The following is a 63,306-nucleotide window of genomic DNA, read 5'->3' as shown; positions in this document are numbered from 1 at the left end:
AATTCACTTTCTGTTCTTGCCCTGACCTGTGATTCTTGCTGAGACTCAGCTACACACACTGTGACTAGCATGAGAAGCAAGTGTCAGAATCACAGTCAGCTTCGAGTTGTGGCAGGCTGATTGATGCTGGAACTGCCTCTCTGACATTCTTCTCATTATTCAAAATAAATACTCAGTACCAACCTGATCTCCCGGTGGCTCAGCACTTCAACTCCCCCTCCCATTCCCAATCCGACCTTTCTGTCCTGGGCCTCCTCCATGGCCAGAGTGAGGACCACCCTAAATTGGAGGAGCAGCACCTCATATTTCACTTGGGCAGTTTGCACCCCAGCGGTATGAACATTGACCTCTAATTTCAGGTAGTCCCTGCTTTCTCCTCCCCTTCTCAGCTCTCCCTCTGCCCTTTGGCTCCACCTCTTCCTTTCTTCCTCCTGCCCCCCCCCCCCCCACCCTCACCCTCACCTTCACATCAGTCTGAAGAAGGGTTTCAACCCGAAACGTTGCCTATATCCTACGCTCCATAGATGCTGCCTCACCCGCTGAGTTTCTCCACCATTTTTGTCTACACTCGGTTTCTTAAAATTATTTTCAGAGATAAGCTCTAGAAAAAAATATAGTGGTAAAAAGTGATTATCATTGGGACTTTACAGAGCAAAATTCATTTATTTTAAATCAGGCCTAATATATAATGCTAGATGCCTATATCTATATATTACACTTATTAGATTGGGCATGTAGAATATCCTGTCCAGGAATGACCAGAATATGTTTTGCTTAATCAAGAACGTGACCAGCATTAACATCGATCACTGTCTTAACCAAGTTGTGTGTCTAGAATACCTGGTGTTATTCTGATATTGTAGAGGTATACCTTCCTTGCTTGCAAACAACATACAAAACCACAATTTGGTAGAAACATAGAAACATAGAAAATAGGTGCAGGAGTAGGCCATTCGGCCCTTCGAGCCTGCACTGCCATTCGATATGATCATGGTTGATCATCCAACTCAGTATCCCATCCCTGCCTTCTCTGCATACCCCCTGATCCCTTTAGCCACAAGGGCCACATCTAACTCCCTCTTAAATATAGCCAATGAACTGGCCTCAACTATGTTCTGTGGCAGAGAATTCCACAAATTCACCACTCTCTGTGTAAAAAATGATTTTCTCATCTCGGTCCTAAAAGACTTCCCTCTTATCCTTAAACTGTGACCCCGTGTTCTGGACTTCCCCAACATCGGGAATAATCTTCCTGCATCTAGCCTGTCCAACCCCTTAAGAATTTTGTAAGTTGTTATAAGATCCCCCCTCAATCTTCTAAATTCTAACGTGTACAAGCCAAGTCTATCCAGTCTTTCTTCATATGAAAGTCCTGCCATCCCAGTAGAAGCAAGGTATTGGGAATGCTAAATGAGGGCAGGGGCTTTAATCAATAAAACGTTACCGCCTGGATTGCAACTGCAGAATATTTGTGGGTTTCTTCAGTAATGCTTCAATGACTGACTGACCTACCTGTTTGCTTTCATGACTGTGGAATAATGTGGATAGTCCACGTGAAGTGGTGTATCACTGAGCCCGAGGTGGAGGTTCAGATTTCTAGAAGGGTCTCGACCTGAAACTTCACCTATTCTTTTTCTCCAGAGATGACCCGCTGAGTTACTCCAGCTTTTTTGTGTCTATCTTCACCATACATGTTACCTCCGAACTACTTGAAACCTGATGAGCATTTACTTCCCTCTGCACAAAGAGCAGTCATTGATCATGAAAAGTGTTAACTGCAACTTGCATTCTTTTTGACTGTATTTTATAGTTCTGATGAATTAGCAGCTGTGTGTGAGGTTGTGGAATATTTGTGTGTAAGATGGCACTTTAAGTTTACAGTGTAAATTAGAATGAATTGGAATCGTACTTGAACTTGATATTGCAACAACTTTATGCCAAGTGGCGCTGATCCACTTGACTATCACCATCCTTACTGGAAAGCTCCGTGGCTCAGTGATATAGCTGCTGCTTCAGCGCCGGAGACCCAGGTTCGATCCTGACTACACAGGCGCTGTCCGTGCGGAGTTTGTACGTTCTCCATGTGACCACGTGGGTTTCCTCCAGCTGTTCCCGTTTCCTCCCACACTCCAACGATGTGCAGGTTTGTAGATTAATTGTCTTCTGTAAATTGCCCCTAGTATGTAGGATGAAAAAGTGGGATTACATAGAATTAGTGTACGGGTGATCGATGGGCTGAAGGGGCTGTATCCACGCTGTATCTCTAAATTAAAAGAAAGATTGATGGTGCTTGGGCATTCCCAACAACCCCAGAAGGCCCTTGATTTAACATTTTAATAGAGCACCAACCGGTTTGGCAGTGAGCTATCAATCAAGCTGTAGTTACAGGTACAGAGAAAGGTACACTGATGATGTCTTCATATGTCTCACTTTCCATCCATAGTAACATTGCACCACATAACTCCAACTGCACTTATACTAATTTTATTTGAATGATACAAGGAAGTAACATACCTGATAATTTGCTTGTCAAACATTAATGCAATTAGTGCTTTATTTTTTTTGTTCGGCACTGGGACCTCAAAATACCAGGAGCTGGTAATACTTTATATTCATTGTGTATAACATAGATGCATCTGAATAAGGCTGATTTCATAAGGGAGTGCAAATATCACATTTATTCATTCTGTATTAAGAATGTGGTAGACTGAAAATCACATAGAATCTGTCTAAACAAATATATTAGGATTTGTACATTTAGATTACACTGGCATTCCTATACAAATCTATTTTCAACTTTTTTTCCAGTGTTTCATTGGTCTATTCATAGCAGAACAGAACTATTACTACTACAAGTTCTGTTCAGTTTTCTCTCTCGCCTCCCAGTAGAGGTTCCAGGCTCCCAATTGTAGGCAGAAAAACAGTCCTTTGATGTTCTGTCGCATTGCTGCAGGGTTACAACAATCACCACTTGCCAACCTCCTCCCTAGTCCCCACCATGCCAATACATCTCTGCTCTTTGCAGTCTTTGCACAAGCCAACACGATGTCTAACATTTGTGCTGGTGTGTCCATCATCCTTCAGAATTAGAATCTGTTCTGTTTATCTCCCTACCATCTCTCCGAGAAATACTGACCGATTTTGGAGTAAAGTATCATAGCTGCTCCTTGTCTTTGGTACCTGCCCTAATGTCTTGGTTTATTAAAGACACTTCATATGCACGATGACATTTGTTGATTTGGGAGATGGAGGGCGTAACATTGGGGCCTGACCCTGTCCTACCTGGCCATCTTTCATGTATTCAATTGGAAAGCAAGTAGGTGGGAGAACCAAGCCTAATTTTAACCTTCACCTTATTGCCAATAAGGCCAAGTTTAGTGTCCATTTGATAACAACTATTCTTATATAAATATAGAGGTTTTTTCCCTTCTGAGTATTGTGGCGTATTTCATTTAGTACTCCATTGTTTATGATTAGGTTAAAGATGGTTTACAGAGCTATGTTGGCAAAAATATTCTATGTAACCAGTTGGTACCATGTAAGATATCTTTGCCATGAGGTCTCATCATGACTCCTAGCAACCTGCTAAACTAACAGCACAGGAGCTGTTTTGCAAAATAATATGTGGATCCGACTAATGAACACTTGGGCAGGAAGAAGGGGTGTCTTGTGTAGTGGTGGGTCCCTTAATGGACAAGGCAGGCAGAAGCGAAAATTATGGGGTGGGGCATATAGGAGAAAAACATTCTTAGGAACAGGAAAGAGGCCATTTATTTCAGTAATCCATAACTTCATCTAATTGCCTTCAAACTTTTATATACTGCCAGGCTGGATTCAGCAGCCTTTCATGGTAAATTATTCCACAACTTTATTAGTCTTTTAATAAAGTGATTCCACTTGATATTCCTAACTTTCTGATTTTTAATTTGTATTGCCTGTATTTGTGTTGCTGTAAAGTTATGTACCAAAGCTAATAATTTTGCAGCATCAGCGTTTTGATCGCAGGGCAAATTGTCAGTGCGAAAGTGTGAAAATGTCAAAGAAGGCCCCTCAAAGGTTTCTCTTCTCCAAGTGAAACTAGCTCAGCTTCCTCGAAAGAGACAGAGGTTATTCAACTTCCATGCTGTATGAGTCTATAATAACACTTGCCACAACTGTTCCTGTGTTCTCCAGATTCTGCAATGAAATCCAAATCCAATTGCGCAGGTGTTAGACCACGTGATGAATGGAATTTTTCTTTACAATAGTCAGGGTTTTGTATTTGCCTGCATTGATTGGTTCTTCCTCCTTGCTGCTGCTGAAGGATGGCTGTTCATTTAATGATCACGTGCAAAATTGCATCTCCCACTCTTACTGTGAAATAACATTTGAAATGTGAGGTGAGCCGATATATGATTAACATAATAGCGTAGTCTATACACGACAAAATAATGTTCCAGTATCTTGGGCAAAAAAAATATAGTTCAAGGCAGCAGCATCAAAATCGGAACTTTGATGATTTTATCAGCGTGTCCCCCACAACATCATCTACAACAAGTATATTAATGAGGAATGGAGCACATTTACTACTTTCATTATTCAGCATCAGCATCAAGCACTAGGGGTTTTCATCTCGAATTAGCCACCTGTGGTTTTCATGAAATGAAATATCCAATTTTGTTATGTGTCAGATGAGGGCAGTTTTGGGCCAAGTGCTATGCCCACCAACAACTTGGTTAGCGGTTACCCAACGCATTTAAAGAAGGGTCTCAACTTGAACCGTCACCCATTCCTTCTCTCCAGAGATGCTGCCTGTCCTGCTGAGTTACTCCAGCTTTTTGTGTCTATCTTCGCATTTTACAAATTCCTGTCAGAACTTAACCTGGACTAAATTGATACTAATTCCTGGCATCATTGAGTCCCTTTAGATGTTAGTCTCTTGCTGGTCTGTCGTGATGTGCATGTATATACAACACAAAAAGAATGTAACTCCAGCACAAGAACAACTGCAAACATTCAAATTAGGATTCTAGATCTTTAACATCTGTAGCACAAGTTTCTGTCCAGATAACATGATCAACATTACATGAACACTAGGATCATTGTACAGGCTAAACTGGACTGTGCGGTACATTATACTAGAAGCAGTATTTCAGATAGAATCTTCTAGGATTCATTTCTTCTTGATGTAGTCTCTTTTGTAACTGCAGTATTCAGAACACTGTTATAATACATTCTGTTAGTCTGCCCAGCGTGCATATTCAGCACATAAAGGGTATTTTCTCTGTATTTGGTCTTTTACTGTTTCAACATCCCTATACATTATGTTACAATTGGTACCATCTAAATTATTTAATGATGGTATAGTGCTGTCTTCTCTGTTACAAGAAAAAAAATCACACACACACACGCACTCGTATTGTGGGGGAAGTCATGATATGCCAGTCACTGCAAGCTTTAAGGACCATATAAAAGCTTACATGCACATAGAGTTTGGAATGTATACGATTTGGAGGTAATGATATTCTGAGTAATCTGGAGACCGCTGCAGCTCAGAGAGATGTCTTTCTTTAATGGTTGACAATTGATAGGATGGTGAATAAATGGAAGGGTTTCCGTTTGAATCAGGTTATGCTGGGCGATCAATGAGAGGCACTGCTGGCAAAGTGTACGATCAGAGAACGGAAGGCTGCAATGGAGATTTGGAGAGGTATTGACGAGTTCTATGCCAGATATGCCCTAACTAAAGAGAGCACTATAGAACTGTAGAGGTATCCATACCAGAACCAGTCTGTGCAATATACCAATGTCAAACCAGACCATATTCTGCCCCCTTGTTCCACTTAAGCAGCATCAGTAACAGAGAGGTATGTTCAACCGGAGGACAAACAGTCGATGGGGAAATACCTCCAGATCTTTGTTAGTCAGCAATAAATAAAAATAATAAAACAAGGATCCGTTGGGACTGTTTAAATAATGTTTTCTCTCTATCTGTCTTCTTGGAATCGCTGTAGTGTTCTAGTCCCCGTGTTAGCGGGCATCGAGCTGGGTTTGCCTGGGCTGATCATCACCGGCATGTATGCATCTCCACCACTTTGCGGCACTGCTTACACTTGACAAAACAGCACCAGTGGAATTTACAACTGCATCTTTCCACAATCTCCACCTCCTCTGTGTTGAAGCTACGACCACAACACATGAGCTCACAACCGTCAATTGCCTTGGACGTCTTATTGCACTGACGTCCAGAGGTCCCGAGAACCCCGTTCTTAAGGTCATGGTCACAGAAATCTGGGCTTGAGTCGAGATACACAAGGTCCTCATCTGTGTGCGGCTTAAACTGTGAATTCTTGGGGACTAAGACTTTTGTGGAACCGATTTTCCTCTGTTCGACTTCTGTGGCTCCATCAAACTTCTCCTTAAGCACATTGCCCACTTTCCTGAACGGAGGCATGGCTTTCCAGCAAGTCTTCACTTCACACGATCCAGAAACTCCGTGACATTTACATTCCACCCTCATGTTGTTCAAAATGGCCTGAAAAGAGGAATGTGTAGTTAGACATTGTAGAAAAATAACTGAGGCTAAACATTTTCAGTGCTTGATGTGGTACAGCATACAATATTGTTAATGTGTCACAGTTGATTTTGAACAGATCAGGCTTTAGTTGTTTGTTTGAACAGCAGAACCATGACCGAGTCTGGAAACAGCTGCATCCTTGAAGAGATGGTGTCTCTTTGATGGGGAGTTTTTAATGCTACTTAATTCTTTGCACATTCTGCTGTCGGGGAACGTTTACACGATACCAACTCGAAATGTGTTTTCAATCATGGACTTTTCCAAACTTGACATAAGGTGGGAAATAAGTTCTCTGGCTGTTCTTACAAATGTTAGCATGTTCTGAAGGACATAAGTGAAATGAAATAATCAGAGCGGGGGAACGACTTGGATAGTGGGTGCAGCTCTGGGAAGGACTTACCAAGTAAGGAGAAACTTTGCAATCGAGTTGAGAGGGGATTCTTTGGAATCAATGTAGTTACCATGGGGGAAGTCAGAGAGTATGGAGAGAGTAAGGGAACAAAGTGTGTAGCATTCAGAAGGAAAGGGAATGACTGAATGAGACTTGGAGGAAGCAGTAAATTGTGAATAAAAATAGTAGGGGACCATGGGGAACCTACTGGGGATGATGAAGAGAAATGGCATTTCAATCTTGGTCCATAATACTTTAGTACATGTACCACAGTTTAATTTTATCAAGAAATTGATGGCCAAATCCAATTGGATACCAGTGCCTTGTGCTTAAAAACAAAAAGCAGTGAAATTGCTTCACCTTCCTTGTATCTGATGTGCTTATGCACAGAAGCACCTAGATGTGACAGTGGTGTCCAGTGTCTGAATGCCATTGCATACGTTCAGAACACTGCTTATAGCAAATTCCGTAATGTGTGTCAGTGGACACTCAAGCATAAGGTAGCTTTAATTATGATTATGAAGCTTGTTTTGGTAATACTTAATGGGGCCTGTGTGATCAGGTCTGAACCATGGCACGTCATTTGGAATCTCCTGTGGGTAAGTGCCTTTAATTTAAGAATTCCCCTCATAGGGTCTGTATTAGGGGGCTCATCTTACTTTGGCCCAGCTGCCATCTCAGCATCACCTCAACGAGAACTGAATGTCCTCACCATCAACCCTCAGCAGCTGATCACCAGTTCAATTCAGTTTAGTTTATTGTCCCGTGTACCGAGGTACAGTGAAAAGCTTTTGTTGCGTGCTAACCTGTCAGCAGGAAGACAATACATGATTACAATCAAGCCGTTTACATTGTACAGATACATGATAAGTCAACAACGTTTTGTGCAAGGTAAAGAAATGTAGGAGTAGAGATTTAAGAGTTTGGAGCGATTGTAATGTGTGATTGCGGATCTGTGGCGAGCATGATAGGCGCCTGGGATGGACGCCAGCTTGGAAAGGGGGTGATCAGGTTGGAAAGATCAGGATCCTGCCACCAATTACTCATGTTGACCCTCAAGATACCAATCCTCCCTGTACTTACACTTGTCCCATGCCCTAGCTTTCCCCACTCCCATGGAGATATAGTCACATCTCCACTACAAAATTCTTAAGGGGTTGGACAGGCTAGATGCAGGAAGATTGTTCCCGATGTTAGGGAAGTTCAGGACAAGGGGTCACAGCTTAAGGATAAGGGGGAAATCCTTTAAAACCGAGATGAGAAGAACTTTTTTATCTGTGGCCACAGAGGGAGTTTTCCTTATTTCAGGTACGGATACTGTTTGGAACTGCATTGAAAGATAGCTGGGAAATCTTCTCATCCCTGTTTGGAACAGCAATACATCTGGAAATGTGATGAACATGACATCTGAGTTGATCTCACCCTGTATCCTGTATCCATACACTGGACTGTAATCATGTATATTTGTTCCGCTGACTGGATGGCACGCAACAAAAAGCTTCTCACTATACCTTGGTACACGGGACAATAATAAAACTGAAGGTACACATAATTGCTGGAGAAACTCAGCGGGTGCAGCAGCATCTATGGAGTGAAATAATAAAACTGAACTGGACTAAACTAAAAAATGTGTCCTACAGTTCTGTCATGCAGGCCCTTGTGAATCGTTGATTCAGCAGAAGGTCATCTTTGTACCAGATGTTCTGCAGGTTAAATCAAATTGGGAAAAGACTACACTTGAACTGACTGTCATATTTCATTTGGGGGGTGGGGGGGGTCAGTCACAATGAATGTGTGGCGATATCACAGTAACTTCTTATTCAAGATGATCATTAATCTTGCAATTGACCACTGAAAGTTGCCCCTAGTACGTAGATGAACTGTAGAATCTGAGTGAAGGTGGGTGGGGGATGGTGAGGTGCAAGGGAGGTTGAAAGAGATTTGGGGCGAATGAAATGAGATTAGTGTGGATAGGGTAGTGTGGACGAGGATTTAGTCTCGGGCAGTGTGGCCTCAGAGTTTGTCTCCATGTTGTCTGAAGCTATTACTCTATAACGCTTATCTAAAACAAAGATTGCTTGAAAACAAAACTCAAAGTTGAAAATGTGAAGTACCTCGTTGAAACAAAGGCGTTGAGGCAGAATCATATTTTGTCAAAAAATATCTTATTTTAACATAATAAACATCACACGAATAATATCAGCAAATATTAAACCAGCGATCAACATTTTGAAGAGTGATAATGCAACTAAATATTAGGCAATCAACACATTGTTTACAGAATTTCTTGGATAATAAAAATTAAATGATATCCGATTACTCCACTGATTTAGAATGTTGTCTACATTTAGTAATTCAGCCGTTGTTTGTACTGGAAATATTGAATGATTCAACAGTTCCAACAGAACTATGTAAACAACACAGCAAAGTGAGAATTTGGTGTCGTAATGGTTAGATAATTTGAGCTATGTGACATTGAAGTAATGGAAGCAGACTACATAACACTAGATATTATGACTTTGTCTGTAGATTATAGGTCAAAATTCCACAATTATGTTATAATCATAATTTAGATGCACCTCCTCTCCAATATGTGACCAAGGGCCATCATGTACAATCATGTCGTTGTGATTCCACCATTAGTCTTGCTTTAGGAGATGGGAGAAGGTAATGTGGGGGAGGTTACCTCAGTATTCATGCCTTGAGTGAAAGCCTTTCTATTAAAACAGAGCCCAATACCTCAGCAAGCTTATCCAGCAATAAATGTCCTGGGCTTGCATTAGCATCTTGCATTCCATCACTAGTCTCCATGCATTTAGATGAGGAGAGAGAAAAAACACAGGCATGCTTCTCCTGATTTTTAAAACAGAAATATCTCATCAATATCTGAGAACAGCTCCATCCAAGACCGCAAGAAATTGCAGAGTTGTTGACGTAGCCCACACAACCAACCTCCCTTCCATTGACTCCATCTACACTTCACTCTGCCTCAGCGAGGCCAGCAACATAATCATGGACCAGTCTCACCCCGGTCACTTCCATTCTCCCTCTGGCATCAGGCAAGAAGTACAGAAGTTTGAATACGCACACCTCCAGATTCAGAGTCAGTTTCTTCCCAGCTGCTGCCAGGCAACTCAACCAGTTTTGCGTACAGTTTTGGTCTCCTAATCTGAGGAAAGACATTCTTGCCATAGAGGGAGTACAGAGAAGGTTCACAAGACTGATTCCTGGGATGTCAGGACTTTCATATGAAGAAAGACTGGATAGACTCGGTTTGTACTCGCTAGAATTTAGAAGATTGAGGGGGGATCTTATAGAAACTTACAAAATTCTTAAGGGGTTAGACAGGCTAGATGCCGGAAGATTGTTCCCGATGTTGGGGAAGTCCAGGACAAGGGGTCACAGTTTAAGGATAAGGGGGAAATCTTTTAGGACCGAGATGAGGAAAACTTTTTTCACACAGAGAGTGGTGAATCTGTGGAATTCTCTGCCGCAGAAGGTAGTTGAGGCCAGTTCATTGGCTATATTTAAGAGGGAGTTAGATGTGGCCCTTGTGGCTAAAGGGATCAGGGGGTATGGAGAGAAGGCAGGAACAGGATACTGAGTTGGATGATCAGCCATGATCATATTAAATGGCGGTGCAGGCTCGAAGGGCCGAATGGCCTACTCCTGCACCTATTTTCTATGTTTCTATCCTATCACCAACTAGAAAGTGGTCGTGAGCTACCACCTACCTCATTGGAGACCCTCGAATTATCTTTAATCAGGCCTTACTGGGCTTTATCTTGCTCTAAATGTCATTCTCTTTATCCTGTATCTATGCACTGTGGACTGCTCAATTGTAATCTTATATAGTCTTTTCTTTGACTGGATAGCATGCAACAAAAAAGCTTTTCATTGAACCTCTTAAACGTGACAATGATAGACTAAATAATAAACTAAACAATAACTTGCACTACCAAGAGGCGGGAATGTTGAAGCAGGGGGGGGGGGGGGGGGGTGGGGGACCAAGAGCTGGGCATGTTGAAAGCAGGGGGGGGGGGGGGGGGGGGAAGGGAAGGGGAATAGAAGAAACAATTTACTCAAATTAAATTGAGGATGAATCTCCAACGCCACAATATTCCTCTAACACGTTTAGCTCCTGCTGCTCCACATCTCAGGCATATGGTTGAAAATCATGTAATTTATGCAAGGTTAAGCAATTATGCCTTGATCTACGAAAATGTCTTAGTCTTAAGGATTACAAGTTGGAGCTTCGTTATTACTCTAACTAATAACTATTGTCAGAAATTGGCAACTTAATACCACAGTATTAATCAGCCAGCCATTATCATCCTTATTTTCCTGAAAATTATCTATATTTTCCCAAAGTCAATACGATCCAATAGAACTTTATTTAACCCAGGAGGGACATTGGTCCGTCAACAGTCATAAAACACAACAAGATACATGAAGGATGAAATTATAGTGGGAAGTACGAAAAGAGTGGAAGAGTACGAAACTAATAGAAAAAGAATAATTAATTCAATAAAGTGACGGATGTCTAATCTGAAGAAGGGTCTTGACCTGAAACGTCACCTATTGCTTTTCTCCAGAGATGCTGTCTGACCCGCTAAAGTGGCAAAGTTGAAGCTTGTTGGTATTTGCGTTGGAGTTGGGGGTTTGGGATGGTAGATCACGTACCTTCCTTCCTGCCTCATTGTTGTGCAGGTTCATCAGTGGCCTGCTGGAAGAAGCGCCTTTACTTCGCTCCCGTACATCCACAAAAGACTGGGAAAAGGCCACGCCATAAGCGATGTTATCAGAACAGCCCGACCATTGAAAACCTACGTACAATAGTAATACAAAAAATAATTGGAATGAAAGTTCATCTAATTCATTGAGAGTAATCCAGATATTTTCAAGGCTGAGTTATGCAAGGAAAAAAGGAGTCACAATATATTCTTTCTCAGATTGGCTAATTAATAGTTTCACATTAATTTTTATGATCAATGTTTTCCAGATTTTCAGTTCATGAGAACATTGATACGTTGTGCAGTATACATGACATACCAGAATTCCTCCAAGTTTATCAAGTTCTCCCCATCCAAAAGACTTTTTAACCTCGTGCCATTCTCTGAAGTCCTGGTTATGTTGCCATGTGGGGTGCAAAGGGAATATAAACTAAAACTAGCCACCTTGAGAAAAACAGTTGGAAATTCCTCACTGAGTTCTCAAGGAACAAGCTTTGGAACAAAATGTAAATTGTAGCTAAGTATCCTCCACAAAAATCCTTCCCTCCACCCCTCTCATCACTACTCCTGTCCTTACTGCACAGTGGAAAATGGTTCAAATCGTACATTGTGATATTCTCATCGTGGCCTTGAAGCCAAATAAAATCAATTCCCTAACAGTGACGGTAAACGGCAGACTCCCATAGATAGCCGCCTGTTTCAAAATGCTGCAGTGACGTTTGTTTAATTTCCTTTTTACAGCATGCACAACAAAATGAACAGCCATGTTTACACTTCCTGGTTCCTGATGTACCGAGGAGTCAAGTTACTGATCAATTGCCTTTTCACACAACTTCAGCAAAGCAAAAAACAATCATACATTTTATTTGGTTCCTTTAACTTTTTTTTAATAGCTCTCCATTTGCAAGAGGGAATGTTTTTATTTGCTTAATCAACTAAGTAGATTTATAGCATGCCTGGAGTTTACTTCAGCTGCTGGTTTTAATCAGACGGTCCACGAGCTGCCCCTCATCCTGACTTTGACTTGGGTTTTAAGTGATAAACATTTACTTCTTTCCCCTCACCATCCTTAGCCGTCTAGCCTAACTATCTCTCTGAACAGACTCCAAGCAGCTGACCTGAATTAAACCCGATAGATTAATACCACTCTCTGGGAAAAAAAAACACGATCAAAACTGCACATTTTTGGATAATTGTAATATACAAAAGAGACGCCAATCAAATACACATTTTCACAAATACCGCAAGATGTTTGTACTTGCATTAAATGGCTTGTTCATCCCTACAACAGGCAGAAAGTACTGATTTTAGTCTAAAGCAGTTGTTTCAAGTTACAGTTGCTCATGATTTCTAGGAGTAAGCTGGTCTTATAAAACATAGCTGGTGAGTTGTCCCGTACATTCATAGGGCATGGAGGAATGAGAGGAAGAGGATATGTTTGAACCTCCCACTTCAAGCATTTAATAATGTCCCAAATGCATGGTAAATACTCAGACTCCTAAGTGGGGAGTGACAATGGAAGAAAGTTGCATCTCAGAGACTTTGGGGTTGGAAAGAGGGGGAATATACCTTGGTGTTTACTGTGAGTCATGCATTATTCCTTCCTCTACCTGTTTCAAACACAAAATACTTCTATGATGATAAAACACAAGGAAGGGAATTTTCCTGGGTGTTCATTCACGATGAATATTAGCATTGGAAAATGGACTGTTTTCTCTCTCATGCTCTGAGTATCGTCATCAAATACTTGGCCAGCCCAAAAGTTAGAAAATGAGTTGTTCCAAACCCTTGCTTCTAACAACTGGTCTCGCTCCAACCTGAGGAAAGGCTGTACTATGCGTGATTTTGTTCATACCAGCCATTCCACTGCCTCAATCAATACCAGATTATGATCACAAAACAAAATACGACAGATGCTGGAAATCTTAAATTCAACACAGAAAATCCACAACTGCTGTTAGACCTGTGAAATTTTTCCTGATTATAAGTAATTTGAAATGAGCACCTGGATTGAAACCGGTGAAACTTATTTTGTAGCCGACTTTTAAAAACAAATGCGACCCTCCCCTTCTCCAGTCATAGTTATAGAGTCATAGAATGTGGAAACAAGCCCTTTGTCCCAACTACTCCACACCAACCAACATGTCCCATCTACACTAGTCCCACTTGCCTGCTTTTGGCCCATAACCTATCCTATCCACGTACCTATCTAATTACTTTTAAATATTGCGATAGTCCTTGCCGTAACTACCTCCTCTGGCTGCTCGTTCCATACACCCACCACCTTTTGTGTGAAAACGTTACTCTTCAGATTCCTATTAAATCTTTCCCCCTTTACCTTAAACTAATGCCCTTTGATTCTTGATTCCCTTACTCTAAGCAAGAGACTCTGGGCGTCTACCTGATCTATTCCTCTCATGATTTTTGCACCTCTATAAGATCACCCCTCACCCCCCTGCGCTCCAAGGAATAAAGTCAATTTCCCCAGTTCAGAACACAGGTGTTTACAGGTGAAAGGTGTGTAGTGTCTCTACCCAGCCAGGTCCCCACGTGAAGCAACATGTTTGGAATTACCATCAGGGCTCACTCCATGGACTGTCCGATCACACCCACACTTCTCCAGCTCTCCGCTGCTACAGGCACGAGTAACTGCAAAGGCCACTCCAGCGGAGGAGATTGCATACACAAAGGCTGCTTCTCTTGTTCCTGCGTTCAAACATATGACACTGGTTATTTAACTGCATTGTAGACACACACAGGATGTAGCAGTGCCTGCACAGAGCGGAGAAACATAGGCAGAACTAAATAACACGACTGGCTTCTGTTTCATAGTCACCCCAGAAGTGTCGTAAATTTATGCTGGTGCACGATGTCCAGTTAGATTTCCATTTAGGAGCAAGCTAAGTGTATAGGTCCTGCCATTTAATGGGAAATTCACCCAATTTCCCCATCTCTATTATATTTGAATAGTGAAAGGCCTGGATGGAGTGGATGTGGAGAGGATGTTTCCATTAGTGGGAGAGTCTAGAACTAAACTTTCCCTCAGAATAAAAGACGTACCTTTAGAAAGGAGAAGAGGAGGATTTTCTTTAGTCAGTGGGTGATGAATCTGTGAAATTAATCGCCACAGACGGCTGTGGAGGCCAAGCCAATATATATTTTTAAGGCAGAGATAGATAGATTCTTGTTTAGTACAGGTGTCAGGAGTTATGGGGAGAAGGCAGGGGAATGGGGTTGAGAGAGGGAGAGATAGATCAGCCATGATTGAATGGCAGAGTAGACTTGATGGGCCGAATGGCCTAATTCTGCTCCTGAAACCTATGACTATCTGTTCCGATGATAATCCGTCCCACACCAGTGTTTCTGAGATGTCTCTTTTTACCCTTTAATCTTGATTTCCCTCTTCCTTGTTGGACAGATCTCTTGACGACATCCCCCTCTTCCCTCCACTTCAACCCAGTCAAAACAAGCACAAGGTTCCCAATGTCCCCGCCTTCTACTTCCAAAAGCCTCCACAATGAATAGACTATTCATCCTCACCTCCTCTGCAATTTAAAACACACCTGCTTGCTACCTTTTCCAGTCGATGGATCACCTTACTTTTAGTTCTCTCTCCACAGTCACTGCTAGAACTGTTGTATCTACAGAAATTGTTGTCCTTGTTTCTGACATTTACACACACTGTTTGAGAGCTATCTTGTTGTTAAATAATATTTTTTTCTCAGTTCTAGTGGTCTATTTATTTGTATTAAGGCAAGGTGGTTTTGGATGCATAATTGACACAATATAATACATGTGATGGGAACTTTAAAACTCCACTCAAAATCTGAGACTCATCATACAAGACTGCTGCAGGAAATAATGTTACTTCAGACCTGTTTTAAAAGCTGTTTTAAAAGCTATGAGTGGATTCCACTTCTACACAATCTTATCTTGCCCATAAGATTCAAAGTTAATTGTCTAGTGTTTGCTTGCAACTATTTATATCGACCCTGTTTAGAAAGCAGAATTATTCAGAGTTCTCCTGATGTTGTGATGGCTTCAATGACCCCAGCCTCACTCCCTCCCCCAACATCCCCTCTAACCCCCTGCCACCCGATTCCCTCCAAACTGGTCGAAGACCATAACCGACTGCAAAACGAACCCTATAAATAAAGCCATCGACTCTTTTACTGATCGGTAACTGAGGGGCCAACAAAGATCACCACTGTTTCAGATCATGTTACTTAATGGCTGGTGAGTAAGAACGTGGAGCTGATTAAGCCACGAGATGATAGCTAAGAACGAACCAGTTCCATGCTAATAACAGAACTGTAATCTTATTAAACCAGAACTGATGTTTCTTATTATCAAATTTCAGACTGTTTATCTGCTTTGAACATTGCAAATAGATTTATTTTAATCCTGATATTTCCTTTCCTTCCCTCTGATAAGGGCTGGGTTTGCTGGGTTCAAAGAGCTTCCTTTGCCTTGTAATCATTGTAGGCCTGGGAGGAGTGGGCATGTAGGTTGTCACCAACCCTGCCCTCGTGTGAAATCCGTACACACACAAATTTCCCACCAAGGCTCAGTGGAAATCCTGGCTCATTTTCCCTTCTCACACCCAGAGCTGCTGAAGCCAACTAGAGCAGTTGGATGACCATCAGAGCTGAGGTCAACGCCTTCATTTCAGAGCCAGATCAGTGGGTGAGAGTTTTTAACCTCTATGTTTTTCAAGAGCTTCATATCAGGAACAAAGATCTTACAATGATGAGCCCTTTTAAATATTTCAGCATGTAAACTATATTCTACAAACTCTCCAACATGATGTATGGCCAATTGGATGCACCAGTTGGATTGCTCCATTGTAATTAAAGCTTTTTCCAACAAAAAGTATTATTTATTCCCAGAGGGAATGTATCTCTTTTTAACATTGGTCTGTGGCCTCACTCAGTTAATACTTGTGATTTTTAACCAGAGCAATACACTGTTACAGATATAACCATTTCTCTTGTTCCAGAAGAAAATAAAACACAGCAATGTTACGAATAATAATGTATAACAGGAATATGAGGCAACTTTTCAATGCTCCTTTTCAATGTGGAATTCAACCCCTGCCACCAATGTTTTCTCTCGTGGTTATCTCTCTCGCTCTCTCTTGAAATTTGTTTCATTTATTGCCGTCATTTATTTCCATTGCTAAACTGGCCATTCTCAATCAAGGTATTTGTATCAGTTTAGTTTATTGTCCCGTGTACCGAGGTACAGTGAAAAGCTTTTGTTGCGCGCTAACCAGTCAGCGGAAAGACAATACATGATTACAATCGACTTGCCCACACCAGCCAACAATGTCCGCAGTGTACAGATACATGATAAAAGTCCAGTAAGGTCTGATTGGAGGTAGACTGAGGGTCTCGGATGAGGTAGATAGTAGCTCAGGACTGCTCCCTAGTTGTTGATAGAATATTTAAGTTGCCTGATCTGCACAGTGAATGAATGGTAGGGCTCTGGAGAGTATTATAGAGCAGAGGGATCTAGGAATGCAGGTACATGGTTCATTGAAGGTGGAGCTGCAGGTAGATAAGGTGGTCAAAAAGCCTTTTGGCACATTGGCCTTCATCAGTCAGCGTATTGAGTATAAAAGTTATGAGGTCATGTTGCAGTTATATAAGATGTTTGCGAGGCTGCATTTAGAGTATTGTGTTCAGTTCTGGACACCATGTTAAAGGAAAGATGCTGTCAAGATGGAAAGGGTACAGAGAAGATTGATGATGATGCTGCCAGGACTAGAGGGTGTGAGCTACAGGTCGAGTAGGCTGGGACTCTATTCCTTGGAGCGTGGAGGATGAGGGGCGATTTTATAGAGGTGTATAAAACCATGAGAGGAATAGATCGGGTAGATGCACAGACTCTCTTGCCCAGAGTAGGACCAGATTGTGGACCAGAGGACATAGGTTTAGGTTGAAAAGATTCAATAGGAATCTGAGGGGAAACCTTTCCACACAGATGGTGGTGGGTGTATGGAACAAGATAGTTCAGGCAGGGACTATCCAATGGTAGACAGCTGCATGGTTAGGACAGGTTTGGAGCGATATGGACCAAACGCAGGCAGCTGGGACTAGTGTAGCTGGGATATGTTGGCTGGTGTGGGCAAGTTGGGCTGAAGGGCCTGTTTCCACACTGTATGACTCTAAACCTCAGCAAAATGAGCAGGAATGTGAAGGAGATGTCTCTGTTACTTCTGACTGTTCAGAGCTCCACCAAAACACGCCTTACTGATGGGCAGCACTGGGATGGACAGCAGCTAGTCAGAGGCACAGACCTCACTACTGGATGTCAACAAACGTGGGCAGCAACTAGTCAGAGGCACAGACCTCACTACTGGATGTCAACAAACATGTTGTCAGATTAATTAACTGAATGAAAACCGTACAAAGACCAGCAAAGTGGTATGCCTTCTCTGCCCCGAGTAGACCTTCTGTGGTCCCTGGAGAACACACAGCAGCCAGAAATCCACTCCATGATAGACCAGTACAGACTTCAGCAATAATGGGACTTTGAGTATTATTAGAGAAAGTTCTCGGGGGTGTCTGCTAAAGCAAAGATACATTTCTTCAGGATTTGCCTTATTTTTTCAACTCAAGTGAAACGTTAATTGAAGTAATTTCTTACATGACAGCCACAGTAACTGAGCTGTTACATTTTCCATCACACCTTTTTTTATTGGGAACTTTTGTTCCTATTTCATTTCAAGCACCCACAGAAATATCGAGACTCTCGGGTCAATTATATACTGAACAAAACTGCCTCCACCCTGACCCCGAAATGTACCTGGCTCCCATTTGCAATAAATGTGCCATTCTTCCATGTACAACACTCACTCTAACACCTCTGGATATGATTAGCCCATGGACTGAATTAGTGTTGAATGTGAACATCTTCATACTTTCTAGGATCTGAAAATCAAACCTCATTTTACACAGCACCCTAAATGCTAGCCGACAAAAGCAATGCTCATTCATCTATCTGCTTACGCCAGATTCAAAGCAAGTGTGCTCCCACTGCATCATTCTGTGGTACTTAGAAATATTCTTTCAGTGATGGGGATAAATTTAAAGCGTAAATGAAGTGCGGTGCACAAAAGTAATAGTGTTAAAATATTCTTTTTTTGCCAGCAATATGAGTTTGCAGAGTGGATTTAGAGTGGCTAGTCTAGATGATGATTAATGAAGTGAAAAAGTGTCGCATATACAACTAATTAACAAATTAGCATTTGGAAATATGAGACAGGAAGTAAGAACTCTACTGTTAAGTGGGTACTGTGAATATAAATTACAGCACAATTTGCCACTATGACTGTTATTATTCAGTTAGATATGAATAAGAACCCTCAATGGTTTGGCTGGTAAATTCCCTGCCAGGTGTTGTACATATCAGGGTATATCAATCTGCACTTAGTTAGCTTAATTGTGAGGGATGTTACATATGTGCTCAGCGCCCCAAGCTGCAGAGGGAAATAGAACAGTCACAGTTTTATTCATCACTCCAATACAGCTAGTCTGGTGAAGAAAAGCACTTTGTAGAGATTGGGGAACCTCAGCAGTGATCCCTTCTCCTGACACCAGTGTCCAATAGATTGGAGATGCACGTGAGCACCAGAATGTGTCATATGTCTGAGTCAGCCATCTAGGATGCTGGAAAGAATGGAAGTTGTGGATCTACAAAGATTGAACAGAGACAAATCAAAAATGATGCACAGTAGTAGCAATGACCAGGCGTTTGGGTAAGTTGCTCATTTGGGTGGGATGATGTAAGGATCATCTGTACAACTGGAGAGGAATGAATATCCAGAGGGGACCAGCCAAGGTTACGATGACGCCACCTTAAAGCCATGTGGTTAAAACATCCCATCTCGTTCTCAACCTCTTTCAACACCTGTGCATGTGACTGATGCATTCTTTATCTTTTATTTAGAGGGTTAGGCCTAACCCTAACCCTAATCCTAACCCTAATCCACGCCTCCCTGAACTCAAGGAAAATTGCACATAAATGATTCTGTTGACTCGAAGAGGGATGCTTAAAGTTGAACCCCCATGCCCTCTCACAGCAGGTGAGACTAGTGTAGATGGGACATGTTGGCTGGTGTGGGCAAGTTGGGCCGAAGGGCCTGTTTCCATGCTGTATGACTGTAACATGGCTATTTGCTGCTGTTGTATTTGTTCCCTTGAAGAAGGTACTTCCTGAAGCCAGGAATGAGGCCATCTCCTTACGTGCTGGAACCCGATTTAGTTACATGTTATTGTGTGGTATCTAGATTGAAAAATCTTCAGCTCATCACCAAAAGAATGAAGGAAGGATAGAATACCGTGCTGGAGTAACTCAGCGGGTCAGGCAGCATCTGTGGAGAACAGGGATAGGTGACAGGGATAGGGAATTAAGGGACAGAAGTTTAGGGGTAATATGAGGGGGAACTTCTTTACGCAGAGAGTGGTAGCGGTGTGGAATGAGCTCCCAGTGGAAGTGGTGGAGGCAGGTTCATTGGTATCATTTAAAAATAAATTGGATAGGCATATGGATGAGAAGGGAATGGAGGGTTATGGTATGAGTGCAGGCAGGTGGGACTAAGGGGAAAAAAATTGGTTCGGCATGGACTTGTAGGGCCGAGATGGCCTGTTTCCGTGCTGTAATTGTTATATGGTTATATGGTTATTATATGGTGACGTTTCACAGAGTGCTGGAGTAACTCAGTGGGTCGGGCAGCATCTGTGGAGAACATGGATAGGTGACGTTTCACAGAGTGCTGGAGTAACTCAGCGGGTGCAGCAGCATCTATGGAGCTAAGGAAATAGACAACGTTTCGGGCTGAAACCCTTCTGGGTTTCGGCCCAAAACTTTGCCTATTTCCAGAAGGATTTCGGCCCGAAACGTTGCCTATTTTCTTTGCTCCATAGATGCTGCTGCACCATAACTCAGCGGGTCAGGCAGCATCTGTGGAGAACATGGATAGATGACATTTCGGGTCTGGACCCTTCTTCAGAATGACAGAAGTGGAGGGGTACAGTGTATTATTGACAGAGAATATACAATAATAATGGTGAAAATCCATGACAGCTTTTTAAAACGAATATGCATGAAATATGGCAAGGAAAGTTTGTATATTTAGAGACGGCAGGAGACTAAAAGTTCGTTGAAATCTCTTTCAGAAAGCCAACACAAGTATTGAGGGCCAATAATGTGAAGTTCAAACAAATGAATGAATACTGTAATGAAAATGACTCACTAAAAGCTTGCTAACGTGGGTACTTATGTCAGGAGATTGTGACATTGAGATAACATGAAATGCCTGCAGGTGGTTTTATAATTCATTCTGTAAAATGACAGTGAATGATTAGTGTCCCATAATAACTTCTATAGCCTGAGATCGTGGTTAAAGCTGGGTCATCATCAGCGTCTAAGAAGTGTCCAAATGGACACTTGAATCACTTTGACATAAGTTCATAAGTGATGGGAGCAGAATTAGGCCATTCAGCCCATCAAGTCCACTCCGCCATTCAATCATGGCTGATGTATCTCTCCTCCTTAACTCCATTCTCCTGCCTTATCCTTATAACCCTTGACACCCTTAAAAATTAAGAATCTGTCTATCTCTGCCTTAAAAATATCCATTGACGGCCTCCACAATGAATTCCACCCTCTGACTAAAAACATTCATCCTCATTTCATAGATACATAGACAATAGGTGCAGGAGTAGGCCATTCGGCCCTTCGAGCCAGCACCATCATTCAATGTGATCATGGCTGATCATCCACAATCAGGACCCTGTTCCTGCCTTCTCCCATACCCCTTGATTCTGCTAGCCTTAAGAGCTTTATCTAACTCTCCACTGCCTTCTGAGGCAGAGAATTGCACAAATTCATAACTGTATGAAAAAGTTTTTCTTCATCTCAGTTCTAAATGGCCTACCCCTTATTCTTAAACTGAGGCCCCTGGTTCTGGACTCCCCCAACATCGGGAACATGTTTCCTGCATCTAGCGTGTCCAGTCCCTTAATACTTTTATATGTTTCTATAATATCACCTCTCATCCATCTAAATTCCAGAGTATACAAACCCAGTTGCTCCATTCTTTCATCATTTGACAGTCCCGCCAACCCGGGAATTAACCTGGTGAACCTCTGCTGCACTCCCTCAATAGCAAGAATGTCCTTCCTCAAATTAGGAGACCAAAACTGCACACAATACTCCAGGTGTGGTCTCACCGGGGCCCTGTACAACTGCAGTAGGACCTCTTTGCTCCTATACTCAAATCCTCTCGTTAAGAAGGCCAGCATGCCATTAGCTTTCTTCACTGCCTGCTGTACCTGCATGCTTACTTTCAGTGACTGATGTACTAGGACACCCAGGACTCGTTGTACTTCCCCTTTGCCTAACCTGACACCATTCAGATAATAATCTGCCTTCCTGTTCTTGCCTCCAAAGGGGATTACCTCACATTTACCCACATTATACCTCATCTGCCATGCATCTGCCCACTCCCCCAACCTGTCCAAGTCACCCTGCATCCTCATAGCATCCTCCTCACAGTTCACACTGCCACCCAGCTTTGTGTCATCTGCAAATTTGCTAATGTTACTTTTAATTCCTTCATCTAAATCATTGATGTATATTGTAAATAGCTGTGGTCCCAGCACCGAGCCTTGCGGTACCCCACTAGTCACTGCCTGTCATTCTGAAAGGGACCCGTTAATCCCGACTCTTTGTTTCCGGTCTGCCAACCACTTCTCTATCCATGTCAATACCCTACCCCCAATACCATGTGCTCTAATTGTGCTCAATAATCTCCTATGTGGAACCTTATCAAAGACTATCTGAAAGTCCAGGTACACTATGTCCACTGGCTCTCCCTTGTCCATTTTTCTTGTTACATCCTCAAAAAATGTGTCAAGCATGATTTCCCCTTCGTAAATCTATGCTGCCTTGGACCAATCCTGTTACTGCTATCCAAATGTGCCGCTATTACATCTTTGATAATCAACTCCAGCGTTTTCCCCACCCCTGATGTCGGGCTAACTGGTCTATAATTTCCTGTATTCTCTCTCCCTCCTTTCTTGAAAAGTGGGATAACATTAGCTACCCTCCAATCCACAGGAACTGATCTAGAATCTATAGAACATTGGAAAATGATCACCAATGCGTCCACGATTTCTAGAGCCACCTCCTTGAGTACCCTGGGATGCAGACCACCATGCCCTGGGGATTTAATGACCTTTAATTCTGAGGCTATGACCTCCGGTCCTAGACTCTCCTAGTGGAAACACCCTCTCCGCATCCACTCTATCCAAGCCTTTCACTATTCAGTAAGTTTCAATGAGGTACCCACTCATCCTTTTAAACTCCAGCGAGTACAGGCCCAGTGCCGTCAAACGCTCATCATATGTTAACCCACTCATTCCTGGGATCGTTCTTGTAAACCTCCTCTGGACCCTGTCCAGAGCCAGCACATCCTTCCTCAGATATGGTGCCCAAAATTGCTCACAACACTCCAAATGCTGCCTGACCATCAGCATTACATCCCTGTTTATTTATTCTATCTCTCTTGAAATAAATGCTAGCATTACTACCTATTCGACTTGGAAATAACTTTTTGTCAATCCTGCTCCAGCACTCCACCTCTGATTTCTGGATTTTCACCCCATTGAGAAAATAGTCTAAGGCTTTTATTCCTATGACCAAAATGCATGACTCCACAGTTTGCTGCACTATATTCCATTTGCTTCTTCTCTGCCCACTCTCCCATATTGCAATGTCACCACAGAAGGCAGTGTAGACCAATTCACTGGATGTTTTCAAGAGAGAGTTAGATTTAGCTCTTAGGGCTAATGGAATCAAAGGATATGGGGAGAAAGCAGGAACGGGATACTGATTTGGATGATCAGCCATGATCATATTGAATGTTGGTGTTGGCTCGAAGGGCTGAATGGCCTACTCCTGCACCTATTTTGAGTAAAAGAGAAACAGTAAGAAGAGGAAACACCAAAGATAGACACAAAATGCTGGAGTAACTCAGCAGGTCGGACAGTATCTCTGGAGAAAAGGAATAGGTGACGTTTCGAGTCGAGACGTCATCAGACACAAGAGGAAACACATTTAGTCGGCAGGTTGTTAGCAAAATTACCAGCAGTAACATGAGAAATGAAAGACTCTAGTTGCAATGATACGGAATAGTCTTAATGAGCTGAATGACCTACTTCTGCTCCTATGACTTATGAACTTATGATATGAAATGCACTGTCTTAAAGTGTGGCGAAAGTGGATTTAATAGAATTTCTATGTTTCTATGTTTCATAAAAGGTTGTGGATCAAGTGGTGGATGATAGAATGAATGTAGAAGGGAGGACAGTGGTGGTGTGGTTGAATGGGCCGACATTCTAGTACCCTGCGTCTCTAATTGTCCAAAGGAATGGGAATGAATATTTTTATAAATGCTATCATATTTATGTTTAATGGAGGATTATGGTTGAAAATCTAGTGGCAGCTACTCAACATCTCATTCACATCATGGCAATAAGAGATTTTCTACAACAACAAATGTATTTAGCAACCTTTAGACAAGCTTTCAAGTCATTGCAAAACTCTTTTCAACTGATGAGGTACTTTTGAAGTACAGTCACTGGTGTAATATAGGAATATTTTGATATAAATATTTTAGTTAAAAAATGCAATCCAATTGAATGCCATTTATGAAGTCAAACAGTGCCCAGTTACCTGGGTTTGGCATTCGAGAGGTCTGGCTGGTGCCAAAATAGGCCAAGCTGTTCTAAAAACAAAGAGCAAGTGTTCCCTTCCCCTTCATTTTTGTTCTAATGTTGCACAGCAATGTTAGGATTCTGGGGACGTCTTAATAGAGGTTGTGTGACTTTTGTTTTGCAGTTAAGTGTGCCCTTAAATTGTAAATAAACTAATTTCATCTGTCCGATCTTAGTGGGTGGATGATGTAGTGGAAGTATCAGTGGTAATCTGAAATATTAATTAAAAGTATCACACATCTGTTGGCAGAAGTATAAGTGCAGAAAGAACAACAACATTATGCTAAAACCATGTAGAATATTGGTTTGCCTGCCAGTGGAAGATTATGGTCATTTCTGGGCATTGCACATATCAAGGTCTAAAGAAAGAATGCAGGCTAGGTTTACTGGAACAGTGTCTGTGATGAAAGACTATTTACACTGTGAAATTAGACACATGAGAATTACTCTGCTGGGAGCAGAGGGAAAGATAGGATAAATAGGTGATTAAAACGGTGAAATCTGTAGGAAGAGGAAACACCGTAGACACAAAATTCTGGAGTAAGTCAGCAGGACAGGCAGCATCTGTGGAGAGAAGGAATGGGTGACTGGGATAGAAGTCTCCTCAGTCTGAAGAAGGGTCTCGATCCGAAACATCACCCATTACTCCTATCTAGAGATGCTGCCTGTCCCACTGAGTTACTCCAGCATTTTGTGTCTATCTTCAAGATTCTGGTCTCTTTATTAGTTTGAGTTTAGTTTCAGAAGCCCTGCTGCCAACCCAGCGACTACTTGCACGCTAGCCACAGTTGTAGGTCGACAAGCAGAATTACATCGCTTAAATCTCTACTCTGACAACAATATTTCTTACTTCAACAATGATTCACTGCAAATGGATCGGTTGTAATCATGTATTGCCTTTCTGCTGACTAGATAGCACGCAACAAAAGCTTTTCACTGTACCTATAAACTACACTGAAACTGAAACTGATTGTCAGGTGTACTGAGGTACAGTGAAAAGCTTTTGTTGCATGCTGACCTGTTGACGGTCATGATTACAATCGAGCTGTCCACAGTGTACAGATACAGGATAAAGGGGATAATGTGAATGACGTTTAATGCAAGATGAAGCCAGTGAAACTAATCAAAGACAAAGAACAAAGGACATTTATTGTCACATACACCAATTGGTGCGGTGAAATTTGAAGCACACAAATAAGATAAACACAACACTATAGAATTTAACATAAAACATAAAAATCATCCCCCCACAGCGGAATCAATGTTTCCCACTGTGAGGGAAGGCACCAAAGTTCAGCCCTCTTCCTCTGTCCACCTGTGGTCGGGGCCTATTGAGGCCTCCACAGTCGCCGACCACGAGCCCGATATTTCAGGCCCACGAACGGAAGAACACTCTCAGCGGCCCGGAGCCTCCGAATCAGCCGCTTCCTACCGGAGACCGCGGCTTCAGAAGTCCACAGACCGAGCTGGGCGGAGATTCAACACTGGCGACCTTGGCGAGAGATCCCAGGGCTCCGCGATTTCAAAGTCAGCGCCGCCCGCGGCTGGAAGTCAGCGCCGCCCGTGGCTGGAAGTCAGCGACGCCCGTCAGCGACGCCCGTGGCTGGAAGCTCCGCTGACCACAGCTCCACCATGTTCAAAGTCGGCAGTCCCAGCACTCACAGCGACCCCAGTAAGGCATCGCTCGCTCCGCCATGGAATCCAGTGCCGCGCTGCTGCTGAAGCTGAGGCTCTGCCGGTCTCCGGCAGGAAAGGCCGCGCCAATCCAGGCGTTAGGCCGCGAGGAGGGGGGGGGGGCGAAGATATGGCTCGGAGAATAGTCGCATCCTCGACCAGGAAGTGACTGAGAAAACAGTTTCCCCCTACCCCCACATAAAAAAGGCTAAGGCCTCCAAAAACAAACTAAAACAGACTAAAAATAACAAAAAGAATGAAAGGACAGACAGCTGCAGGCGAGGCAGCCACACCTGATGGCGCCACCACTCAGAAACCGAGGGTCACCAATGAGGTCGATGGAAAGTCTGGACCTGCTCTCTAGTTGTGGTAGGATGGTTCAGTTGTCTGATAACAGCTGGGAAGAAACTGTCCCTGAATCTGGAGGTGTGCGTTTTCACACTCCTGTACCTTTTGTCCCGATGGGAGAGGGGAGAACATGGAGTGGCCAGGGTGCGACTGGTCCTTGATGATGCTGCTGGCCTTGCCGAGGCAGCGTGAGGTGTAGATGGAGTCAATGGAGGGGAAGTTGGTTTGTGTGATGGTCTGGGCTGCGCCCATTATTCTCTGCAGTTTCTTGCGGTCTTGGATGGAGCTGTTCCCAAACCAAGCTGCGATGCATTGCGGTAAACTGCTTTCTACAGCACATCTGTAGCAGTTGGTGAGAGTTGTTGGGGACATGCCAAACTTCCTAAGCCTTCTAAGGAAATAGGCTTTAAATCACGGAGTCTCAACGTGGAGTTAATGTGGAAGTACTGGGAGTGGTACTACAGATGACCATTGATCTGTGGATGTCAGAGAAGTACAAGCCCTTACCGCCACTAACCAACCTCTTATCAGCCTGAAGAAGTGTCCCGACCCAAAACACTGCCTGTCCGTTCCCTCCACAGATGCTGCCTGACCCGCCGAGTTCCTCCAGCACTTTGTGTTTTGCTCAAGGGCCCAGCATCTGCAGTTCCTTGTGCCTCACATTTCTCCAGTTGCACAGACTTCACACATTTAACACAAATTAAATTCCATCTTGCAGGAATTCAACCTGTGAGGGTATGTGACATATTTTGGCTTATTGGCTTCTGTAAATTGCCCCTAATGTGCAGGGAGTGAGTGGGTGAACGTGGAACTATTGTGGACGGGTGATCGCTGGTCAGCATGGACTCAATGGGCCGAAGGGCCTGTTTCCGTGCTGTACCTCTAAACTAAACATGACGGGCACAAAGTCCTGACTGGACAGGCAACATCTCTGGATAGAAGGAATAGGTGATGTTTCACAGAGTGCTGGAGTAACTCAGCGGGTCAGGCAGCATCTGTGGAGAACATGGATAGGTGACGTTTCACAGAGTGCTGGAGTAACTCAGTGGGTCAGGCAGCATCTATGGAGCTAAGGAAATAGGCAACGTTTCGGGCCGAAACCCATAAGGGTTTCGGCCCAAAACGTTGCCTATTTCCAGAAGGATTTCGGCCCGAAACGTTGCCTATTTCCTTAGCTCCATAGATGCTGCTGCACCATAACTGAGTGGGTCAGGCAGCATCTGTGGAGAACATGGATAGGTGACGTTTCACAGAGTGCTGGAGTAACTCAGTGGGTCAGGCAGCATCTGTGGAGAACATGGATAGGTGACATTTCACAGAGTGCTGGAGTAACTCAGCGGGTCAGGCAGCATCTGTGGGGAACATGGATAGGTGACGTTTCACAGAGTGCTGGAGTAACTCAGCGGGTCAGGCAGCGTCTGTGGAAAACATGGATAGGTGAAGTTTCGGGTGGAGACTGAAGAATGGTCTGGACCGGGAACATCACCTATCCCTTCTCTCCACAGAGGCTGCCTGACCCGCTGAGTTACTCCAGCACTCTCTGTCTATCCTCGATGTAAACCAGTGTCTGCAGTTCCTCGCTGCACATGCTGCCTGGGAGTGTTGTGTTTAAGAGTCAGTATTTGGCGGAGCTCCATTGACGGAAGCGGTGGAGGATGGCAGGGTGGTTGTCCGGGCCATTGCGGGGAGTGAGGGAGTGAGTGAGGGAGTGAGTGAGGGAGGGAGCAGGGAGAGGGAGGGAGCAGGGAGCAGGGAGCAGTCGTCACCTTGCAGCGCTGAGCGGTGACACCGGAGGTCGCTCTAATCCACCCATCCCCACACTGATGGCCAGCCGCTGCCTCTCACTCACTCACTCACTCGCTGCTACAGCCCCCGCTGTTCACCTTCTCGCCACAGCTGCCCGCCCCCCACACAGGCTCCAAGCCCTTTGTGCTTCAAGTAGGTTGGGTCACCTAGACGGGGCAATTGACCCCCGTAAAGTGTCCCTAGTGTGCAGGGAGGGTAGACAGTAAAAGCTGGAGTAACTCAGCGGGTCAGGCAGCATCTGTGGAGAGAAGGAACGGGTGGGGAAACTAAGACCGCAGTATTTAGTGGACATTTAGTTTAGTTTATTGTCATGTGTACTGAGGCACAATAACATGCTTTAGTTGCGCGCTATCCAGTCAGCGGAAAGACACTCCATGATTAAGTATTCAGTATTCCCATACACTTAATGCGATAACGCTTCTGGATGATAAAGGCTCTCCCAAATCTTCCCAATAAAATGTGTGTGAGGTTGTGTGGGGATATACTGGGTGTAGACGGCACACCTTGCCACTGGGGGTGCGTCACTGATGGGGGCGAGTGAATGGTTCGGGTGACAATTCTTTGCTTCATTACTTCAGGGTTTCACACAGCAGCTAATCAGGCCCTTGTCCCACTATCCCACACCGATCAACATACCCCATCTACTAGTCCCACCTGCCTGCGTTTGTCCCATATCTCTAGTAGTTGAGGTTATTATTGCCGCTTACCCAAACAAGTGGACAATATTCCATCACAATCCTGACCTTATAAATTCATGTGATAGGAGCAGAATTAGGCCATTTGGCCCAAAAGGCTGCTCCACCATTCAATCATGGCTGATCTATCTCTCCCTATCTTAATGGCCTTCTCCTGCCTTCTCTCCATAACCCCTGACACCCATACTAATCAAGAATCTATCTCTGTATTTACTGACTTGGCCATTTGATGGTTTGGATGTGGTGATGCACAGCCTTTGACCTGTCCTGTGGTCATTGTATTTATGAGGCTGCCCCAGTTGAGTTTCAGGTCAGTGGGAACTATTTCAATGGGACCAACAGAGTAACATTTCCTTTGCTATTGCCATTTATGTTCAGGCCAAGTGAAAAAGTTCAAGATTTGGTTTCAAGGGACTCCTAGGAGGCACAGTTTTATGGTGAAAGGGGCGGTTTAACGGAGACATGCAGATCAATTATTTTTACACAGATGGTGGTGGGCGCCTGGAATGCGCTGCTAGGAGTGTTAGTGGAGATTGATATGACAGTGGCATTCAGAGGCTTTTAGACAGGCACGTGGATATATAGGGATATGGATGAGATCAGTTTTGGCACAGACATTGTGGGCTGAAGGGCCTGTCCCTGTGCTGTACATTCCATTGTTCTATGTTCCTGCACCAGAGTTTGGGATACATTCACATTCTATTTCCATTGCAAGGCATTTGAGCTACAAAGTAAAAGCCCAGCTTAAGGTCGGCTGACAGAGCAGTAAATCTGGAATGGAACATCAACCTGCCACCAGTACACTGGCTGGGTAGAGGAGGTGAGGGAGTAGAGGTGGTTCCGATTATCATCCTGGTCAGTACAGCTCAGTCGTGTACTGATTACTATGTTTACACCGGTTATGAAGGAGTCATGAAAGCATCCAAAGCTGAGATGTGAGGATGGAACAAACTGGAAAATTGCAATTTGACAGAGTCATAGAGCCATTCAGCATGGAAACAGGCGCTCTGGCCCAACTTGCCCACAACGGCCAACATGTCCCATCTACACTAGTCCCACATGCCTGCATTTGGCCCAAATCCCTCCAAACCTGTCCTATCCATGTACCTGTCTAAATATTTCTTAAATGATGGTCCCTGCTTCAACTACCTCCTCCGGCAGCTCGTTCCATACACCTACCACCATTTGCATGAAAAAGTTACCTCTCAGGTTCCTATTAAATTTTTCCCCCTCACCTTAAACCTATGTCCTCTGGTTCTCGATTCATCCTACCCTGGGCAAGAGAATCTGTGTGTTTACTCGATCTATTCCTCATGTTCACATATTAAATATTCAAAGAGATCTGCCCATCAGAATTAGTCTGATCAAATATTCTGTATTAGTGAAGGACAGATGGAGCTAAATAATATATTATATCAGTGTTAAACTGTTGAGTTGGTACTAAAGACCATCTGGTATATATTAAATTATCACTTGTAGCATGTACGTTGTAGGATGTGGAACTACCTCCTCAAGAAAGTCTCTGACTTTTACATGAAAATTCAGATGTTCCCTATATTGGGATTTCAAACCAGTTAAATGATTCTTCATCAAGACTATGCTGTAGCATTGCAACATCATAACCTGATTTGTCTATACTTTAATACCAATAAAATACTGACAAAGTGTCACAAATTCTATTAACAATTTTAACTTTTGTATTTGTACCAAGACAGAATAACTGTGTACATCTCTGCTCAAGCTGAGCACTTTGTTAGCCTGAAGTTTAATGTAAAATAACCTAACACTCCAGGAATTTCACGACTCTGCTTCTCTGATGTGTTCAGTGCATAATTGACATGGTCTCCTATCCAATATCTACACTCGTTTATTTACCTCTACCAGTTCTATATTATTCTCATATCTCCATCTCCAACATTAAGCCATCACAAAGCCCAGGATTCCATTGTAAATCCAATTACAGTAACTGCAAGATGTTATATTTTCTCAACTATTTCTTTTGATATCTGCAATTTCCTTCAGATCCCAAGTCCTCACTATCAATGCTATCTTTGCAATGCTTTCTGTTTTAATTTACTTGGAATGCTTTAAAGGTTTTACTAGACATCTGTCCCTGATTTACCTGCATTATCTTTGTAAATCAATCAAGACTTTCCTTTTTATTAATATCAACTTAATTCTGACTGTAACCTTTTTTCCAATTATAAGAATTCTTGATCTTCAGTCTTTAATTCCATTTTTATTATTTCATGTGATCAATATTTGACTCGTATTAAATCTGTGCTGTCTTAAAGTGGCACATCTATACGTGCTTTTTGCCGTGTTACTGCTGCTGCACTGTTTATAGCTCGCTGCTCAATTCTCCACACAGCTCTCTCCACCACATTTATATAAATTCTTTAGAAAAAAAATCCCAAAGCTCTTCTCAGGAATATAATGAGTCAAATTTTGGCTTCGAGATCTGGAAGTAGCTATTATGACAGGTGAATAAACATGAGACTTGAACCATGGTTATGTTTAAGGAGGATTTTAAAAAGGAAAGATGGCGATGAGAAACAGAGGGGTTTAGGAATAAAAATCCAGACCAAAGGGCAAGATGGTTGATACAACATTTGCCAGTGACGGGGAGCGAGGAGCGGCAAATGCATGAGTCATGTCTCGCAGAAGTTGCTAAACAGTCAGAGGGCTGCGGGAGGCACAGAAGCAGGGTTCTGGTGGGTTTAAAGATGAGACTCTGTGTTTTAAAACGGAGTCTCTGATGGACTGAGAGCCAATAGAGGCAAGTGGACACAAGAGACATCGATGAACAGGGCTTGGTACGAATAAGATAAAGGGAGCAGAATTTCAGATAGGCTCACTTTTACTATGTAAGATGCACATTTATCAATGAGGTTTAAAATGGCAGATAAATTACATTAATTATATAGCATGGGCAAGTTAACGTCCCAGTGAAAATGGCCATTCCTAGAGCAGGCGTTGGACTGTTCATTACTATCCCAATAATATTGTTCTGACCTCCGCTCAGTCCACCCAGGCCTATGCGATCACCCAGTTGCTAAACACTTCAACTCCCCCTCCCATTCCCACACTGACCTTTCTGTCCTGGGCCTCCTCCACTGTCAGACTGAGGCCCAGCACAAATTGGAGGAACAGCGCCTCATATTTCGCTTGGGCAGCTCACAGCCCAGTGGTATGAACATTGATTTCTCTAACTTCAAGTCTCTCTCTTTCCCTCTCTCTCCATCCCTCCCCCACACAAGTTCTCTGACGTTTCACTGTCCCTCTGACTAATTTTACTGTTTGTATTCCTCCTTGTCACCTTCCCCTCAGCTAACAATTAACCATTCATTCTCCATTTCCTACTCCACGGGCTGCTTTGATCTGTCATTTTCACATCTTACTCTTCCACATCTCGAGACTCCTTCGCCCCTGACTCTTGAGTCCGAAGAAGGGTCTCGACCTGAAACATCACAAATGTTTTCTCTCCAGAGATGCTGCCTGTCCCGCTGTGTTACTCCAGCACTTTGTGTCTATCTTCAGTGAAAATCAGCATCTGTGGTCCCTTCCTATACAATATGGTTCTAGTTTTGTGTGACTGTTCTGGGGTTACAGTAATTGGGTTGTACATGATACTCCTGGGATTATGAATCACACTGGTTAGGGATGGCATTATGGTATTTCTGATCCATGGCATTTATGCTGGCCACATGTGTGTTTACTTCTTGTACTATACATCATGGCTTCTCCAATCTAATGTACGTTAGTTGTCAGTGTACAAGTTACCAAAGATAAGAAGCATAAAAAGAGACCAATATGAATAAGAAGCAGATGGGTCAGGATTTGTAGTAAAACGATGGGACAGAATGATCAAGTTCATTGATGTCAAATTGGCAGCAGACTGGCTCTGCATCAACCTACTGCTGTACGTTTCCATTGACTTTGATGTCAGTGGAGATCATGGCAGCAACTTATACCATAGAGTTGATCTAATGACCATCTGATTTCAGCCCTGACAGAAATTCAATGAACCTAACCAGGGATTTTTCCTTATTGCTTAAATAACCAATAGTGAGCATTTTAGTCCATTATTTTTCAATGTTAGTAACTGTCATCTTTAGTGTTACTAATTATTTATCTTCCTCAATTTCACCTGAATTTGTCAGATTATTGATTTGTATCAGGTTCAATGATCAGAACGTTTTTTTGTCACAGAAAGACATCGCCTTTAAATCCAATTCTGCCTTCACCTACTGTCCACTGTCGACAGTGGGGTATTTAAGTGGACTGCACCTGTTTACATACCTCCTCAAACTGCCATCTCACAGATATTGTCCATCTCTGTGGCTCAAATATTTGCTGAATAAACTGATGGAGCCACCTGGGGACATGCGAATATGACCAGGGTGCAGAAACATTCCCAGTGTTGCTGGTGTATCTGTCCTCTGTATCTACGTCATGTGTATCTTATTGGCAGAACCTGATCTTGATTGAAAATGTATCTTATGATTACTCTCACTGATCTACCATCCACAGTTCTAGAATACAGTACCAATATTGTCCCTCGCTGTTGACATTTGTTTTTCCACGAGTAGAATTCTGATTTCTCACTTTTATTGGTGTCTCTTCTACTGTACATCGTTCTATCTAAATCGGATGAAGAGCAGAAGTTCTCAAACATCCTCAAGGCTCTGAAGAATCGAGGAAAAACCAAATTATCTCATGGAACGATAGTCCCTTCCTTGACTTCTTTACCCAATGGGTAGAGGGATAATATCATAAGACACAAGAGCAGAATGAGGCCACTCGGCCCATCGAGTCTACTCCGCCATTCAATCATGGCTGATCTATTGTTCCCTCTCAACCCCAATCTCCTGCCTTCTCCCTGTAACCTTGATGCCCTTACTAATCAATAACCTATCAATCTCCGCTTTTAAAAATACTCAATCTTGGCCCCCACATTCCATAGGTTCACCGTCGTCTGGCTAAAGGAATTCCTCCTCATCTCCAGTCTAACGTAGTTAACTGAGGGGGATGAAGAAAGCCACAGGTTTCAAGTCTGGCAAAAGAATGGGTTGGACTAGGTGAGACTGTAAACATATGGGTATTTTAAACAGTGACGATGAGAACATAAACACAAGTGGAGCAAGTTGTGGTGTTTTGACAGCTAGTAATGGTCAAGAGATCAACATTGAAGTTTAACTAATTTTGATTTTTCCCACTAATACTTTTTGCTGGGATTGGGGTCAGAGTGGATTCCTGTCCTCTCTCTCTGTTCCATCCCAGGGCTGCTGGTACAGGCGTGTATTCATTTCCTTGTGCTTCAGTGTGATCAACATGGGCAATAATTACTCCCATCTGAAAATCTGTTGTCCTCAATCACCAAGTCATTATTTTTGATCTGCGCAGATTAAATCTGGCAATGAGTCTTGGGGAGAGGCATGGGACAGACGGCATGGGACGGCATGGGACCCCCCCCAATATGATAAGAGGCATGGGACAGACGGGGCAGATGCTGGAGCTGATCGCCACGATGCGGAGGGCCCAACCGCTAGCTAAGGGGGTCAAGATCGTCCCGTCAACAGAGGGCTCGAGGCCCCTGGCCATGGGAGAGCAAAGAAGGGAAGAGATTTGAACTTTTTTTTGCAGTGACTCCAGCACAGTGAGGAATGTGGAAGAGTCACTGTGGTGGATGTTTATGTTAAAATGTATTTTGTGTGTTCTGTTGCTTTTTATTTGTGTGACTGACTTGGCAAATGTAATTCATCGTATGTTGCGAAACACACTTGGCTAATGAAGTATTATTGTGATTGTGATTTGTAGTAGAACGATGGGACAGAATTTTCAAATTTAATGATGACAAGCTCTCCATTGTTCATTCCCATAGACTGATGTCCTGTCCACAGACTTATACCAGATAGCTGATCTACTGACCACATGATTGCAGCCCTGACAGAAATTGACCGAACCAACCAGGGATTTTTTCCCTGGTTCTGAAGAAGGGTTTCGACCCGAAACGTTGCCTATTTCCTTCGCTCCATAGATGCTGCCTCACCCGCTGAATTTCTCCAGCATTTTTGTCTACCAGGGATTTTTTCTTATGGCTTGAATAACTATTAGTGGACATTTAATTTCATTATTTTCCAATGTTAGTAGCTATGTCATCTTTCTTCCCCATCATTCTTGTGAATCTGTAGGCCATTGTTGATTTGTATCAGGTTGAACGGTAACACATCCAATGACATTGCCTTCTTCATCACCACGCCATGACCATCCATCCCAACACCATATTCCTGGATTACATGAAGATATATCAACTTTCAACGAGAAGGCAGCTATTCCCCTTCCTAGGGACTAATCCAGCAATTTTCCACCCTTATCTTCAGAAAGACATTCGATTGTCAGTGGAAGCCGAGACTGCCAGACTCGGCGTTTGATTTGCCTTGCTGTGCCAGTGTTGCAACTGTGCTCTGTTCTAGATTCAATGTCCCTCCATCTCGTGCCTCTGATCTGAGTAGTTTGTGTGCTGGATCAGTGGCCCATGGGTATGGTGTATCCTTTACCCTGGGATATGTGGCTCTGGTCTAAATACCTTGTGTGCAATAACCCGGGGTTAGCTGCCCCCGATCTAATTACTGTGTGCGCTTTATCCCGGGATAAGGGGCTCTAAAAACCGTGTGTGTGCTGTAGCCCGGGTTGGTGGCTCTGTCCCTGTGTGTGTGTGTGTGTGTGTGACCATGTGTGTGTCTATGTGTGTGTGTGTGACCATGTGTGTGTCTATGTGTCTATGTGTGTGTGTGTCTATGTGTATGTGACCATGTGTGTGTGTGTGGTGTAGCCCGGGTTGGTGGCTCTGTCCCTGTGTGTGTCTGTGTGTGTGTGTGTGTGTGTGTCATATGTGTGTGTGTGTGTGTGTGTGTGTGTCTATGTGTATGTGACCATGTGTGTGTGTGTGTGTAGCCCGGGTTGGTGGCTCTGTCCCTGTGTGTGTCTGTGTGTGTGTGTGTGTGTGTGTCTATGTGTGTTTGTGTCCGCATGTGTCTGTGTGTGTGCGTGGCTATGTGTGTACGTGTGTGCTGTCCCTGTGTGTGTCAATGTGTGTGTGTGACTATGTGTGTGTGTGTGTGTGTGTGTGTGTGTGTGTGTATGTGACCGTGTGTGTGTGTGTGTGTGTGTGAGCCCGTGTGTGTGTGTGTGTGTCTGACTCTGTGTGTGTCTATGTGTGTGTGTGTGTGTGTATGTGTATGTGTCTGTGTGTGTGTCTATGTGTGTGTGTGTGTGTGTGTCTATGTGTATGTGTGTGTGTGTGTGTGTGTGTGTGTGGGTTGTGTGTGTGTGTGTGACCATGTGTGTGGCCATGTGTGTGTCTATGTGTGTGTGGTGTAGCCCGGTATGTGAGCGGCTCTGTCTGTACCTTGTGTCACCACTTTGCCGAACACGGGCAGCGTGTCCACGGTGGAGCAGTTCCAGCGGCGGTTACGGAATTGGTGTTGACATTCCTCAATGGCCAACTCTGCCCCTCTCCTCACCGAGTCCATCACCTCCACGTTGCGTTTACAGATCTGGATCTGTCGGTTTATCAAACCCTTCAGGCGCTCGCACGTCTCCTCGTCCTGGATGCTGGCGATGGACGATAGCTTGGCCAGAAACCTGTGGACAAGGGATCAAATACAGGCAGTGTGTAAGAAGCAACTGCAGATGCTGCTGTACACCGGAGATAAGCACAAAGTGCTGGAGTAACTCAGCGGCACAGGCATCATCTCTGAAGTGACGTTTTGTGTCGAGACCCTTCCTCAGACGGTAACTCCGCGGGTGAGTTTATCATGGGTGCAGGAGGTGGCCCCTGACGCAGTGGTCTGACCCGCAGAGTTATTCCAGCTCTGTGCCAAACACAGAGGCAGGCGGGCTGGGTGAGTGGGAACTGGCTCACCGGGAAACTACCGGTACACAATGACGGGGCGTAACGCAGCCGGGGCGCAGGGAGAAAGCAGGAGGCAGCTCCACATGGTACACCCCACACGGTACACCCTGTACATTGTACACTCCACACGGTACACCCCACATGGTACACCCCACACGGTACATCCCACACAGTACACCCGACACGGTACACCCCACATGGTACACACCACACAGTACACCCCGTACACCCCACATGGTACACCCCACACGGTACACCCCACATGGTACACACACACGTACCCCACACGGCGGCACACCCCACACGGAAGTGACCCACACGGTACACCCGTACTCAGACGGTACACCCCACCCCACACACCCCACACACACAGGTACACCCACCACGGTACACCCACACGGTACACCCCACACACACCCACACACAGACACTGGGTGAGTGGGAACCGGCCACGGGAAAACTCCGTGCACAATGACGGTACGTAACGCAGCCGGGGCGTACACACACACAGGGTACACTCCACACGGTACACCCCACACGGTACACTCGACACTGTACACTCCACACGGTACACCCCACATGGTACACCCCACACGGTACATCCCACACGGTACACCCCACACGGTACACCCGACATTGTACACTCCACACGGTACACCCCACATGGTACACCCCACACGGTACACCCCACACGGTACATCCCACACAGTACACCCGACACGGTACACCCCACATGGTACACCCCACACAGTACACCCCGTACACCCCACATGGTACACCCCACGGTACACACCCCACACGGTACACCCACACACCCACACCCACATGGGTACACACACACGGTACACCCACACGGTACACCCCACACGGTACACCCCCGTACACCCCACATGGTACACCACACCCACACGGTACACCCACACACGGTACACCCCATACACCCCACACATGGTAACCCCACACGGTACACCACACACACGGTACACCCACACGGTACACCCCACACGGCACACACACACGGTACACACCCCACACGGTACACCCCACACGGTACACCCCCGTCCACACCCCACACGTCCCACCCACACCCGTACACCCCACACGGTACACACCCACATGGCACCCCACACGGTACACCCCACACGGTACACCCCACACGGTACACCCCACACGGTACACCCCACACGGTACACCCCACACGGTACACCCCACACGTACACCCGACACGGCACACCCCACACGGTACACCCCACACGGTACACCCCACACGGTACACCCCACAACCTCCACCACAGTGGTCCTGGGCCGCTGCCAACTAGTTTACAGATACAGCGCGGAAACAGGCCCTTCGGCCCACCGAGTCCGCACCGACCAGCGATCCCCGCACATTAACACTATCCTACACACACTAGGGACAATTTACATTTCCACCAAGCCAATTAACCTACAAACCTGCACGTCTTTGTGGTCTTTAGCGCTACGATTAGCCTGGGGACTCGTGGTATAAAGTGTAGTGTTTCACACTTTAGTAAATACTGGTAAATACATTACACTACAGGGATTCAATCTAGAAATTGCGTAACGCGAGATAGTTGCAAATCCCAGTTTCCCCATTGTGTGTGTGTTTGCGTTATCACACAGCGTTACATCGTCGTGTCCGCTTCAACGCAAGAGACGGGAGAGCGAGGCACATACAGCAGACCAGCCTGAATTACCCTCCAAACTTCCCTCTAGTGTAGTGTCTAACTTCATTTGTACAGTTTTACAGATGTTTTTATTTTGGTAACGAGGCAGATTTAATAGAAGGTAGACACAAAATGCTGGAGTAACTCAGCGGGACAGGCAGCATCTTATCTCTGGAGATCCCGCGGAGTTACTCCAGCACTTTGTGTCGATCTTCGATTTAAACCAGCATCTGCAGTTCTTTCCGACACACATTAAATAAAACCCCGATACATTTGGGGGGGTTTGCGCTCGTGTTTGCAGAGACACATAAAATAAAATGTGTAAGAAGGAACTGCAGATGCTGGTTTAAACTAAAGATAGACACAAAATAGAGGATCCAGGATCCAAAATCCAGGACAAGGGGTCACAGCTTAAGGATAAGGGGGAAATCCTTTAAAACCGAGATGAGAAGAACTTTTTTCACACAGAGAGTGGTGAATCTCTGGAACTCTCTGCCACAGAGGGTAGTTGAGGCCAGTTCATTGGCTATATTTAAGAGGGAGTTAGATGTGGCCCTTGTGGCTAAGGGGATCAGGGGGTATGGAGAGAAGGCAGGTACGGGATACTGAGTTGGATGATCAGCCATGATCATATTGAATGGCGGTGCAGGCTCGAAGGGCCGAATGGCCTACTCCTGCACCTAATTTCTATGTTTCTAAAATGCTGGAGTAACTCAGCGAGACAGGCAGCATCTCTGGAGAGAAGGAATGGCTCTAGAGATGCAGACTGGTTCACTGAGTTAGTGTCTGCCCATCTTACGTAAATAAAACCACTGTTTGAATCTTCGGAAATAACTATTTTCAGTTTGAATTTGAAGAAATGCTGGACATTGGTTGAGGTAATTGTGGAAATCACACAATGTGTTTCCCGTCATATTCCAGGATTTATACCCCAGAATTAATATACATGGTTGAATGAATCCGAAGTTTCTATGTGTTCCGCCAATAAAGATTTAGGGTTGAAAACGAATCCTTAAAATAACACAGAGGAAATGAGACAGTGTTATGGGCCGCAAATGGCAACAAATATACAGGGAAAACTATAAATACAAAGGTACAAATGATCTTCTTCCCCTCGCTGTGGTTTTATAGTTTATGGGGAATTATAGTTCTGAGTTTCACTGCGGGAAAGGCCCTGCGGTGAATCGCGGACACCCACCTTGCGGTTAATGAGTGAGTGTTCTCTATAAAGTAGCGTGCAGCCTGCCAGCTGAGTGAGTATAATATTGGTCACATTAACAATGGATATTCCCGTTCTGTTCAAAACTATTCAGGATGCAGAGTTCTCCGATTCTAAAAGTTATTGAACAGCGAGCGGCCGGCGTCTGCATTTAAATGGTGCAGCTTTGACTTGTGACTAAAGGGTTAATGGTAACTGGGTTTTGCCTTCTGGAGTTTGGTGCTCTTTCATTTAACCTTTTCAACTCCCGGTTCCTGGAGTCACCAAACTTTAGAAGCGTCTGCCCCGACCGACCAGGCGCGTTGTGCGAGCGCCCTGCCCGGTAGATGCAGCACAGGTTGGGTTGTCGGAGTGGAGGCTCGCACTGTGGCGCGCTGCCAGTGTAGCACTGTGGCGCTGCCAGTGTAGCACTGTGGCGCTGCCAGTGTAGCTGCCAGTGTAGCACTGTGGCGCTGCCAGTGTAGCTGCCAGTGTAGCACTGTGTCAATGCCAGTGTTGGGGACGGCTGGCACTGTATCGATGCCAGTGCAGCACTGTGGCGCTGCCAGTGTACTGTGTCGCTGCCAGTGTAGCACTGTGGCGCTGCCAGTGTTGGGCACGGCTGGCACAGTGTAGCTGCCAGTGTCGCTGCCAGTGTAGCACTGTGGCGATGTCAGTGTAGCACTGTGTCAATGCCAGTGTTGGGGACGGCTGGCACTGTGGCGCTGCCAGTGTAGCACTGTGTCAATGCCAGTGTAGCACTGTGTCGCTGCCAGTGTTGGGGACGGCTCGCACTGTATCGATGCCAGTGTAGCACTGTATCGATGCCAGTGTAGCACTGTGGCGATGCCAGTGTTGGGGACGGCTCGCACTGTATCGATGCCAGTGTAGCACTGTGTCGCTGCCAGTGTAGCACTGTGGCGATGCCAGTGTTGGGGACGGCTCGCACTGTGGCGCTGCCAGTGTAGCACTGTGTCGATGCCAGTGTTGGGGACGACTCGCACTGTATCGATGCCAGTGTAGCACTGTGGCGATGCCAGTGTATGAGGCCGTTGTGTGCAAAGATGACCTTCAACTCCCCCAATCCGCTCCCCCCGCTCCGAGTTGCCAGCATCGTCCGCAAACCAAATATCTTCTGGAATAAGACATGGGCAATGGACAAAGACCCCTCTCTCTCTCTCTCACACCCCCCTCTCTCCGGCTCGTCCCTTCTCACATTTGCTTTCTTGCTTCTAAATACGCGGCCAAATGCGCGTTGCACAATATCCGCGAAGGACAGGACAATCGCACTTAATTCCAGCGGCCCATAAATCACCCAACTGGCAAGTGGCGCAGATCCACCACGTCCTTCTATAAAGTCGCGGCTTCACTAAGACACGCACTGTGTCTAAATACATCACAATTCCTGGTGTACTAAACTGCACAAACCCACACCTACCTCCCGCAAACACCTGGTGCATGGGGGTCGCTCACAAGCAAAGTTAGAGAATTGGTGGCATTTCATATCGAGGGGGCATCAGTGCAACCGAGAGGCAGATAGAGAGAGGGGGGGGGGGGGGGGGGGAGGGGGGGGGGGAAGAAAGAGAGAGGGAGAGGGAGGGGAGAGAGGGGGAGAGAGACAGAGAGGGATAGAGAGAGAGAGGGAGGTGAGAGAGAGAGAGAGGGTGAGAGAGAGAGAGAGAGAGAGAGAGAGAGAGAGAGAGAGAGAGGGGGGAGACAGGCAGAGATAGGGAAAGAGAGAGAGATACAGAGATAGTCAAGAGAGGCAGATAGAGAGAGAGGGAGAGAGGGGGTCACCACGGGTACCACCCGCTATTACCATTCTAACATTTAATTCACTAGGAACATCTATATTGGCGCGTTTCTTAAATACAAATAAAGCGATTATAATCGATTAGCCTGGTGGGGGCCTTGCATAAAACGCGTTAGATTTAAAGTTAGATATAGCTCTTATGGTTAAGGGATATGGGGGGGGGGGGGAGCAGGAACGGGGTACTGATTTTAGATGATCAGCCATGACCATATTGAATGGCTCGAAGGGCCGAGTGGCCTCCTCCTGCTGTACCTATGTTATCTATGTGTCTATGTATCTGCAGCCCGCAGCTCCTGGCAGTTTGAATGAACAAACGAGGCCGGGTTTCAAGCCCATCTTTGCCGAAGTGGCGAACAGGTCGGGGCAGGTCTCACCCCACATAACTCATCACAAATCATTGCGTTTCAATCAATAAATAACAGCGCCGTTCCCCGCCCCGGGTCGACGCCGATAGCGGGCAGGCGGGCGGGCGGGACGTGGAGAACACATTTGCTAATTGTACTAACAGCGAAGGCGACCTGATCAGCGGTACAATGACATTAGGACCATTTGTAATCGCCTCGTATGTTTAGTGTAGTTTGGAAGAGCGGCTGTGTTTTATTGGGAAGTTTTCAGAGTCTCGGTGACAGCTCGCAACACATTGTCCAGATGGATCTGTAGACCTGGTGCTTCTTTATAGACATATATTTTTATATATATATATAATCCAGACACAATACCAAGACAAGACAAGATGTGATGCTTGTTTTTTTTTTGGGTGGGCAAAAACTGCTCGCCACACGAACACTTCCAGCGGCAACTCGGATGCGGGAATGAAACGCTTGCTTTCGCAATTATAACATAAAGACAATAATGTCATAATGTTCAACACTTACAGCCAGTTACTAGCATTGGCGGACACCAGCGCCAGGACGAGGAGAAGAAGCGAGCGCAAGGAGCAGAGCGGAGACATGCTGCCGATGACAATCCAGGCAAGAGGGTTTAAAGAACTGGTTCCGATTTCTCCCCCATACAAAAGTCACAAAGTGAAACTTCCTTAAAGACGTTTGTTTTCCAGCTTGTCCCGCTGACAGGCTGACAGAGATCCACTCACTTTCTGTCAAAGTTGTAACCAGGGATGCGGTGGATATTGTGCAGCTATTTACGCACGGAGAGAGTCTGTCCGAGTGCGGGTTTGACGTGTCTTGTCGCCGGTGGCAAGTTGCTGGAGCCCGTTGTGTGTGTGTGTGTGTGTAGCGGGGTTGCTGTGGATCTGCAGGCCGGTTCCAAGCGACGTGTGCTGGGGTGGGAGAGACGGCTGGAGCCCAGGCTGAGAGCAGCAGAATGCAGGGAGGCGAGGCGAGCGCCGCTCGGATCCCCGCTCCGGCACGGAGCCTCCCCCGGGGGCGGGGAGACAAGCATTCGGTTGGACCGGACACCGCGTCAATCAGCCTCTCGGGCCGCTTCCATTCGCCGCTGTGTGTGGTTTTTTAGATGAGTCACTGATAGACTAACAGGAGCAGCATCTGACAGTGAGCACACTGGCTCATCGGCTGCGAAAAGCACTGGCCAGCCGGCAGAGGGAGAGAGGACAAACACAATGATGACTAGAGTTCTCACCCTCTCTCTCCTCCCTTGCTTCAAGAATCACAACTTCATTCCGTCTGAAGAAGGGTCTCGACCTGAAATGTCGCCCATTCCTTCTCTCCACAGATGCTGCCTGTCCCGCGGAGTTACTCCAGCTTTGTGTGTGTGTGTGTGTGTGTGTGTCTGCGGTGTAAACCAGCATCTGCAGTCCTCTCCTCCTCCTCCACACTGGCCCATTCTGTCTGCGTCGCCTTTGCTCGCTTGCAGGCGATTTGCAAACGGACCCGGGCGCTGATGGCAGCCTGGGGGCACCGAGTGTGGACGCGCTACTTGTGATTCAAAGCCAAGCCCCAACCTGTCCACATTGATTCTAGAGCTCGGGTCATCAGTTAGGAATGAGCCGAGAGAGGTGCGACTGGAGTAACTCAGCGGGACAGGCAGCATCTCTGATGTTTCGGGTCATTAGTTCATGCATGCTAAGAACAGTATTAGGCCATTCGGCCCATCAAGTCTACTCCACCATTTAATCATGGCTGATCTATCTTTCCCTCCTAACCCCATTCACAGACCCTTCTTCCCTCTAGAAAGGCCCCAACCCCCAAACATCGCCTGTCCATTCCCTCCACAGAAGCTGCCCGACCCGCCGCGTTCCTCCAGCGCTTTGTGATTTGATCAAGATTCCAGCAGCTGCAGTTTCTCGTATCTCCAGCTGTGCAAAACATCTGTCGCCAAAACCTTGTTGCTCAATATAGGAGATGGGTCAGAGGGAAAGTTTCGCCGATGTGGTCCACATCTTCTTTGAAGACCTGCAGCAACTCACTGATTGCTGGTGACCCCTGCCCCCATGACCCCTGACCCCTGACCCCTGCCACCATGACCCCTGGCCCCATGACCTCTAGCTCCATGATCCCTGGCTCCATGACCCCTGGCCTCATGACCCCTGGCACCATGACCCCTGCCACCATGACCCCTGGCCCCATGACTCGTCCCCATGACCCCTGGCCCCATAACCTCCGGCCCCATGGCCCCTGGCCACCATGACCCCTGGCCCCATGACCCCTGGCCCCTGACCCCCTCCATGACCCCTGGCCCCATGACCCCTGGCTCCATGACCCCCGGCCTCATGACCCCTGGCACCATGACCCCTGGCACCATAACCCCTGCCACCATGACCCCTGGCCTCATGACCCCTGCCACCATGACCGCTGGCCCCATGACCCCTGGAAGTGAGCAAGGAGCGTCCAGGCAGAGAGCGGGAACATGCCGGCCCTATAGAAGCAGTGGGAGGTGTGCATCTCCTCACACATTGTGCATCCTCTGCCCCATCTGAGGAAACATTTGCTTCCTACTTCAGTCTTATTAGTCACCAGCGTTTTGGTGTCCATCTTCTTATTAGTCACCAGCGTTCTACTCCAGCTTTTGGTGTCCATCTTCTTATTAGTCACCTTAATTGAGTTTAGTTTAGTTTAATGTCATGTGTACCGAGGTACAGAGAAAAGCTTGTTGTTGCGTGCCATCCAGCCACCAGAACTGTCCACGGTGAAGATTATCACCAGAAGGAGTGTCCACAGTGTACAGATACAGGATGAAGTGAATAACGTTTAGTTCAAGGTAAAGTCAGTATAGTCTGATTAAAGATAGTCCGAGGGTCTCCCATGAGGTAGATGGGAGGTCAGGACCGCTCTCTAGTTGGTGAGAGGACGGTTCAGTTGCCTGATGACAGCCGAGATGAACCTGTCCCTGAATCTGGAGGCGTGTGTTCGTTTTCACACTTCTGTACCTCTTGTCCGATGGGTAAGGGGAGAGGAGGCAGTGACCGAGGTGAGACTGGTCCTTGATGATGCTGCTGGCTTCAGTGTCCACAAGAGTGAAGTAAGGCATTCATCATCCCAAGGGACCTCAGAAGAAGAGGAAATGTGTGTTTTCTGTAGAGTGCTCAGTTCCCCTCCCTTGGGATGTTGGGCAAAAATATATGACTTACAGAGCGTGGTGTCGTGTGTCAAATTCCCCTACGGTTCTGATCTATCTCTCCCTCCTAACCCCATTCTCCTGCCTTCTCCCCGTAACCCCTGACACCTCGTTTATCCCACTGATCACTCAAAGCAGGTCCATTGTTAAAGTATTTCCCCTTCAAACAGCTGCATAAAGTCTACTGTAGAGGTGAAGGGGAACATGGTGCATCCCAACAAAAACCTTCCGAGTGTTTCCTAACCAGATGAACCATGAGATCCACACTCTCCTGAAGTCCAGATCCCACGCATTTAGGTCTGGAGATGGAGAGGTCTACAAGAAGACCAGATACGACCTTGGTAAGGCCATTAAAAAGGCCAAAAGGGACTTCTGCTCCAAGCTGGAGGATGAGACGGATGTTCGGCAACTGTGGCGAGGCTTGAATGCAATCACCTCCTACAAGGTGAAATCAGGAGGCAGAAGATCTATCCTGGTCCCAGCACACCGATGATATTATAAAGAAAGCACATCAGCGCCTCTACTTCCTGAGAAGATTACGGAGAGTCGGTTTGTCAAAGAGGACTCTCTCGAACTTCTACAGGTGCACAGTAGAGAGCATGTTGACCGGTTGCATCGTGGCTTGGTTCGGCAACTTGAACGTCCAGGAGCGGAAAAGACTACAGAAAGTTGTGACCACTGCCCAGTCCATCATCAGCTCTGACCTCCCCACCATCGAGGGGATCTATCGCAGTCGCTGCCTCAAAAAGGCTGCCAACATCATCAAGGACCCACACCATCCTGGCCACACACTCATCTCTCCGCTACCATCGGGCAGAAGGTACAGGAGCCTGAAATCTGGTACATCCAGGTTCAGGAACAGCTTCTTCCCCACTGCCATTAGGCTATTAAACACAACATCAAACAGACTCTGAACTATAACAGCCTATTGCACTTTATCTGTTTATTTATGTGTATATATATGTATGGTCTATGTTATATAGACACACTGAACTGTTCAGTATTTGTGCTTACAATATTCTGTTGTGCTGCAGCAAGCAAGAATTTCATTGTCCTACCTGGGACACATGACAATACATGACACACACATGACACACACATAAATTCTCTTGACTTGACTTGACTTGAGAATGTGCCGGTGTCTGGGCACTTGCACTGGTTGCTGTCTATAAGCCAGGTGGGTGTGTGATCTGTGCACCAAGCAAGCGGTTAGTGCCTGCAGTGAACTGTTGTACAACAAGGCTGCCAATAGTGAAAAGGCCAGCAGTGGTGCAGTTTTATCAATCTGTTACCATGCAAAGCCTTTATTGCCGTCTCATTAATGCTCTCTGCACCATACACTGTAAAACAGATTAAACAAAACAGCTCCAACACTTGTGTAGGAAGGAACTGCAGATGCTGGTTTAAACCAAAGATAGACACAAAAAAACTGGAGTAACTCTGCGGGTCAGGCAGCATCTCTGGAGAAAAGGTAGTCTGAAGAAAGGTCTTGACCCAAAACGTCACCCATTCCTTTTTCTCCAGAGATGCTTCCCAACTCGCAGAGTTGCTCCAGCATTTTGTGTTTAAGCAATGCGATACGATATACGATACCATACCATACCATACCATACCATACCATACCATACCATACCATACCATACCATACCATACCATACCATACCATACCATACCATACCATACCATACCATACCATACCATACCATACCATACCATAGAAGTTTATTTATCCCTGGAGGGAAATTAATCTGCCAACAGTCATGAAACACAAGATACCTGGAACATGAAATGAAAGTGACGAGTGGAAAGGATTGGGGATGTGCATAGATGGGGGAGATTGGGGAATACTTGCCGGCTATTGAGGAAGCATGTGCTGCATGAAGTGTTCAGGTGCTTAACTCACACTGGGAAAACATTGGTTGTGTTAAGTTGAGTTAAGTCTCACACAAGAGACCAGGTCAGTTTACCAATGGGGCCGTGGAAATGATCACACATTGGATCTAACCCTGGCCAAATTACTTTGATGCACAGTATGCCAGTGAGAATTGTGCACGCATTAATCCACATTCTAGGCTAATCTTTTGAAATCACATTTTGCTTATTTCATGAGACAGTGGACAGTTAATTGCAGTCTATAGAATCTTTTCCGTCGTGCAAAATGAATCACAATCATTACATGGGGCAATGGTCACATGTATCCCATCGAGAACAATGGAGTATTTTTGTAAACACATTTATGACTTAACATCACACCTTTGCCTGGGGTTAGTCAGGATGTGAAGTATGGGAGAGAGAGGATGAGGATGGATCAATGTTTTGTGCAGTGGGTTACTGATGTCTTTAACAGGTTGGTCACAAACCATATGAAGCTGTCAATGTGATGGGCAGAATGGTCTCAGTCAGGACCGAGGCTCGCACAGCCCCAGGGGGGGGTAACACTGCTCCTGACAGTTAGTATCAGTAGGGGAGAGTGAAGGAAACACAAAGCCAGCTGATTCCCACAAACGGCTGTTCATGGAGGAAGGAAGTGCAGTCGGTATTTTGAATTGCAAAATGCTGGGGAAACTAAACAGGTCAAGCAGCATCTGTGGAGAGAACCTACTGAGTTCCTCCAGCAGTTTGTGTTTTGCTCAATATTCCAGCATCTGCAGTTCCTTGCACCTCCAGGTATTTTGAATTGCAAAATAAATTGCTTTTCATGCTATTTATATTCACCATTCATGATAATGTGGCGATATCATGTCAAGTTAAACTTTGTAAAAACATTTTAGCTAGTAAAGGAACCTCACTCAAAGCCTACAGAGACATTTCCGGAACTTTGTTCCAATTCAAGCCAGATATACTGTTGAATGAATACTCACTCTCCAATAACGCTCAACAATTCTGGGTGAAAAGTTTCTAATAATTTGCAATGTTCTCATGATGTGGAAGGTGCTGCATAAATGGAATCTTTTTTATCAATCATCTCCTTCAAGTAATTCCTCATTTGTCATCATTGAATGCTCCTTAACAATGGTTGGCATGCAACATGGAAATGCATTCAGCAGCTGATGATGTTCTGAAGTTGCTTTTGAGAAGTATTGATGGCATGAAAAAGGCCAGGTTTACCTGGATTACGTGCTCCAGGAAACCATTTATAGATTGTAATATGGAACAAAAAAGTATAGAAATTATCTAATAAGCATTTGAAAATATTGGAGTATAAAAAAGAACTTGCATCTTGCAGTGATTGCTTCATCAAGACAGCCAAGCTTGGTGGAATTCTTCAATGTGAATCAGATCACACAATCATTGTGGGATAGAACATGGCCATTCGACACCATACTACCCCTTTGCAGAGGAATCCAATCAGTCACATTCTCCTATTCTTTTCCACAATGGTCTTCATAAGTCCTAGGAGCAGAATTAGACCATTCAGCCCATCAAGTCTACTCTGCTATTCGGCCATGGCTGATCTATCTTTCTCTCTCAACTCTATTCTCCTGCCTTCAACCCAACACCTTTACTAATCAAGAACCTGTCAATCACCACTTTAAAAAATACTCAAAGACTTGGTCTCCATAGCCATCTGTGGCAATTAATCCCACAGATTCACCACCATTTGGGAACTTTATTTTCATCATCCTTACTGGCAGTGAGTTGAAGATCAAAAACATCTCTTCAGATCATTTCCAAATTACAATCTTCCTGGCCTCTAGACATCAGCTTAGTTTGAGTAGTTGTATTTCACATGTTTAGCTGTGGTCTGGTCCCAATGCCAACCTCGTGCCAACTACCAAACTTGAGTGGTTGGTTTCCCAATGGATTTTCCTTCCGATGTCCTACCCCTTGGCGGGTTGTAAGGGTTGGACTAACTGCATCCATCAGGGGCAGTGGCCCAGACAGTGGACAGTAAGCAACTCTCATCATCGTGATTCACTCTGGCCGTAAGGATTGGAATTCAGACATAGAAACATAGACAATAGGTGCAGGAGTAGGCCATTCGGCCCTTCGAGCCTGCACCGCCATTCAATATGATCATGGCTGATCATCCAACTCAGTATCCCATTCCTGCCTTCTCTCCATACCCCCTGATCCCCTTAGCCACAAGGGCCACATCTAACTCCCTCTTAAATATAGCCAATGAACTGGCCTCAACTACCCTCTGTGGCAGAGAGTTCCACAGATTCACCACTCTCTGTGTGAAAAAAGTTCTTCTCATCTCGGTTTTAAAGGATTTCCCCCTTATCCTTAAGCTGTGACCCCTTGTCCTGGACTTCCCCAACATCGGGAACAATCTTCCTGCATCTAGCCTGTCCAACCCCAATCCTTCTGACTCATAGATAGACAAGAAATGCTGGAGTAACTCAGCGGGACAGGCAGCATCTCTGGAGAGAAGGAATGGGTGACGTTTTGGGTCATGACCCTTCTTCAGACTGATGTCAGGGAAGTGGGCGGTGCATAGATAAGGAAGTGTAAGGTGTGAAAACAGGACAAAGGGAATGGAGATCAAAGATCATTGTTAGCTGGGAGAAGGTACCAACAAAACAAACAGAGATAAAATGCGGTCAGAGACAGTCTGACCGGTCAGAGAACTGGGAGGGGGGAGGGGATGGAGAGAGAGGGAAAGCAAGGGTTACTTGAAGTTAGAGATGTCAATGTTCATACCGCTGAGTACCCAACCTTCTGACTCATAGTACCAAACCAAAATCTGATTTTGAAAAACCTGTAGCTAGCCGAGAGTAAGTATTCTTCTGAGGTGTGGGATGAGAAACACGAGACTGGACACTGGAATCCAATGTGAAGATTATTCAAAGTGATATCGTGGTTTGCTACATGATAAATGAGCAATAACATGGCCTCAATATAAAACATCAAGGGTTTCACAGATTGTTATCAAATAAAATTGGGTATGATGTTATAACTAACAATGTTGTAACTATGATTAACAACAGAAAATGCTGGTAATGTTCGCCAGGGTAGCAGTATCAGCTAGCTCGTGTTTCAGACAGTTGATTTAAAAACCATCAGAAATGGAGAAAGTGAGTGATACTAGACTTTAATGCAAGATCAAAGGCAGAGGAGGAAATTAGGGAGGGAAGAGAGAATGAAGTGGGAGATAGGTGTATGATAAGATGGACAGCAGAGTGGTTAATGACACAAGGAGCGATGGATGGGCAGGGGAGGGAGGGAGGGGAAACATTGATGGCAGGAACGGGAAAAAAAAATCTTATAGAATGAAATGAAATGTGTTACCCAGTCATGTTATAACATAGAATGCTATTTTTGACCAGGGAGTATTTGAAATGAGCCTGTTCCATTTCCAGCACCAAATTCTTCACCTTTAATAAAATGACAAATATCATAGTCTATGTGTATATTGCAATGAGCCTCAAAACAATGTCCTTGAATTAAATCGACCAAACGGATCGTGGGTTTTAAAGTCAGCAGGTTGAATGAGTCGTGTGAAGGCGAGAGGTTGGGTGATGAGTGTGAAAGGACATTTGTCCTGAAATAGTTGAGACATTTAGCAAAAGTAGTGAAAATATCAATGGTTAGGAAGCTGTGTGGGAATTAAAAACTTCACACTGGTCAAATAAGGGAAAGGTTGTGAGCTAGTGAGACAGATATACTGGTGGCTGGGGTGAAACGCTCCTGCTGTTACAAGTTTCACTACTTTAACAGTACTTTCAGCCTGTTTATTTTCAATGAGTTAAGAACTACATTAAAATAGTGCAGACGGGAATTTAACACAAATGCATTAATCATTATACTAAAAATAAATAGCACACATGCGATTAAACTTGTGCTCAGATGTTTGATATTGGTTAATGGCAGTGTTGACATTGATCTGCTTTGGAATGAGGACATAGTTACTTAGAATATAATATTCCTGTTAGTGCCATGCTCAGACAGACCTCAGTGTTTTTTAAATCATGTTTTTGACAATTGTATCTCTATTTAACTCATTTGGTCAGAATTGAATTGACCAACACAAATGATGGAAAGTTATTCCAATACATTAAACTTTCTCCTTCAGAACTCCAGCATCGTTTGTGTCAGAGTTACACTACTGACAGTTTTATCTTTTATCTTGAGTACGATGAGTTTTAAATGTTTCCTTATTAAACCTCGTTGCGTTTACTTTATAATCATCCAAACTGCGTATGTGTAGAATACAGGATAGATATAAGGTGTGAAGAATCAACTTGTTGATGCAACTATTTACTGTGTGTGAAAACATTCCTTGTTTACTGGTTTAACTGGAATGCTAATATGCTGATCAGCATGTAATCATGCATTGACAATTCAAAATGAGATATTAATTGAGTTAAAAATAAATGATTGCCTATATTAATACACTCGGCAGATAATGTATTACAGAATATATTCACGAACGATTACATTGTATGTGTTATCCCTCATTGTAAATATCTTCAGCATTCTATTAATGAAACGCACAACAGACGATGTTACTGATTCAGTTTTAAATAAAGCCTGATCTTTGCGGAAGTGATACCTCTACATATTTAATGCCCAGATTTACCTTGTTCTTGCCTCAAGGTATAAGTCAAGATGATTGCTGACCTTGTGGTTCGCTGTAAGACATGACTTATTTCTCGGAGAAACCAGTCAACTTTTACCAGAAACCACTTTCCAAATTTAATTTGTCTTAATCGTTTGTGCTGTCCTCTCCCAGCGCCTAATCTGAGGAAGTGCAGGGCTCTTGTTATCACTTTATTAAAAGCTAGCTTGGCACCCAAATTAATCAAGTCTACAGAAATGGAATAGCCACTGATTCACCACCGAGCTCTGGGCCATTTGCCAAACACATTGTGTTGAAGTAAAACAAAGAAAGTCTCAATTTTCAATCATTAAATTAAAAATCTCTTACAAAATCTGTGATTGCAAGGACTGTTTTGTAGAGATGTCCAATTACATATTAGGTACTTGTAGGGGAGGATCTGTTCATGTTATGTTATGGCGGTGCAGGCTCGAAGGGCCGAATGGCCTACTCCTGCACCTAATTTCTATGTTTCTATGATATTAGCATCTGTACTTCTGAACGTTTGAGGTTGTGGATATTCCAGTGCATTGGCATGAATATAGTCCTATAGTCATGTTAGGAGACCTGCTTGTTGCAACTCCAGACTGGTGCTGCTTTATGAATAGCGGCATAAGTATCTGAGTCACTCCATACATGTACAAGCTCACATTGGCTGGCTTCATGCAGAACAGTGCATGAGAAAGAGCAGCCTTCAACATCTCTCTCCCTCCTCGCTAAATGCTGAGAACCTGTCCAGGTTCCTGTTGTGGACTACTTGTGGATTGCAATATGGATATATAGATTTGTTAAACACGGTGTCAAATGTTGCTTCTGATGACACTGCAAATTAACTTCTGTGTCACTGTTTTCGTTCAAGTAGCATAGGAGACATTTGACCACACAGAGGAAATGGCAGGCAAGAAAACTAGCTACAATTTATATGTTTTTGTTGGACTTAGCAGTTTAATGTGCTAGCACCCTCATTTATTGTCTCGGCTCAGACATAAAGAATATTTCTTCAACAACAGACTGAAGATCATTTGATACTCCTGAAACCACATGTAGGTAGGATTAACACATTCTGGGGAGAGGAGGCAGAAGGGACAGGCATAGTCATTGTATCTAAGTAGATTATATAAGAACACGATCATAGAATCATTGTGGGAGTGAAGGAGACCTGTTGATTCATCAAGTGCCCTGGATTAGAGGGTATTAACTACAAGCAGAGGTTGGACAAGCCTGGACTGTTTTCGCTGGAACAACGGAGGTTGAGGGGAGACCTGAGAGAGGTTTATAAAATCATGAGAGGCAAAGATAGGGTAGACAATCTGAACCTTGTTCCCTGGGTGGAAACATCAAAGAATAGAGGATATAGCGTGAAGGTGAGAAAGTTTAAAGGGGATGTGGGGGGCTATTTTTTTTGTTACACAGAGAGCAGTGAGTGCCAGGAACGTGCTGCCAATGTGGTGGTGAAGGCAGGTACAACAGTGGCTTTTCAGAGGCTTTTTACTGTGCATGAATAAGCAGGAATGGAGGGATATGGATCACATGCAGAGGAAAGTTTAACCTGGTATCATGTTTGGCACAGATGTTGTGGGCTGAAGGGCATGATCTATGTTCCATATTTAAAAGCTTCACTATTTAATAAGATTATTGTTGATCTGGTCAACTTTAATGTTCTACCTTTTTCTCATACCCCTTAATTCTCATATTATCCCAAAATGTGTCTGTTTCAGTTTAGTTTAGAAAGAGAGTGAGGAAAGAGGCCCTTTGGCCCATCGAGTCCATACTGCCCAATGTCCACCCTTTACATTAGTGTTATCCTACACACTAGGAACAATTTACAGAAGTGAATTAACATCGAAAGCTGCACAAATGTGGACGGCAACGAGAGGTCAGAGGGTGATAAACAGTCATGGTGGATGCAGGACCACTGGAAGTGAACTTTAGGTATTGGATGATAGTTAATTTCTGTCAAAACATTTTATTCAAAGAGTATGTGCTTCATTAGTAAGAACATTAGTCACTGCCGGTCCCTAACTTCAGCTGAGAAGGTGCTGGTAAGCCCCACATGAGTTGGTGCAGTTCTGTAACCAGGAGGTCCAGTTTAGATGTTCCTTCAACTCACTAAAGGAACCTGTGGCTTAGTCCTTCTTGTAACCTGATCCAGAGAGTTCCCACTGGTGGATCAGTTTAGAGTAGATGAATTATTGTGAATTTGATGCCAATTAAGCTGCTCACGTTTCCTGGATTACCACAGGAATCTATTTGTTAACAATATATTTTTGACATTGTTAAAATATTACTGCGTTTAATACTCTTTTTAAAAAAAAAAAAAAACAGTGAAATATGAAAATTGTTAGTGGAAAGTTTCATCCACAAGGTGAAAGGTAGACAACTAGATTCAGTCGGACAACTGAAACTCGCTGTAAGTTATACACCAGTTGGTCAGTATTGCAACATTTCAACAATTATTAATTAGAAGTTATTCATCCTAGTTCGCCCCTATTCCTGGTACCAGAAACTTCATTCCATTGTAAACTCTGGTGACAAGACAAAACAACTTGCTGAATTCATGTTGGAGCTTGATGGATTTTCATTTGAAGGGATATAACTCCAAGTGTCGGTTAGATCAATTCACATATAAATCCAGATTGTTTCATAATCGGATGCCCATGGGAAAAGGATTCTGACTTGTGGGTCAGTTTTAACTTGCATTACATTTATTAACTTACATTTATATTGCTTCTCCTTGGTTGGGCGTAAGGTTAGTTGGGTTAGGTCGTCATGGTGCCAAATCCTCATCTGTAAAAGGGGATATCGGTGTTTTTCTGGGAATGAAATGCACATTCGAATGACATTGCAATATTTTTGTGTAGGAAGGAACTGCAGATGCTGTTCTAAACCGAAGATAGACACAAAAAGCTGGAGTAACTCAGCGAGACAGGCAGCATTTCTAGAGAAAAGGAATGGGTGACGTTTTGTGTCTGAAGAAGGGTCTCGACCCGAAACATCACCCATTTCTTCTTCCAGAGATGCTGCTGCCTGTCCCGCTGAGTTACTCTAGCTTTTTCTGTCGGTTGCAATGTTTTTCCCGTGCTCAGCTTGCCCTTGCTGCTGGGTGCTGGGTGCGTGCTGGGTGTTGGGTGGGTGTTGGGTGGGTGTTGGGTGCTGGGTGCTGGGTGCTGGGTTGGTTGGGTGTTGGGTGCTGGGTCTGTTACCGTGGGGACACTTACTGTTGCAATTTAGGGGACATTTGTAACATGGGTCAATTGGCAGTCCACAGCAAGCAGGTATTGTCCGGAGAGTTGACCAATTCACATTGTTTCGACCACAACAATGTGATGATACAGTTATATAGTGTTTCAAAGTCTGCTAAGGACCTGATCCTGTTCAGTACTCAGCGTCAGCAACTTACCTGGACCTCCCCGATGAACAATGCATTCATTGAGTTGTTGCAAGAAGACCGGTCAATACTCTCTTGTGTCTCGACGGCTCGCTCCGTGGAGGTCAAGGTGACTTTCATTTTCAACCTCCTCACTGCAGGATCTGTAAAAGCAGCTGCAACAGATTTCTGTCATATCTCCCACTTTGCTGCTCGTTGCTGCATCAGCCAGGGATGAGTTGTGCGGCTTTGATCTCAATGACAATCAGGTGGCCTTGTGTGCATAGGGATTTGCAGGCATTAATGGCTTCATGCAACAACCAGTCAGGTTTCAAACTGTTCAACTGCTCATATACCCTTGATCTGTAAAAAAAAAATGACATATTTATAAAGTAGAATCATTTTTGGAATATTAACATATCAAAAAGGAAATGTTGGGACAAAAGGTGACTGAAATTGTGCAGGAATGTTGCCCGGATGGAGTAATCCTGGCAGGAGCCTCCATGAAACAATTCATTGCTGTAGATTCTTTCTCTAATGCATTCTCTATAGGTTTACATCCCAGGAATATATCCTTGAACACAATGTCAAAGTTACAGCTGCAGTCCCTTTAACATCTCCTTGTATTCTCACTCTATCACTGCAGGTAATAAAGGCAACATTAATATCGACAGCATTAGCTTGCAAGCTACAACCAGGAAGCAGAGGTGGTTATTTATATTGTGTACAGTATTTATACACTAAGGCGTCTTGAAACCTGAATGATCATCTGTTGGTTACATACAGACTCTTCTAAAGTGCCTGCGGGCTTTACAGTCCAATAAAGAGCGTACTGTTGCTGTTGTTGTGACAAGCCTTTCTTCCTTTTTTAATTCCAGTGATTACCAGGAGGTTTTCTAAACCCCCCAAATGATTTTTAATATAGTATGTGTATATATATACACACACACACACACTGAACTTTGTATCTCATTTGTTATATTGTTTACAGAGTACTATGTCTACATATTCTGTTGTGCTGCTGCAAGTAAGAATTTTATTGTTCTATCTGAGACACAGGACAATAAAACACTCTGGACTCTTATTTTAAATGCTAGTTTATTCATGTGTAATGTTGATATTCCTTATCTACTAGAATGAAGTATTTGACAAGGTGCTTCTAAAGATCTAATTTTACAAACTGGAACATTGCAAGTGAAAGATGTGAGTGTGCAACAGTGTACAATGTGTACAGAAACTGTAACCAGTTAAATAGTCCATGCAGGTAATGACAAGAATCCTTCAACACTTTATCTCTTGCATTAAGGAGCAGAACATAGCTTCCAAGACAAGCTCAATATTAAACAAAACTGGCATGCAGCATGCTGGAGCAATAACATCTGTGGAATGTTGGACAGAGAAAACTCAGCAGGTTTATTGCGAAGAATGTTGGACACATAGAAGCTTTTACCTGAACTGTACAGTCTGTCCAATGGATAAATTATTGTAGGACTCTCAATCAAAGCTTCGTAGCTCAAAGACTGAAGGTGGGCAAGCTGCAATTACTAGAAATTTAAAGTAGAAACAGAAATATTTGGAAAGGCATCTGAAGGGGATGGTGAGATGAATGTTAGACTGTCATTCTCACGCAGACATTGATCAATGGTCTGTGAAGAAACTGCTCATGTCCTGTCCTGTACTAGGGTTTGTGCATTCATTCACTGTAACCTCCAATATTGCTTGGATCCCCATGAGACAGTTCTGCTGTATTTTAGCAGGATCATTCCCTAAAAACCCCCAACCTCTATGGATCACAAGAAGGAATTCTTGATTAGGTTATGGGGAGAAGACAGGAAAATTGGATTCGAAGGCAGAGATCAGCCACGCTTGAATGGCGGTGTGGACTCGATGGGCCGAATGGCCTAATTCTACTCCAGTTACGTGAATGTGACTGTAGCAGTTCAAGGCATCTTCTTGTGGATAATTAGGATGGGCTATAAATGCCGGCTTAGTTTAGTTTAGAGATACAGCGAGTAAACAGGCCCTTCGGCCCACCGAGTCCGTGCCGACCAGCGATCCCTGCATACTGAGGCTGTCCTACACACATTAGGGAGAATTTACATTTATATCAAGCCAATTAACCTACAAACCTGTACCTGTTTGGAGTGTGGGGAGGAAACCGGAGCACCCGGAGAAAACCCACGCAGGTCACGGAGAGATCGTGCAAACTCCGTAAAGGACATTTTGTGTCTAGCATCAGCCCCATCCCCCGTACGTTGACCCTGGATATTTCCACCACATGAACAGGGACAGGGCCAGCTTCAGCGGCAGTTTCTTCCCAGCTGTTATCAGGCAATGAATCATCCTACCACAACTAGAGATCAGTCCTGAACTCCTGCCTACCCCCATTGGAGACTCTCGAGCTATCTTTGATCAGACTTTATTGGTTTTACCTTGCATTAAATGTTATTCCCTTACACACTGTAAATGACTCAATTGTAATCATGTGTTGTCTTTCCGCTGACTGGTTAACACGCAACAAAAGCTTTTCACTGTACCTCGGTACATGTGACAATAAACTACACTGAACTGAACTGAATTTACAAGCATTTTCTTTCATGCTTTCCTCCTTCAGCAAGCTTGCTGTGATATATTGAACCATGTTGGTGCCACTACACATCTGCATTTAATGCTGGATACTGTGTGGGTATGGAATAGATTCATCAGTGTGATTCAGCCATGAACTCCAATGATGGCTGAAGACTCTCTAAGTCAAGTCAAGAGAGTTATATTGTCATGTGTCCCAGATAGGCATAGCATATATAGACATATATATATATAGCATAGACCATATATATATACACATAAATAAACAGATAAAGTGCAATAGGCTGTTACAGTTCAGAGTCTGTTTGTTGGCGAGGTTAATAGCCTGATGGCTGTGGGGAAGAAGCTGTTCCTGAACCTGGATGTACCAGATTTCAGGCTCCTGTACCTTCTACCTGATGGCAGCAGAGAGATGATTGATGAGAGAGAGCGGGGGTTGGTGCAGCGGCCTCTGCAGTCCGTCCGTCTTTATTTTATTTTATTGTCCTGTTGAGTGTATAGTTTGTGGTGGGTTTTTGACTGTGTATGTGTGGGGGGCGGGGGGTGGGTGGGGGAAACTTTTAGATCTCGCCCCTGCACGGGGACCCGACCTTTTCCCTGTCGGGTCTCCGTTGCCGTTGGGGCCTAGCACCGTAGAGCGGCCTCCAACCGGAACGACAGCTCAAGTCACGGAGCATGCGGAGCTGCGGACCTACCATCGTGGAGCTGGCTGGCTTCCGAACGTGGAGAGCTGCAGTGGCGCGCTGCTGCGACCCGACTCCGGTGGATGGTGACACCGGGAGCTCGCGGGTCCCCGGTGGGAGACCGCTTCACGGGGCACCAGCAACGGCGACTTCTCCCGCTCGAATTGCGGGGTTGAGAGTAACCTGGAGCGGGGCCTTACATCGCCCGGCGCGGCTTTAAATGGCCGTGGGACTTGCTAGCGCCCACCGGGGGCTTTGACTTTGACTTCGGGAGAGGAATGGAGAGCAGGGGAGAGGCAAGACTTTGCCTTCCATCACAGTGCGGAGGAGATTCACTGTGATGGATGTTTGTGTGAATTGTGTTGGTGTGTGTCTTGGTTCTTTTCTTGTATGACTGCAGAAACCAAATTTTGTTTGAACTTCATGTGAGGTTCGTATGACAAATAAACAGTGTTGTATTGTATGAGTGTGTTTCCAGGATGGATTTGTGTTGGATTCGTGTTGTTCTTGTGAGTAAGGGTGTGGCCTTATAATTTAACAGATACTTCTGAACATTATTGAGATAGTTTAAGCAAACATATCCCCTCCAAAATAGACGCAAACATCAAAGTTGTGAAAGTGTTGGTTTAGATTCTGATATCACCTTAACATCGTTCTCCATTTACAATCAATAAAAAAACTGTAATTTGTATAAAATAACTGTAACTATATAAAAATCTGTACTCAAATAGTGGAAACATAAATGTTGTTCAAATCTATTAACATGTGTTACTAATATTACACAGCATGGTTCGACCACATTGGACTTAAAACTGGTGGAAACTGTTTGAGGGGGAGAGGGATCAGACATTCTTTAGCTTTCATTGGATTGGAATAGGGATTTCATGACATGCCGTTCACAGAGAATGCCTCTGGGGACTTCATTTGTCCTTTAAAGTGAAGAGCAGAAGATGTCATGTTGGTGGCTGTACTGATCCTAGTAATCTCTGTCTAGTGTGGACTACACTTTCATCATTGTGATGTAAGTGTAATGTCCAAACGTGTGCAATTACACTCCAATCATACGTTAGAAATGAATCAATTGTTCTGCGTCCAGCCATAATTATTGGCTAAAAATACTCAAATAAATAAAACACTGCAGTCCTTCTATAATAAGATGGCTATTTAGTTGTTTATATGAACATAAATTGGTTGGCATGGTGATGCAACGGTAGAGTTGCTGCCTTACGGCACTCACAGCGCCAGAGACCCAGGTTCGATCCCGACTACGGGTGCTGTCTGTACGGAGTTTGTACGTTCTACCCGTGACCGCGTGGGTTTTCTCCGAGAACTTTGGCTTCCTCCCTCTGGTTTGTAGGTTAATTTGCTTGGTGTAAATGAAAATTGTTACTAGTCTGGGTAGGACTGTGTTAATGTGCGGGGATCGCTGGTCGGCACTGACTCCGTGGGCAGAAGGGCCTGTTTCCGAGCTGTATCTCTAAACTAAAAAAAAGAAATTAGGAGTTGGGGTCGGCTACCCAGCCCCTTAATCAGATTGTAGGGGATTTGATATTATCTTTAATTCTACCCCAGAGTAATCTTTCACCTTTTGTTTATCATACTCCATCTTAAACACCTCTAGAAACTGCTCCTTCACTTGTGCTTGAGGACCTCTAACCCTGTGAGGGAAAGAAATAACTCCTCATTCCTGTATTGAAACTGTGAGTCTTAATGAATGATTCTCCCACTAAAGGACTTTTTCTCTCTACATTCACCCTGTTAAAAGTCCCCAGGATAAAAATGCTGGAACTCACATCATTGAAAAGCAAGTTTGATAACCAGGCCATTAAACCTGCTGTAAGTACAAATTTACTGCCATATTTTTCATATTAATATGGGCGGCACGGTGGTGCAGCGGGTAGAGCTGCTGCCTCACAGCGCTAGAGACTCAGGATTGATCCTGACTACAGGTGCTGTCTACATGGAGTTTGTACATTCTCCCTGTGACCACGTGGGTTTTCTCTGGGTGCTCTGGTTTCCTCCCACACTCTAAAGACATGCGAGTTTGTAGGTTAATTAGCTTTGATAAAAATTGTGTATTGTCCCTAGTGTGTAGGATTGTGTTTGTGTATGGGGTGATTGCTAGTCCGTGTGTGGACTCGATGGGCTGAAGGGCCTGTTTCTACACTGCATCTCTAAAGTCTAAGGTGTTAATTTGACCGCACAAGAATTCTAATTCAGGCACATGAAGTGGAATAAGTTATTCATAATGAGTTAATTTACCCATCAAACACAGACAAAATAACGAGCAGAGGAATTAGTTGACAGAAATGCTGAAGAATTGCTCCACCTGTTCCATATCACTGTGACAGGTGCACCGGTGTGTGGTAGGACACCACTAATCACTCACCTACAAGAGAACACAAGCTCCACCATATGTTGTGCGTTTCCTTAACTTGCATTTGGTCATGAACTTCAGAAGAGTTGCAAGACCAACTAATTCAGCAAATGGCAAAGACTGGTCAAGGGACTTGCTGAGTGAAACAGCCAGTGCGAATTTCCCCATGAAGTGGACAGTCATTCCCAGCAATGATCAATGCAGTATTGGCATGTGGGCACCTTAATGCCACAGAGTGGTTGGGCTATTTCTTGAGATACTCTCTGCAGTGGGGCAGAGCAGACAAGGAACGCGCATTTCTCAAAGTGAGAGACTTTTTGTGTTATTTTACACAGCTTTTGGGCTTTTATCTGTTTCAATTGAAAGAGTGGCTAGGGTGATAAATGGCAGGTTATACACTTGACAAAGGAGCATGTTTCTTAGTTTAAACCTCCTCTGATGTATGGTCGTACACACAAAGCCACATTCAGTCTAAAATTCTGGGCCATGGCAACTTAGACTAATAAATAAATCTTGCAACAATGGTGTTCCTGATGGATCCTGATCCCGTAACTAGCTCTTTTATTTATTGATGGTGGAACGAGCAACTCTGTAAAGCTGCAGTAAACGCTGAGTCTGTGAGACATCAACTTGTACATTTTCGCATCAACTATCAGGGTATCATATCCCAAAAGGCTAAGTAATGCATTGACCTCTCTCTGCTTCTCTCCTCCCTGGCTCTCTACTTAAAACGGAAATTGCCTAATTTCTTTCCTAATTGCCTCGTGGCTTTTTGTGCCGCTTGGTGTGAATTTACACGATTATTCTCCTGTCAAACACTTGGGACATTTAACAAGGTCAAAAGTGATAAGAAAATGAAGATTGTCGCTGAACTTGTGTGTGAGGAAGGTGAGCGGTGTCACTGGCAACATCGTACCAAAGTCCTAGGTTTACAACGAGCTTAGACTGCAGCTGACAGTACATTGTAAGGACCAATTATAAAAGGCATTTCTTAGGCAGCATAAAATCAGTCATGTTAATTGCCACAGGCGGCTGTGGAGCCCAAGTCAATGGATATTTTTAAGGCAGAGATTGATAGATTCTTGATTACTACGGGTGTCAGGGGTTATGGGGAGAAGGCAGGAGAATGGGGTTGAGAGGGGAAGATAGATCAGCCACGATTGAATGGTGGAGTAGACCTGATGGACCGAGTGGCATCATTCTGCTCCTGTCACTTATGAAGTTTATACAAAGAAGATGAAACCAGCGTCGAAGGGTCTTAGTGTGAAGTTGGGGCATGTTGTTGGTTTGGAGTAGTTGGATTTCTATTCCAATACTAACCTGCTTAAAGAAAAAGCTCAGCCAGGAATGCCTCTTTTTCCCTGACAGGAAAATGTTCCTCAGCTCCATCACACCGCACCTTGCTGAGAACAAGATTCCTGTGAAGAGGTCATTTTAAATGCATGCGCTGGGCTGGCATATTAATAGCAATGGAATCACAATATTAGCAATTGCACTCGCTCCAGCACCAAATGAAGTCACTGATTCCTTTAAATACTGAGCAGGAAACCCTTACACAGCACAGCACATGTGGTTAGGGAATTGCAAAGTTTATTTTCTTTTATTAGATTTTTTCCATTGCTTGGTTGCTGTCCAGAAATTACTGTACAAATATTGATTTCTGTTAAGGTGAAAATGAGGTGAAACTGGCCCTGTGTCGTTTCAGCTGGAGGAGAAGACTGCGTTTTCTTGCCGTTGTGTTTTACTGTATCGGTTTTTCCAGCACGCTTCCCCGTGTTGGAATATTGCTCCACTGCTACTGGTAAACCTGTGCTACACTACCCCAAGTGACCACTCTGCTTGTGTGATCCTGGCCTCTATGAATGTTAACAAGTCATTCCATCAGTGTGGCTTTTGGATCGGAATCCTCCTCTTGCTCTTACACACTCATTTCCAACGTTGGTGTTGGTTAGTTGGCCGTGGGGATTGGAGGTAGTCGTGGGATGTGTTGGAGGTCGTGACCTAACAATAGCAACGGGATTCTCGCAATCTTCCATGCCTTAATGTCGGCCTATTGCAATCTCCCCGTCCACTGGTGCATTTGTACACACATTACCAGCCTTGTTGTCATTTCCTCTTTTCTCTCCTCATTGCTTTGGTTTCCCAGGTCAGTACATTACAGGAAAGCAGACCTAATCTTTCCAAAAGCATGAATGCTACCACAAAATGAATATGTTTCTCCCCAGACACAGCCACCATTATGGGTCGTGTAATAATCTGCATTCGGTGAGCGACTGTCACTCTTCTACTGATGTCCTGAATGGACCTGTCCTGTCCAGCAGGGGTGTCCATCACGTCACAACCACGGAGAGGACAATAAAACGTTGCACATGGATGTATTGCCATGAAATGACATCATGGGGGATTTGAGTTGCGACCCTTAACTTGTTCCCATTAAATTCATCACCACAATATTATTGTCGATTACTGGCACCGACCCATGTCAAATAAACAGCAGCCCACCACAGTATGTTACTGCAGAAATGTTAAGCATTTATCCAATGCTTCATGGCAAGGTTGTATCTTACAATGTAACTAGATCTTAGTATCAAGATCTAGTTACACGTCTCGTCA

General features: G+C 44.5%; 1 protein-coding gene across 1 annotated transcript; it reads right to left on the bottom strand.

Annotated features, from left to right (window-relative positions):
* Positions 1 to 2,659: 2,659 nt before the first annotated feature.
* Positions 2,660 to 43,355, bottom strand: wnt4 (wingless-type MMTV integration site family, member 4). Its single transcript, XM_055659050.1, has 5 exons — positions 42,478 to 43,355; positions 36,400 to 36,635; positions 14,255 to 14,386; positions 11,631 to 11,773; positions 2,660 to 6,514 (listed from the first exon to the last, which is right to left on the bottom strand). Exons 1-5 carry the CDS (start codon positions 42,552 to 42,554, stop codon positions 6,047 to 6,049), a joined length of 1,056 nt encoding a protein of 351 aa, XP_055515025.1. The 5' UTR covers positions 42,555 to 43,355; the 3' UTR covers positions 2,660 to 6,046.
* Positions 43,356 to 63,306: the final 19,951 nt, after the last annotated feature.

The sequence above is a fragment of the Leucoraja erinacea genome, chromosome 30 (assembly GCF_028641065.1).
Source record: "Leucoraja erinacea ecotype New England chromosome 30, Leri_hhj_1, whole genome shotgun sequence".
Taxonomy (NCBI): domain Eukaryota; kingdom Metazoa; phylum Chordata; class Chondrichthyes; order Rajiformes; family Rajidae; genus Leucoraja; species Leucoraja erinaceus.
Note: the sequence above shows the minus strand (reverse complement) of the source record. Positions and strands in the feature narration are given on the sequence as shown.

Coding starts and splice junctions, on each gene's coding strand:
- wnt4 (XM_055659050.1), bottom strand. CDS start 42,554: ATGTCTCCGCTCTGCTCCTTGCGCTCGCTTCTTCTCCTCGTCCTGGCG. Junction 36,636..42,477: donor GCCAATGCTAGTAACTGGCT/GTAAGTGTTGAA, acceptor CCTTGTCCACAG/GTTTCTGGCCAAGCTATCGT. Junction 11,774..14,254: donor CCATGGAGTGAGCCCTGATG/GTAATTCCAAAC, acceptor TATTGTACGTAG/GTTTTCAATGGTCGGGCTGT.